The sequence below is a fragment of the Cyprinodon tularosa genome, unplaced genomic scaffold (genome assembly GCF_016077235.1).
Source record: "Cyprinodon tularosa strain WSP-4 unplaced genomic scaffold, ASM1607723v1 ctg1017, whole genome shotgun sequence".
NCBI classification, from domain to species: domain Eukaryota; kingdom Metazoa; phylum Chordata; class Actinopteri; order Cyprinodontiformes; family Cyprinodontidae; genus Cyprinodon; species Cyprinodon tularosa.
The window spans coordinates 1-63,032 of NW_024037802.1; the positions used below are offsets into that span (position 1 = coordinate 1).

Consider the following 63,032-nt stretch of genomic DNA (forward strand, 5'->3'; position numbering starts at 1 on the left):
AAGTTAATGTTTTATAAGTTTAAAGTTGTTTTCCCAAATACTGTTATAAGAGCAATTCAAGGCCAAAAAGGAAAAGGAAAAAAACAGAGCAATGAATGGAGCCATTCAAGGCCAGAGAGGAGAAAAGCAGAGCAGTGAGTATGTGTAACTATTGCACCTGGCCCCAATAGGAGTGAAGTCTGCAGGACAACGCAGGGTTGAGGCCCCTTAGTGATAAGAAAGCACACTCAATAAAAATGAAATATTTGACATCTCAAGGTTGTCCAGCTCAGCAAAATTTGGCCATACAAAAAGAGTTGTTATTTTCAAGGCACACAGAGCGGTAATGGTCCCAGAAAGGGTGATGCTTTGACTAAGATACGAGGGGGGAGCAGTAGGCCAGACTGACATGGCTTGAAGCAAGGGAAAGATGTGTTCTGACATGTTTGTGACTAAACCGTCATAAGTTTCTGATTTGAATGCACCAGATGTTTTCATGGCCTGAGAGATTGCTCTCACAAGAATGAGATGTGTCTATGAATGTCACCGTGTTTTGCAGATAAATATCAATGTGACCTTTACCAAAGACTGAAATATGTTCTGAAGGGGGTTTTCCACCGATAAGAAATGTATAAAAGGGAGCTGTGTTCACCATTTGTTCAGCTTCGGCTCACCGGTGACCAGCTCAGTGTGAATGTGTTGTGTTTAGCAATAAACACACTGGACCCGGACTCAGCTGCGTCTGCCTAAATTTTTTGATCTTTGTTTGAGACTTTTTCTGCTTTTTAAGAACTTTGAATTTTTATAAAACTTAGCTTCAATTTTAAGTCGTCAAGAAGAGAATTATAGACGACACCCGACTGAGCCTGGATTCTTGGAGGCCAAAGAACCCCGTCACACTGACCAAAATCATCACTGTTACTGTTATTATATAGTAAATCAAATCATTACTGTTACATTTTATTTCATTTCCAATTGTTTATTTGAATTCTTATTCTTGATTAGTTGGAGACATACACTAGGCTATATCAGCCCCACCAAAAATATTTTTCACCAGCCGCCACTGGTTTCTTCCTGTTAAAAGGGAGTTTTCCTCCCCACTATCACTACATACATTGGTGTGAGGGATCGCTGGAGTCAACGAGTCGATGCAATCAGTTGGTTTCCTTAGATAAAAACATTTTAAAGAATCTGATTGTGTAACCTGTTTAATTTCCCCACTTGTAAAATTTAGCTTTACTTGCAGCAGACAATCCTGATCTCGGCATTATTAAATACTAACATTTATTGCTCTTTGTAATCTTGTCTTTTAATTGCACACAGAAAAAAAAAGGATTATGTATCTGGAAACAAACCAAAAGCTTCCTTAAAGTCTTTTTTAGACATTTTATTGATATGGGAATGTGACAGGTATTGTGGTATCGTGTTGGTTGTGGGTGGTGTAACACAATCACACAAAGGTTCTATATTTGATTAGTTTTACATTTTGTCCGAATTTTCTCTAAAGCTCTTTTTTATTAAAACAAATTTTCGAAATTTAGTAAATTAGCTGTAGTTGAATGGCCTCGAATCTACAGAGTAGGTGGAAGAGTGATGCCCTCATCTTCTTTGCAAAAACCTGCAGAAAGAAACCAAAGTAACATGAGTTTTTTCTTACAATTCAATCCAGGGTACTCATTGTGATTTAAGCGACTGGAGCAGAGAAACCTCAAAGCTACGTACTTTTCTCAGGATTGTAGTGAAAGGCTAGTTCTCCGGAGAATCCGAGGCAGCTCGCCTGCTTCTTAAAATGTTCTAGCTCAGAATCCGTCAGGGTCTGTCTCCTGCCTGGAAACAAAGTTAAAAATTATTAAATATAATTTTCTTGTAAAAGAGAGCAGGATATTTTAAAAGTGAGAGTGATTTCTTTAAACCTAAAATGTACAAAGCGTGAGCGTTGAGTTCGTCAGGCATGTCCATGTAGCTCATTTTCATGACTTCAAGGGCCCTTTTTAAGTTTTTAGAAGTGATGTTTATGTTTATGACCATACAGCCATCACAGCTTGGCAGCACTTGAAACTCAGATGTCATATTAAGTTCTGGGAATGAACAGCAAAAAAAGGAAAACATCAATAAGACATCAGAGATCTATGGATAAGAATTACCTTACAAATGATAAATGAGTCATCACAAAAATATAAATATATACCTGCATGATTTAAAAAAAGCAAATGATTAAATACTTGAAAGTAATTTTTTAGAACAAAAAAAAACTAACTAAAATAAATGTAGTGTTGAGAAGAGCAATTAGAGTTTTCTCGCTTACTTGAGGTTATCAAGGTGTTTCCTTCTATCTTCGCAGTTGAGGAATATTTAATGCATGTTCCATTCCTAGAAAAATATTGGTTCATAACATGTGCAAAGAAGCCTTGATAGTCTTTTACTACACACTAGAATGTTTTTCAAAAATCTTTTAATTTATGTGAAACATACTTCCTAAAGATGAACATGACAAGGTCCTGAAAAATCCAAGAATAAATCTACACAAAGCATTTGAGCATTGAGAGCTAAATATTATCCTGATTTATTTTTTCATGTGAACCTGTTTAGTCCAGCAGCACCTCTCTTAAAACTCCCTCAGTGCTGCCCATGTAGGGTTCAACGGTAACTAATTCTGTATTCATTTTTTATTGTTTCTAACAGCAATTGCTGTCATCATCAGAGCCCGTGTTTGGGTAAAAATATGATTCACCCAGACACCCCCTTATGCCGAGTCACCCTATCCTCTTCTGCCTTGACAGCAGGATTGATCTGTGGCATCACTACCAGCGTCCCTCTCCCTACATTTTGACTTGCTTTTGTGATTCTTTTATCTTATCTTTGTTATTTTTTTATAATAGACTCTGAGCTGTTTTCTAACTGTATGTTTTGCTTTCCGTTTGCATAGATTAGATTGTACAGTAAACTTACATCCTGTTCCTCTGATTCATGACAATCTCATTGTTTCCTGCTGGCGACGCTGTAAGGTTTGTCCAGGAACTGTCAGTCAGCTTCAGCAACGATTTATAAAAGTCATGATCTGCATAGCCTGCAAGGAAAACCTTCTCTCCATACAACTGCAAACAAACAGGAGGTTGGTTGGACATCAGGCGAAGGTTAATATAAAAAGCATTTGACAAACAAGGTTTTTCTTAATATCTTGTTTAAAGAGGTGACTGGATTTTAAGAATGTTGTAAATAATTTAGCCAAATTGGAGATTAGATCTATTTTCATTGAAAGAAAGACATAAAAACAGCAGGAATGGGATTCTTAAATATATTTTGTATTTAAGTTGACAAACTAGACAACCCGCTGGTATTTGCTTTTGTTTCAATGTATTTACAGTAGGAGTCACATTTCCATAAAAAAGAAAAAAAACCTGTTAAACTGCACAAGTGGCCTAATCATGAAGACGAAATGTCTCAGTATTTAGAGAAAACAAATTGAATTAAAGAAATATCAAACAATAAACATGAGAAGGTCCTTACCACTGACGGGTCGGCCAATGAGATGGGTGAGACCAGTGGCTGGCATTCTTCAGGTGTCAGAGCTGAGCTTCTCAGAAGCAGCGACGCAAAGAGTAGAGTGCTGAGCCACAGGTTCATGATGACAGTTAAGCTTCAGAGGGAATCTGTTTGAAAAAAAGAAAGAAAAAGCCCCAAACAGTAACTTTCTAAACTTTTAAACAGATCAACTGCAGCTTATCCTTAGAGATGCTTGATTTTTATACGATCTGATGGTGCAACGAGTGTTTGGACTTTTAGACTGTTACATAACTCTTAGAAATTTACTAGCTTCTACTTTATGTACTAAAGAAAAGCAAACAAACCCAAGAGACTAAAAATCTCTGCTGGCTCAAGGATCATGCCTATTGATTTTTCTTTATGACAATGATGGGTTTGTGCATCAATTATTTGTGTTTCTGTTTGACTGACTTTTGAAACCAAAGGACACACCGTCTACCTGATTGCATGTGAAGCACGGGAGGCTTTTGTGTTGGATTAAACCCACAAAAAGATTGATTTCTTGATCCCAAGTTAAACTTTACAACAACTTTTGCTTAAACTAAACATTTTTGGAGAATTTCCACTGGGATTTTTTTTGTTCTTTTTTTTTAAGAACTATAAAGTTCAGTCTAAATCTAATATTTGTAACCAATAAAATAAAAAAAGAAGCTACTGATTATAAACTTTCCATTAACTGTGAGTTCAGCTGGTGAGTGTACGGCATGATATTTTTATTAACATTTTACTTTAGTGTGAGTTGCATGTGATTCCTGAAAACAATAGTCAGAAATCATGCCTATAGTTCCATATAACCCTTGAAAGCAAAGCAACAAGTAAATAGAAAGCACAATGAAAATACATACACCTGCTGCTCTCTATGTTCTTTGAAAAACGAAAAGATGTTCTTCAGCAGATGTGACGGTGAAATTTAGCTGCCCCATAATCAGGTATAGCATATTTTGACACCCAACTCCCAAGTATTGGCTTGCTGACACTTAAAATGTTCATTCATTGTGCTGAATTTTGCTTTGCAACATGGCTAATTATCAAAAACGTATCATTCTTTCACAGTGACTCTGCATGTCACCTCTTGGCAATTTTAGGTCTGGGACCAGATTTTACCAAAAAACACTGAGGAAACAAAGCAACAGAGCAAAATTTTATTCATTTGTTACACTGACAAAGTGCACCAGTTCGAGCTGCATGTTGCACGCATCTGTTCAAGCAGATGCGAACTGTAGACCCGATCTTAATATGTAAGAAATGAAAAGTGTAACAGTTTAATTTTTTAATCACTGTTTATGTTAATTTGTCAAATACAGAAAAACAGTGGCGGTTCTAGACCAAATGTACCAGGGGGGCAGGAGAGGGCCAGAGTGATTTAATGGGGGCACAGAAAAGCATGAAATAAAAACAGGGCAAGGGATTCAAATATATTAAGATAGCTGCATGAGGTAGAATTTTTATTCAAAAAGGTTTGATTAAAATGCTATGTCTTATTAGGTCAATATACATTCAGAATTTAGGAATTTTACATAGTTTTCACTTTATTTAAGTTCAAATTGCTGTTTTCTATACAATCTGAATTAGAACTCAAGAAAAACTGATAAATGCAGCTGTAAAAATTTGAGTATTTTTTTAAATTTATTTAAAAAAAAATATTTAGCAGATAAAAAAACGACATCCTATTTCAAGAAAAAAATGAAATAGATCCAAAGGACCTATCAGTAACCATGTCTATTCCAGTGCATATTATCATTAGAATTTGAATCCTTTAGTATTATGTCTTCAGTACAGGGGCCCGTTTTGGCCCCTGTCTAAAAACGTCCATGCAAAAAAGTAACTAGTAAACTAATATTTAAAGGGACCAATGGCTTCCTGTACCAGCTATAGGAGCAGCTTATTCTAGAGCAGGGGTGTTAAACTCAAGTCCTCTAGGGCTTGTATTCTGCAACTTTTAGATATGTCCCTGATGCAACATATATGAATCAAATAGCTTAATTACCTCCTCAGTTGAAGTCTTTATCCAGAGTCCCACAAAGGATGTTTATTCAATTTTTTTTTAAGGGGTCGTACATCTAAAAGGTACAGGACCTTGAGGACTGGGTTCTGACATCCAGAGGCCAAGGCTTCTGAGGCATCTGACCATGAAATGGGGATGGACAATTTCTGAGTGGTAATTTGGTTCAAGCATTTTAGATAATTGGTTACATGGAAATCAGGCTAAACTTTTAAAACACTCTATCTAGACTCACTTTAACCTGCTATGGTAACATGTAGAGATGGAGCTTCTTTTTATATTTTTTAAACAGAGCTGCTGTATTCAGTTTCCAGCACCCCTGACATGTTTGTGACTAAACCGTCATAAGTTTCTGATTTGAATGCACCAGATGTTTTCATGGCCTGAGAGATTGCTCTCACAAGAATGAGATGTGTCTATGAATGTCACCGTGTTTTGCAGATAAATATCAATGTGACCTTTACCAAAGACTGAAATATGTTCTGAAGGGGGTTTTCCACCGATAAGAAATGTATAAAAGGGAGCTGTGTTCACCATTTGTTCAGCTTCGGCTCACCGGTGACCAGCTCAGTGTGAATGTGTTGTGTTTAGCAATAAACACACTGGACCCGGACTCAGCTGCGTCTGCCTAAATTTTTTGATCTTTGTTTGAGACTTTTTCTGCTTTTTAAGAACTTTGAATTTTTATAAAACTTAGCTTCAATTTTAAGTCGTCAAGAAGAGAATTATAGACGACACCCGACTGAGCCTGGATTCTTGGAGGCCAAAGAACCCCGTCACACTGACCAAAATCATCACTGTTACTGTTATTATATAGTAAATCAAATCATTACTGTTACATTTTATTTCATTTCCAATTGTTTATTTGAATTCTTATTCTTGATTAGTTGGAGACATACACTAGGCTATATCAGCCCCACCAAAAATATTTTTCACCAGCCGCCACTGGTTTCTTCCTGTTAAAAGGGAGTTTTCCTCCCCACTATCACTACATACATTGGTGTGAGGGATCGCTGGAGTCAACGAGTCGATGCAATCAGTTGGTTTCCTTAGATAAAAACATTTTAAAGAATCTGATTGTGTAACCTGTTTAATTTCCCCACTTGTAAAATTTAGCTTTACTTGCAGCAGACAATCCTGATCTCGGCATTATTAAATACTAACATTTATTGCTCTTTGTAATCTTGTCTTTTAATTGCACACAGAAAAAAAAAGGATTATGTATCTGGAAACAAACCAAAAGCTTCCTTAAAGTCTTTTTTAGACATTTTATTGATATGGGAATGTGACAGGTATTGTGGTATCGTGTTGGTTGTGGGTGGTGTAACACAATCACACAAAGGTTCTATATTTGATTAGTTTTACATTTTGTCCGAATTTTCTCTAAAGCTCTTTTTTATTAAAACAAATTTTCGAAATTTAGTAAATTAGCTGTAGTTGAATGGCCTCGAATCTACAGAGTAGGTGGAAGAGTGATGCCCTCATCTTCTTTGCAAAAACCTGCAGAAAGAAACCAAAGTAACATGAGTTTTTTCTTACAATTCAATCCAGGGTACTCATTGTGATTTAAGCGACTGGAGCAGAGAAACCTCAAAGCTACGTACTTTTCTCAGGATTGTAGTGAAAGGCTAGTTCTCCGGAGAATCCGAGGCAGCTCGCCTGCTTCTTAAAATGTTCTAGCTCAGAATCCGTCAGGGTCTGTCTCCTGCCTGGAAACAAAGTTAAAAATTATTAAATATAATTTTCTTGTAAAAGAGAGCAGGATATTTTAAAAGTGAGAGTGATTTCTTTAAACCTAAAATGTACAAAGCGTGAGCGTTGAGTTCGTCAGGCATGTCCATGTAGCTCATTTTCATGACTTCAAGGGCCCTTTTTAAGTTTTTAGAAGTGATGTTTATGTTTATGACCATACAGCCATCACAGCTTGGCAGCACTTGAAACTCAGATGTCATATTAAGTTCTGGGAATGAACAGCAAAAAAAGGAAAACATCAATAAGACATCAGAGATCTATGGATAAGAATTACCTTACAAATGATAAATGAGTCATCACAAAAATATAAATATATACCTGCATGATTTAAAAAAAGCAAATGATTAAATACTTGAAAGTAATTTTTTAGAACAAAAAAAAACTAACTAAAATAAATGTAGTGTTGAGAAGAGCAATTAGAGTTTTCTCGCTTACTTGAGGTTATCAAGGTGTTTCCTTCTATCTTCGCAGTTGAGGAATATTTAATGCATGTTCCATTCCTAGAAAAATATTGGTTCATAACATGTGCAAAGAAGCCTTGATAGTCTTTTACTACACACTAGAATGTTTTTCAAAAATCTTTTAATTTATGTGAAACATACTTCCTAAAGATGAACATGACAAGGTCCTGAAAAATCCAAGAATAAATCTACACAAAGCATTTGAGCATTGAGAGCTAAATATTATCCTGATTTATTTTTTCATGTGAACCTGTTTAGTCCAGCAGCACCTCTCTTAAAACTCCCTCAGTGCTGCCCATGTAGGGTTCAACGGTAACTAATTCTGTATTCATTTTTTATTGTTTCTAACAGCAATTGCTGTCATCATCAGAGCCCGTGTTTGGGTAAAAATATGATTCACCCAGACACCCCCTTATGCCGAGTCACCCTATCCTCTTCTGCCTTGACAGCAGGATTGATCTGTGGCATCACTACCAGCGTCCCTCTCCCTACATTTTGACTTGCTTTTGTGATTCTTTTATCTTATCTTTGTTATTTTTTTATAATAGACTCTGAGCTGTTTTCTAACTGTATGTTTTGCTTTCCGTTTGCATAGATTAGATTGTACAGTAAACTTACATCCTGTTCCTCTGATTCATGACAATCTCATTGTTTCCTGCTGGCGACGCTGTAAGGTTTGTCCAGGAACTGTCAGTCAGCTTCAGCAACGATTTATAAAAGTCATGATCTGCATAGCCTGCAAGGAAAACCTTCTCTCCATACAACTGCAAACAAACAGGAGGTTGGTTGGACATCAGGCGAAGGTTAATATAAAAAGCATTTGACAAACAAGGTTTTTCTTAATATCTTGTTTAAAGAGGTGACTGGATTTTAAGAATGTTGTAAATAATTTAGCCAAATTGGAGATTAGATCTATTTTCATTGAAAGAAAGACATAAAAACAGCAGGAATGGGATTCTTAAATATATTTTGTATTTAAGTTGACAAACTAGACAACCCGCTGGTATTTGCTTTTGTTTCAATGTATTTACAGTAGGAGTCACATTTCCATAAAAAAGAAAAAAAACCTGTTAAACTGCACAAGTGGCCTAATCATGAAGACGAAATGTCTCAGTATTTAGAGAAAACAAATTGAATTAAAGAAATATCAAACAATAAACATGAGAAGGTCCTTACCACTGACGGGTCGGCCAATGAGATGGGTGAGACCAGTGGCTGGCATTCTTCAGGTGTCAGAGCTGAGCTTCTCAGAAGCAGCGACGCAAAGAGTAGAGTGCTGAGCCACAGGTTCATGATGACAGTTAAGCTTCAGAGGGAATCTGTTTGAAAAAAAGAAAGAAAAAGCCCCAAACAGTAACTTTCTAAACTTTTAAACAGATCAACTGCAGCTTATCCTTAGAGATGCTTGATTTTTATACGATCTGATGGTGCAACGAGTGTTTGGACTTTTAGACTGTTACATAACTCTTAGAAATTTACTAGCTTCTACTTTATGTACTAAAGAAAAGCAAACAAACCCAAGAGACTAAAAATCTCTGCTGGCTCAAGGATCATGCCTATTGATTTTTCTTTATGACAATGATGGGTTTGTGCATCAATTATTTGTGTTTCTGTTTGACTGACTTTTGAAACCAAAGGACACACCGTCTACCTGATTGCATGTGAAGCACGGGAGGCTTTTGTGTTGGATTAAACCCACAAAAAGATTGATTTCTTGATCCCAAGTTAAACTTTACAACAACTTTTGCTTAAACTAAACATTTTTGGAGAATTTCCACTGGGATTTTTTTTGTTCTTTTTTTTTAAGAACTATAAAGTTCAGTCTAAATCTAATATTTGTAACCAATAAAATAAAAAAAGAAGCTACTGATTATAAACTTTCCATTAACTGTGAGTTCAGCTGGTGAGTGTACGGCATGATATTTTTATTAACATTTTACTTTAGTGTGAGTTGCATGTGATTCCTGAAAACAATAGTCAGAAATCATGCCTATAGTTCCATATAACCCTTGAAAGCAAAGCAACAAGTAAATAGAAAGCACAATGAAAATACATACACCTGCTGCTCTCTATGTTCTTTGAAAAACGAAAAGATGTTCTTCAGCAGATGTGACGGTGAAATTTAGCTGCCCCATAATCAGGTATAGCATATTTTGACACCCAACTCCCAAGTATTGGCTTGCTGACACTTAAAATGTTCATTCATTGTGCTGAATTTTGCTTTGCAACATGGCTAATTATCAAAAACGTATCATTCTTTCACAGTGACTCTGCATGTCACCTCTTGGCAATTTTAGGTCTGGGACCAGATTTTACCAAAAAACACTGAGGAAACAAAGCAACAGAGCAAAATTTTATTCATTTGTTACACTGACAAAGTGCACCAGTTCGAGCTGCATGTTGCACGCATCTGTTCAAGCAGATGCGAACTGTAGACCCGATCTTAATATGTAAGAAATGAAAAGTGTAACAGTTTAATTTTTTAATCACTGTTTATGTTAATTTGTCAAATACAGAAAAACAGTGGCGGTTCTAGACCAAATGTACCAGGGGGGCAGGAGAGGGCCAGAGTGATTTAATGGGGGCACAGAAAAGCATGAAATAAAAACAGGGCAAGGGATTCAAATATATTAAGATAGCTGCATGAGGTAGAATTTTTATTCAAAAAGGTTTGATTAAAATGCTATGTCTTATTAGGTCAATATACATTCAGAATTTAGGAATTTTACATAGTTTTCACTTTATTTAAGTTCAAATTGCTGTTTTCTATACAATCTGAATTAGAACTCAAGAAAAACTGATAAATGCAGCTGTAAAAATTTGAGTATTTTTTTAAATTTATTTAAAAAAAAATATTTAGCAGATAAAAAAACGACATCCTATTTCAAGAAAAAAATGAAATAGATCCAAAGGACCTATCAGTAACCATGTCTATTCCAGTGCATATTATCATTAGAATTTGAATCCTTTAGTATTATGTCTTCAGTACAGGGGCCCGTTTTGGCCCCTGTCTAAAAACGTCCATGCAAAAAAGTAACTAGTAAACTAATATTTAAAGGGACCAATGGCTTCCTGTACCAGCTATAGGAGCAGCTTATTCTAGAGCAGGGGTGTTAAACTCAAGTCCTCTAGGGCTTGTATTCTGCAACTTTTAGATATGTCCCTGATGCAACATATATGAATCAAATAGCTTAATTACCTCCTCAGTTGAAGTCTTTATCCAGAGTCCCACAAAGGATGTTTATTCAATTTTTTTTTAAGGGGTCGTACATCTAAAAGGTACAGGACCTTGAGGACTGGGTTCTGACATCCAGAGGCCAAGGATTCTGAGGCATCTGACCATGAAATGGGGATGGACAATTTCTGAGTGGTAATTTGGTTCAAGCATTTTAGATAATTGGTTACATGGAAATCAGGCTAAACTTTTAAAACACTCTATCTAGACTCACTTTAACCTGCTATGGTAACATGTAGAGATGGAGCTTCTTTTTATATTTTTTAAACAGAGCTGCTGTATTCAGTTTCTCTAGGGTAGGGGTCACCAACTTGGTGCCCACGGGCAAAAGGGGGCCCTCAGTGAACACATGGGGTGCCTTTCAACTCACCAGTGGGCTGAGTTGGAGATTTGATTTTATTCTGTTGCTCCTTTTTTTTACCATTTATATTTATAAAAACTCTAAATCTTGTCACATACTAAACATCACACTGATAAAACCAAATTAAAATTCTGCATAATTGTCTTTTCTCCCACACTATTTACATTTGATCACATTTGCACTTTATGGAATGTAAATGTTCTGAAAGCTGTACAAAAAATGAATTTTTTTTTTGTATACACTCTGTGTATACAAAAATACAATAAAAGTTGTCTAAGTCTAAGTCCAACAGCAGGGGTCACCAAACTTTCTAAGGTCAAGGGCTAATTCATGGGTACTGAGTCATAGAAGGGCTACCAATGTTGACCTATGAACTGGAGGATTCAGCATTCACCTTAATTTCATAAATAATAAGCAGATTTTAATTGTTTCTTTTAACTCATGAAATGATAAATTACTTTACAAATTATTAAAAAAAAAGGACAACAGAAAAAAATAAAATTTAGATCTTATCCCACTGGTAAGTTGTGCTGTTTTTAGAAGATGCTAAGGGCATCCCATGAGGCCCCTTAGTGCATTTGAAGGGATTTCAAAATGAAATTATCTAAAAGAATTTTTTAAAATAAAAGACACAATAAAATATGTTTAGTATGTATGAAGTTGAGGTGAATGCTGTCTCCTCCAGTTCATTGGTCAGTATTGGTAGCACATCCTATGACTCAGTACCCATGAGGTATCTTTAAGCCTTAAAAAGGCTGGTGACCCCTTCTCTAGGTTATGTTACAGTTGCGGTAGGCCAACACAAAAACATTTCAAAACAGTAGCCCAGTTTGAGCTGAAGAGGGTGCCAAGAAGACAGTTTAGACACGGTTTCTGCAGATTGGATGTAAATACATTAATCAACTAGTGAAAGATCGGTTTGGGACAGAGAGACAACTTTATTTATACAGCACATTTCATGCACAAGGCAACTTAATGCGCTTCAGAGCAACATCAACAATAACACAAAAAAACAAATTCAATCAATACTAATATATATAAAAAATACATACTATATATTAAAACCAATTAAAATGCAATCAATCACCACAGGCACTAAATAGGCATGTTTTCAACCTGGACTTAAACATAGTCAGGACTGAGCCTTTTTTTACATCCTCACTGAACTGCGCCAGACCTTAGCTGCATGAAATTGAAACACAGCCTCACCATGCTCCCTAGGGATCTCAAGGCTCAAGGTGGTTAATATGGCTCTATGTCAGAGATGTACTTTGGTGCTAAACCACAAGAAGACTTGTACACGAGTCAAACTGTTTTAGAATCTATTCTCTGAGCCACAGGAAGTTAGTGCAGAGACCGGAGAACTGGACTAATATGGTCGCATTTCCTGGTTCTGGTGGGGATTCGAGCAGCAGCCTTTTGGATAAACTGCCGTTGTCCAACAGGTCATTTAGAAAGGTCAGTGAACAGGAGAAATATAAAGGACCAGACTTACAAAGAAGGGGATTGGATCCCTTGTGTAAATAGTTGCAGCTCTAGTTGTCTGCTGGAGTTTGTGCAACAGCTGGGATTCTCCAAGGCCTTTGAAAGTTTCCAGGGGTAAATCAACAATAAGGATGACCGAGAGATTAACATTGGGAGTAAATCTTCTGCAGTTAGAAGTAAACTGATTTTATTAGAGGTAAAACTGTCAGAGCAGGTTCTAAAACGTTTGTGTTTAGATTCCCTCTGAACAGTACACTGCTGTACACCCATTACTCTTTCACAATGCAACATACATTTAGCCAAAAAAAGAAAATCGGTACTATTATTATTTGGTAGGATTATCAAACATTCATGTCATTCAGGGCAAAGAAATTATTTTTATCTCTGTAGATGAACATTCATTACCCATCTATGTAAATCGTTAACATGCAATGTATCTATATATCTATCCATCTAAATTAGCTCTAGTTGGCTGGCATCCCATCTACTGAAATGATGGAATACTGATGCTCCCGTCTTCTTTTCAAAAACCTGCAGAAAGAAAAAGGATAACAAGAGTTGTGTCATGATTAATTGTTTAAGGAATCTGACCGATATGCAGAGAAAACCACTCAGAGAACACTGGGAAAAGTTTAACAGGTTTATTTGATGTAACGTATACAGAAGTAGGATCTGGAACTCAGTGGACTGGTGAACCGGAACTGAAAAGTCTGATGGGGAGATCACAGAGTTCAGTTCAGGGACCGTAGGAAATTTGACTGCGGCTTGGATAATGCTGGAGAGGGACTCACGTTTGAGGCGGCTCTTGTCAATCCTTGAATCCAGTCTGTGTGGGGGTAATACAGAGAAGGGGGCAACTCATTGGAGGGCGGACAGGTAGACATTCGTTGGACCCAGAGGAGTAATGGAGCGAATTGTCACTTGGATTCCGATGGGAACTTGAACGGATCATGTGGAGGTTTGCCCCTGCTCAGTGTATTCTCAGTGATTCCGTCCAGGGGGAGAAGGTCCAGGCAAAAAGTTTTCACGGGAAGGCTTCCTTTCGAAGAGCAAAGACAAAAACACATTAAACTCAGAGAAACAAAGCTAGATTAGACTCTGCTAATCTCACCTTGGCTAGAGTACCCAAAACTGGCAAACACTCTAGCGTTGAGGTAGTGACAGCTCACTGCTAAAATACTCCTCAAGTAATGAACCAACGAGCCGCAGGTATGCAGGGAGGCACAACGAGGACAGGGCACCACCTGGTGGTGGAGAAAGAAAAACACAAAAACAACCCACACAAGCTGGACTCCTAACAAGTTGTGTTTTAAAATCCAAGCCAGGGGGGTCATTTTGATTTAACTGTTTGGAGCAGAGAAACCTCAAAGCTGCATATTTTCTTTCAGGCTTGAACTCTACAGTAGGTCTCCAGAGAAGCCGAGGCAGCTCGCCTGTTTCTTGAAATGCTGCAGCTCAGACCCCGTCAGGGTCTGTCCTCTGCCTGGATGCCAAGTAAAGAAAACCCAGCTGGCATTTGACTGACCTTAAAGGTTGTTTTAGGTCTCAACTTGTTGAAAAAATGTCAGTTTAAGAATAACATTGATTCAACATCAAAACGTTGAACACAAAGCAGTTGAAATTGTGTTAACTCATCGTTGATTCTGGTTGAATATCAACAATTTTTGATATGATACATAAAGATGTATGTCTAATAAACATTATTTTTACTATTATTATTTTTACTTTTTAGTATTGATTTAATGTTGGTAAAATCACCCATGTTGAGAAACATGACATGGATATGATGTTGCTATTTCAACGGTGACTACATTTGCAAAATCTAACCAAAATTCAGCTGTTAGCCATCACAACCAACTGCCAAGGAAAAAAGCAGTCCAAAGGGAGCTGGTTGTGGTAATTTTGTGGATGTGTAATTTTAGTAAAAATAGACTGTTTGACACCTGAGGAAGGCATTCAAAATGATGGATTTCTCTTCAACGTTTAATATGTTAGTGAAAATCTTGGACACATTTCTGGTGTCTATAATAAGAAATGTGTCCAAATTCTGCTTTTGTTTTACAAATTTGAACAAGGTCGTCCTCTTCAATTTCAAACCTTCATGTCCAAATGACTGCCTTTTTTTAAAACGGATTTAAAGGTAGTAAGAAAAAACTAAACATTTTTTGAAGAGAAATCTAATAGTTTGGATGAATATTAGTAAATATCCATGTCTATAATATACGTATAAATATATAAACACGCCTCTTTTTCTTATCTACAGTGAGGAAAATAAGTATTTACTAACTTGCAAGTTCCCCCACTTAGAAAAAGTGTTGCACTGATACTGATACCGATATCGGACGGGGCCCCTATACTGCACTAAAATGGTTGTATTGGTATCGGCGAGTACCAACAAATAAGGCACCAATACCATTTGAGAGCCAAAAGTTTATTCAACTGATGTCACCCAAAAAAAAATACAGAAATCACAATGTATGAGTTTTTTTAACCATTTATTTGTATGATATAGCTGCAAATAAGTATTTGAACACCTAAGAAAATCATTGTTAATATTTGGCCCACTCCTCCACATAGATCTTGTCTAGATTAGTCAGGTTTCTGTGTACACCCCAAAGCATGATGCTACCACCCCTTTGCTGCACAGTAGAGATCGTGTTCTTGGGATGGTACATCATTCTTCTTTCTCCAAACACTGTTAGTGGAATTATGACCAAAAAGTTATAGTATTTTGGTCTCATCTGACCACATGACTTTCTCCCATGACTCCTCTGGATCATCCGAATGGCCATTGGCAAACTTAAGATGAGTCTTCACACATGCTGGTTTAAGCAGGGGAACCTTCTGTGCCATGCATGATTTCAAACCATGATGTCAGTGTATTAGCAACAGTTACCATGGAAAAGGTTGTCTATGCTCTTTTCAGGTTATTGACCAGCTCCTCCAGTGTAGTCCTGGGCTGATTTCTCTTTCTTAGGATCATTGAGACCCCATGAAGTGACATCTAGCATGGAGCCCCAGTCCGAGGGAGATTGACAGTCATGTTTAGCTTCCTCCATTTTCTAACGATTGCTTCAAAAGTGGACCTTTTTTAGGCAAGCTCCTTGGCAATTTCCCCGGAGCCATTTCCTACTGATTGTATGGGATGGACTGGTTTCTGTATGCTGCTAATTCCCCTCAAACAGGTGCATTAGGATAATAAATGGAGTGTAGGTTGACATTTTGAAGGCAGACTAACAGGACTTTGAGGGTTAGAATTCTAACTGATAGGTGTCCAAATACTTATTTGCAGCTGTATTATACAAATAAACAGTTAAGAGAAAACCATATATTGTGATTTCTGACTATTTCAGATCCCGCCATAATTTTTAATTGGGAGAACTTGCAAAATAGTAGGATGTTCAAATACATATTTTCCTCACTGTATGGGAAAAAATCTCACCCCTTTACACAAGCTTTTTGTTTTAGAGTCTGTTTCTTGGAGTTTTGGAGTTTCTTTTTAGTCTAATTTACCCTGTATAATTAGCCGTAAAAAAAAAAAAAATATATAGTGTTTTTATTGACTTAAAATTGACGGAATTTGGCGGGGATGAGGGGAGAGGTTGCAACACAAAGACTCAGTTTTATTATTTTCTCTCATAAAGGAAAGGTTTTATTGAGACAACTTTTAGTCAAACTGTAAATTAGGCATAGGTGGACAGCATCCCATCTACTGAGGTGATGGCATCTCGATGCACTCCTCTTCTTTGCAAAAACCTGCAGAAAGACACCGGAGTAAAATTAGTTTTGTTCTATAGTCTATGCTGAGGAGTTCATTGTGATTTAGCAGTTGGAGCAGATAAAAGCCACATACTTATGTCAGGATTGTAGAGATAGTCTAGTTCTCCAGAGAAGCCAAGGCAGCTTGCCTGCTTCTTAAAATGCTCCATTTCAGACTCTGTCACAGACTGTCCTTTGCCTGAATGCAAAATACAGAAAATGGCCAAAATTGTGCTGTTGAAGCAAACCAAAAGAGTTTGAGTTTGAGATCAATTTCTTCAAACCTTGAAGTAACAGAGCACGAGCAGTGTTTGCAACAGGCATGTCTGCGTCACTGGGTTGTATCATCTTAAGGAGGAATCCGAAGTCTGGCATAGTTGTTTTCATGAGGAAGACGATACAGCTGTCACAGCTTGGGAGCAGGTACACCTCAGAGGTCCCGTGTTGATCTGGATATTTACAGAGAGAAAAAAAAGGAAAAATATAAATTATATAACTGACTGGAAACTTTCAAAATTACTCAAAAAAATCTACACATATGACCATATAAATAAAAAGAATCGGAAGAAGATTTTTTTAGAATAGAAAAGAGCTTTTCAAAGAGTGTAAATAAGAACATTTTAACTTTTCAGTGGGAAGAAAAACAAAGCTGTCCAGCAAAAATAAGTTTGGTCCTTTAAGATTTTATCCGATAAGGACACCTACTTCCGGATGTCATGGCGTTTCCCTCTATCTTCGCTTTTGTGGTGGCTTTGACGCAGGTTCCATTCCTGGGTTAATTATAAAAATAAAAAGGTGAATTTATGACAATTTAGAGCAGATTATAGTAATGTATACAACTAAGTGGAATGCATTTTAAAAAGCTTTTGAGTTTATCTGATGGCATCTTTAAAGATCCATATGACCAGAGTTAGATCCTGAAATTCAAATTTGCTTAATAAAAATAAACCTAAACAAAATACATAGATGAAGAGCAAGTGTCTGATTAATTCTAAGGTAACGTCAAAGTGTAATTTACCCTCAAATCAACTTTTTTGCAGTTAAGCTGTTTAACCTGGAGCATTTGGGTGACATTCTATTGTCTCTCTTCATTTTTTAAATTTAATATGAACTTGGTTATGGTCAAGTCCTTGTCCACATTGCCGGCAGTAAGTCATGCTCGATTCCAGGGAGACCTGGACTCAGCTAATGTTGCCCTTTGTAAACGATTCTTTTCATAACTTTAATGGACAGAATTTCTAGGATCAGCCAAGGTGTTGAGGGGATGCGTATTCACGGATGACGTGGTTCTATTAGCTTCATCAGGGCGTGATCTACAGCTCTCAGGGAGAGGAAGCAGGTGGGAATTTAGGAAATTTGGGGCCCTAGGCAAAGACAGGCATGGGGCCCTTTGAAATGGGAAGACAACACATAAAACAGACCCATTTTACAGATACAGACTTTTTTTATAGTATAGACATACATTATTTGTTCAGTTTTTTTCCCTCTTTTCTTGTCCCTTTTCTTGTTTTTTTCCTCTGTACATCTTTTTCGTTTCATATTGGCAGTTTGCTTAGCTGACTTTTCATGCTGTCTCACAAGGAATGAAAGATTTTTTCCAATCTCTAAGATCATTCTAACTTAGCTGATGGCTCCTTCCTGTATTTCGAAAAAGGCGAAAGCTAAAGTAAATTACCCAGTCCTTCTTTTCACTGTAGATAGGCCATGATCTGCTTATCTGTTCTCTATTTTTGATTTAAATGAAATCATAGCTGCATGAATCATGACAGCAGACAAGAGAGAGGAGAGCAGGAGGCAGGGTTATGAATCTACTTGCTCTGGAGTGCAGAGTTCTGTCCTTTGATATGTTGTCACCAAAATCTCCATTAAGAGAAAAAAAGCCACTAGATTAGGCTCTAAGTGTTTTTTTTTAATATTAAATAGAGGTCTGAAAAATCGCTAAGTATAGTGACAAAAGCTCATATTTGTTTGTTTTCAAATGATTTGCTGCTGTTTGTTTGGACCTTTCTGCACATGCACAGCAAATGGACTGATCCAATGTGGTGGACACTGAAGGGGGGCGCCTGAGACACACATAATATTATAAGCATTCTGATGGAATTTTAACGAAAACATAATTAATGTGGACAAGTAAGTAATAGCTGTATTAATCCTACATGTAAAAGTAGTTTTATGGGGCCCCCAGGAACAGGGCTCTATGCAAGTGCCTAGTTTTGCCTACTGGTAAATCCGCCCCTGGGGGGAAGATGCAGCAGGAGATCGACAGGCGGACTGGTGTTGCGTCTGCTGTTAAGCGCGTTGTGGTAAAGAGAGAGCTGAGCCAAAAGGCAAAGCTGTAAATTTTACTGGTTGATCTACGTTTTGTACCATCATCTATAGTCATGAGGTTTGGGACATGCGTGAAAGAACAAGATCTCGGATACAAACTGTCGAAATGAGTTTCCTCCATAGTGTCTCTGAGATCTCCCTTAGAGATCGGGTGAGGAGTATACACTCTGTGTATACAAAATGATGATAAAGTTTGTCTCAGTCTAAGGAGCTCAGTTATTTCGGTGAGGACTTAGAGTAGAGCCCCTTCTCCTCCACATCGGGAGGAGCCAGCTGAAGTGGCTCGAGCATCTGGTTAGGATGCCTCCGGGACATCTCCCTGGTGAGGCATGTTCCAGGCACATCCCACCAGGGGGAGACTCAGAGGTGGACCAACAACACGCTGAAGGGACTATGTTTCTCAGGTGGCCTGGGAACCCCTTTGGATTCCCCCATAGGAGCTGGCCCAAGTGGCTGGGGAGAGGGAGATCTGGGCCTCCCTACTGAAGCTGCTTCCCGCGCAACCCAACCTCGGATAAGCGTAGGAGGATGGATGGATGGATGAACTTGTTCAGTTATGCAATATTTGTCTAACAACCTTTTTAGTGCTACGCTCTTATGCTGTGCTCACATCAAATGCCTTTTAAGCATCAAAAAGGTGTCCAACGCCTCAGCTTGGATGCATATGCATTTTGAAGTCAAACAGAAATATCCCAGATCAAACACACCTACATTAAATGGTGCTTTTTTGGAAAAAATAACACATCTAAAAGGGGCAGGATAACAGCCCAAGAGGACTGGAGTGTGGTGCTCTGAATGGTCTATGATCCGGGCGTTCAGCTACTCTATTTCTTGCAATCTAAAAAGTGGTTTGGCTTTATTTGGTTTGATGAGTGAGAAAAAATAGTTTTATAATATTTTTTAACAGGAGGGTATACCTCAACATCATCTATGCAGTCGGTTCATCTGGATTATAATCTGGTTTAAATATTCTATTCTTGTTTGTAGATGGGGGGAACAGTGCTTGCCAGGCTGTAATGAATTTTCTGCTGGCTTTGGCAGTGGCTGAAAGCAAATATAAATCTTTTTTAGGTTTTTGGTTAAAAAGGTTTCAACATTTTCAGATAAAGTAGGTATTTAAAAAACGTTTCGCCACAGTGTAAGAAGACACATTTTTAGTAGAATGATTATATTAATAGAATAATAATGTGTGTCCTAACGTTAGACTATACCTTTGAATAAACTTATAAAGACAATATCTACCTTTTTTGTTTGTTGAAATAATTGAAAGTAACATAGTGATCTCCCAGTCAGCTCCTGGATTAATTTATCTGACTGGTTGTTTAGATTTTACATATCTAGCATTGGCCCCTCCAGTGGCACCTGCTGGCATTAAGCAAATGTACCATGAGACATCTTGAAGCCCCTTGAGGCATGTCCACCATTGACCTTGCATGTAAACCTTGATGCTCAACCATGTACCAAATGATACATGTTAGTACATGCTCTCCTAATCACAGTACAGATACAATCAGGTAAAGATGCAGTTCACTCAGACACAACTCCACTGCATTAATGGCCACTGAACAAGACAAAGCATTTTTTTCTTACTCTGTTTTTTCTACACATCGTTGCTTTTCTTTTTATTACACTGTACACTGAACTTACGCCCTGCTTCGCAGATGCATGAGAATCTCATTATTGTCTGCTGGTGACCCTGTAATATTTGTCCAGGAGCTCTCAGCCATCTTCATCATGGCTTTGTAGAAGGCATGATCCGCATAGCCCGCAAGGAGATTCACTCTCCCGAACATCTGCACACAACAGGAAGTTGGTTTAATGTTCAGGAATTAGGCAAAGGTTCCTAATCAAAGCATTTCAAGGACAAGTTTTTTTTCTTAATGTCTTTTAAACACATTTGAAGAAAAAGTGGCATTCATTGCGTTGTAAGAACATTGCAAATAATATTCTAAAAATAGACATTAGATCTTGAGAAACAAAAGGCATTTCAAAACCATAAAAATCCAATAGATTTGTATATTTCAAAGAACAAACACAAGACAACCCCTGGTATTTTTTTTTTTTCACAGATTTGGAAATCACAGTGCCTTAGTAAGCTCTGACACCCAGCCTAAAGCCTGCAACAGTTCTAAGGTTCAGTTCTCCTTAAACAATCAGAAGAAATATTGAATGTAGACTATGTTGCAAAAAAGACAGAAGCCTTTTTTTTTTCAAAGAAAACATCAAGGCCCGGCTAAAACCCATGCTAATGAAACCAAAAATTAAAACAGCTGGGAAATAACTATGAATGGTTTTGTCATTCAGTCACAGAAATAAAGAACAATAGCAAAATATAGCAGTGACATAATAAAATTCTCAGGTTAGGTTTCTTCCAGAAGAAAAATGAAAAAGGTTTTTAAACACAAATCTAAACATTGTATGAAAAAAAAAATTGTAGAGTTTGCCATAAAAATTGAGAGATAAAGCACACAATAAAGGCACATATACCTGTGTTGCAGCGGGGACTGAATAATTAAAACCAGAAAAGAAATAAGCGTTCATTCTAATGCTTGCTAAAATAAATAAATAAATAAATAAAATAAATGAGAGGGCTTTACCACAGATGGGTCGGCCAGAGACTGGGGAGAGACCAGTGGCTGGCATTCTTCAGGTGTTTCAGCTGAGCTGCTCAGAAGCAGCAATGCAAATAGCAGACTGCTGAGCCACAGGTTCATGATGACACTTAAGCTTCAGAGGGAATCTGTTGGAATAATGGAGAGAAAAATAATTCAGAAGTAACTTACTGAATTCTATAAGAGATTAAGGGGAGACACTCGACTTTTATACAATCTGATGTGTAAGAAGTCTGTGGACTTTCAAACTGCATAAATGTTTGTTTAAGTTTTTCCTTCTGGTATTTAAAAACAAACAAAAAGCAAATAAAGACACATTGCTCATTGCTGGGAAACTCGCCTGTTTTGTACGCCCAAATGGAAAAGCAAATAACTGAGGAACTGAACTGTAAGCCCAAATTACCTTGTAGTTCCTGAATATATACATGAAAATTGGGTGAGTAAAACACCCAAGCTGCATTAAGCCCAAGCTGCATCAGTTCAAACATGACTCAAAGTTGTTTTTTTATTCTTGAACATAATACGTCTTTTTTGAACAGCAGTAATAAAGACATGCTTGCTTGTTGTGGCTGCTTTGTCATGCTACATTTTTGACATGCTGCTATATTTGTGCTTTGCTGCTCACTATGTCCATAAAATGAACCACGTGGTTGAATTGTGGAGAATCTAAGCTTTCCAACGATGTCTAACATGTCTATATTGTAACCAGTTGATTGCATCAACTCACTCTAACGAACGCAATCCCTCACACTATGCATGCTTGTAGCGACAGTGGAGAGGGAAAACTCTTAAAGCCTTAAAAGTAGACAGGGTGTCTGCCTCACGGACTAAAACTGGTAGTTTATTTCAACAGGAGAGGAGCCTGATAACTAAAGCATCTTTCTCCCATTCTACTTTTTTCTTTATATTTTCTAGGAACTGCTAGTAAACCTGCAGATTGAGAGCGAAGTGCTCTGTTAGGAACAAAAGGAACAATCAGATCTCTGATATAAGATGGAGCTTGGCCATTTAAGGTGATTTAAGGCCATTTTTATGTGAGAAGGAGGATTTTAAATTCTATTCTTGATTTAACAGGAAGCCAATGAAGAGAAGCCAGGATAGGAGAGATATGATCTCTCTTTTTAATTTTCATCAGAACTCTGGCTGCAGCATTTTGGATCAGCTGAAGGCTTTTAACTACAGTTTGTGGACTTCCTGATAGTAAAGAATAACAATAGTCCAGCCTTAAAGCAACAAATGCATGGCCTAGCTTCTCAGCATCACCCCTTGACAGGATATTTCTAATTTTTTTGTAATATTTCGCAGATGAAAGAAGGAAATTCTAGAAACCTCTTTGATATGGGATTTAATTGAAAGATCCTGATAAAAAAACAAAAAAAACACCAAGATTTTTTACTTTATTATATGAAATCAGTTTAATCCCATCCAAATGAAGAGACTGACTAATCAGCTTATTTTTCAAAGACTCTGGTCCAAAGACTATAAATTCTGCTTTATCAGCATTCAGGAGCAGAAAGTTAAGAGTCATCCAGGTTTTTATGTCTTCGAGACATGCCTGTAATCTATGTAATGGGTTAGCTTCATCTGGATTTATAGACAGATATAGCTGGTATCATCAGCATAACAGTGAAAATTATTCCCACGCTGTTTAATAACTCTACCGATTGGGAGCATATATATAGTAAAGAGAATTGGTCCTAGCACTGATCCCTGTGGTCCCTTTGAGCATGAGAAAGATTTGTCATTAACATGAACAAACTGAAATCGATCAGATAAGATTTAAACCAGTCTAGTGCTGTTCCTTTAATTCCAACAAAATATTCAAGACTTTCTAAGAGAATATTATGATCAACTGTATCAAATGCAGCACTGAGATCCAACAACATTCTACAAATCTATTATTTGAGTCATTAGCAACTTTCACCAGAGCTGTTTCAGCACTACGATGAGCTCTAAAGCCAGACTGAAACTCTTCAAAAAGTTCATTATGGTGTAAGTGATTGCACACTTGTTTGGCCACTACTTTCTCAAGAATTTTAGAAAGGAAGAGGTCTATAATTGACCAAGTCATCTGGGTCAAGAGACAGTTTCTTAAGCAAAGGTTTAATTATAGCAACCTTAAAAGTCTTTGGTACATATACCTGTAACAGAGATAGATTAATCGCATCAAAAATGAAGGAGGAGATCACAGAGAACACCTCCTAAAATAAGCTGGTTGGAACAAGTTGAAGGCTTAACCCTCTCAGCACTGTTAAGCTTTTCCTTTGTCCGGTCTTATAAAACAATCAAAAAGCAAATAAAGACACATAAATAAAGATATCTGATGGGTTAAGGATTATCCTTTGTCCCATCTTAAATGAATCTCCTTCCAGTCCCACATTAACAACATCACCCGGTCTGCCTACTTCCATCTGCGTAACATCTCTCGTCTCCGTCCCTCCCTCACTCCCCAAGCTACCGCCATTCTTGTTCACAGTCTCATCACTTCATGCATCGATTACTGTAATTCACTTCGCTTTGGCCTTCCAAACAAGTCCCTCCAGAAACTACTTCTCCTCCAAAACTCTGCAGCAAGCCTGATCACTCGGACCCCCATTTCTCATCATATCACTCCCATCCTGCAGCAACTCCACTGGCTCCCCATCAAACAAAGAATCATCTTCAAACTCCTCCTAACTTCATTCAAGGCCCTCCACAGCTTGGCTCCATCTTACATCTCAGATCTCCTTCACGTTAACACCCCCACCCACTCCCTACGATCCTCCCACACCTTCCAGCTCTCCGTTCCCTCGGCCCGTCTGGTCACAATGAGGAACCGGGCATTTAGTCTCTCTGCTCCCCACCTCTGGAACTCCCTCCCTGCGGATCTCCGTACTCGGGACTACTTCCCTCTTTTCAAATCCAGAATCAAAACTTTCCTGTTCAGACAGTCTTATCCCATCTAGTTCATATGCATCACTCCAATGTTGTTTTCTTTCTTTTCTTCCTTTGGCTTTATTTTACTTCCTGCTGTTTTGTTTTCTGTGGCATCTTTATGCTTGTACTTTTTAGCTTCCTATTTTTAATGTTTTATCTGCCTGTACAGTGTCCTTGGGTGTTTTGATAAGGCGTTTTCAAATAAAACGTATTATTATTATTATGCTATATACTGGGTTTTTTTTTTTTTTTTGCTTTACTGATTTTGTTTCAGTCTTACAGATTGCATTTAAAGCATCTAAGGCATTTGTTTTGGCTTATAACCCATATAGAGATTGATTTCTTGATCCAAAGTCTAACTCCACCACCCATTTTTTCACTTAACCTCTTAATATGCACCTCATTGCTGGGAAATTCGCCTATTTTGCACGCCCAAATGGAAAAGCAAATAACTGAGGAACCTTCAGCCCAAATTACATGTTTGATCCCCTACAGAGATCGATTTCTTGATCCAAAGTCTAACTCCACCACCCACTGTTTTACTTGACCTCTTAATATGCACCTCATTGCTGGGAAATTCGCCTATTTGAAACTGTAAGCCGAAATTACATGTTTGATACATTATTTGAAAGCAAACACCTTGTAGTTTCTGAATATATACATGAAAATTGGGTGAGTAAAACACCCAAGCTGCATCAAGCCCAAGCTGCATCAGTTCAAACATGACTCAAAGTTGTTTTTTTATTCTTGAAAATAATACGTCTTTTTTGAACAGCAGTAATAAAGACATGCTTGCTTGTTGTGACTGCTTTGTCATGCTACATTTTCGACATGCTGCTATAATTGTGCTTTGGTGCTCACTACGTCCATAAAATGAACCAGGTGGTTGAATTGTGGACAATCTAAGCTTTCCAATGTCTAACATGTCTATAATGGTAAACATTTTACCAGGCTAATTTTCATGCATTCTGAGTTATTATTTGTAAACGCTTTAAAACGGTGGGTTCTGAGAGGTTCAATTCAATTCAGTTAAGTTTATTTATATTGCACCAATTAACAACATGTCATCTCAAGGCACTTTACAGTTCACCAGATCATACAGTCAAATTGATCCAGGGTTTTTTCTATCTAAGGAAAACCAGTTGATTGCATCAACTAACAAATGCAATACCTCACACTAAGCATGCTTGTAGCGACAGTGGAGAGGGAAAACTCCCTTTTAACAGGAAGAAACCTCCAGCAGAACCAGACTCAGTGTGAGCGACCATCTGCTGAGGCCGACTGGGGTTCAAGGAGGCAGAAGCAGTGATACAAAAAGCATCTGTAAAAGGCGGCCCTGTCCAGGAAACACACAGCCAGGCAGACGAGCTCCGAGCCAGCTCCCATGTCAGAGGATGAAGAGAGCACTTCCAGCAAGTCACAGTCAGAGAAACAGGACTAAACTGGAAAAACAGACCAATCTCCAGCATCTATAAACAAATGTGTTGATGGAAGCAGCACAGCTGATAGTTCTCTCCAGGATGGAGTCACAGCCAAACAGGAACAGACAAGGCAAAGCTACTATAAGAAAAGGCAGAGAGAGCAGAATGTTAGAGATTGAACTAACAGATTCTGCAGAGTGGGAGAATAGAGATAGAATGAAGAAGAATGATGAAATGGGGGTCCCTATGTCCTCCTGAAGTCTAAGCCTGTAGCAGCATAACTATAGAGATAGCTCAGGATAACCTGAGCCACTCTGACTATAAGCTTTATCAAAAAGGAAAGTTTTAAGCCTAGTTTTTAAAGTAGACAGGGTGCCTGCCTCACGGACTAAAACTGGTAAATTCTCAATTTAAATTCTATTCTTTAGATAAGGATTATCCTTTGTCCCATCTTAAATGAATATACTGGGTTTGTTTTGTTTTTTGCTTTGCTGATTTTTTTTTCTGTCTTACAGATTGCATTTAAAGCATTTAAGGCATTTGTTTTGGCTTATAACCCGTACAGAGATTGATTTCTTGATCCAAAGTCTAACGCCACCACCCACTATTTTACTTAAATTTTTTTTGGAAAATTTGTACAAGGAATTTCTGTGTCCCCTTTTTACTAACTGCAAAGTTTAGTTTGGTCTGTAGACATCGTTCTTGCCTGTTCTCTACCCATTATGTCTTCAGACTCCTGCTGGATTCTGCCGGATCCTCAACCTTGAAATTTCTTCCTGGAACCAACCTGGATTTCCCTTTTGCACCTGTTCGGATCTCTGATCTTCTGGTGCGTACTCCAATGAACCTCTCAAGTCTGCTCAAGTCTTCAGCATCTGGATCTCTTTGGGCAGCGTTTGTTGCATTGCATTGGGAGCTGTTCGGCTGAAATCCACCTCTTCCTCTGGGCACGGACTGAACTTTAAGATGTAGTTAGTGACTCACACGCACGTAATGATCCTGTGCCAGATTAATGTCGTCACTAACTTCTGTTTCCTAGGGTCCTGCCTTAGATGCCCTAGCTGGAACTACCAATCCGTCATTTTTAAATAAATGCTTTTTCAGTAATCATACCATCTGTCTGTCCTTGAATACTGGGTCCTCTGTTCTTGGCCTTGACAGGTTTATGTGGTAATGTGGCCTTTTTGTTTAGTTGCATGTATTCTAATTTTGGGATTTTCTTTATTTTTGAACTTGTTTGCTTGTTTTCAATTTTGTGTATTGCATGTTTTTGTTTGGATTTTGTTTGGAGGCCACATTGCCACTCACACCTGGACACGCCCACAGCAACGGCACAGGTGTTCCCAATCAACTAAGCAGCGTGCCGACTGGGACGCTGATTTAAAAAGGGCTACTGGTTGGTTGGGGAGAGACACACCTGACATGGGAAGGTTTGGTTGGGGAAGGCCGATCATGGAGGGAGCCGGACGGAGCGGGTGAAAGAGTGAAGCAGCGGGAGAGGTTTGGGGACTGACGGCAGGAGGCCCGCTGGAGCGAGGTGCAGAGACGCGCACCGGAGAGGAGCGCGCCGGAGAGAGAGACGCGCACCGGAGAGACGCGCACCGGAGAGAGAGACGCGCACCGGAGAGGAGCGCGCCGGAGAGACGCGCACCGGAGCATGAATCATTTGTTCAGGTTTTGCTGGAGTCTGACTCGGTTTGGTTGGTTCCATTCCATGGCAAAACAGACCGCTCATCCTGCATGTAAGTCTCGCAGAGATTTGAGTTATTCTCATCACTCCCGCTTATGTCATTGACATTTGATCCTCAACAATTATGGCAGCATATACCATTTTTCTCGTTGTAATATTCTATGTGGATCTTGTTACTGTTCTGTGTACTTTTAAAGACAACTAAGTTTTAACCTTCCTGATGTCCTCGAGTCAAAATGGCCCACTCTGTTAAAACCACCTTGAAAAAATCCACTAAATGCTATTTTTTTTTTATCTTGAACAGAAAAGATAGACATTTAACCTTGGGGAGGCACTGTGCAGTGCCTGGAGAGCAGTGTGGTGTTAAGGGTCTTGCTCAGAGAACCAGAGGTGCTGGCTCGGACCGGGTACTCTCAACCTTCTCAGAGTAGAACTGCATTGCTCTGACCACTAGGCCAACCGCCCCTCCAAGCTGTATGTAAGCTGTACAAAAAAGGTACACAGGTATTTGGGTAAAAAGCTCCCTTGAGGCAAACAGGATTTAAATTGAGGTCACAGAGTTATTTACAAACTGCAGGATGTTTTAGTTGTGTCTCAGATCAATCAGTAGCAGAAGTAAACAAGGCAAATCAGGTGGAGTTCTAGCAGACTTCAGAAGACCACATGTTTTTCTCCCAGAGGTTTTCTATGTGCTGCAAGCAGTTTTGAAACCACAAATTCTGTCTGTGCTGAAGCCATGAGTGTGCATTATAACGTTGACGAGGCTTCAGAGCTGATTTTCTCAGATTTCCAGCAAGACAACTCAGATTCAGTACAGGAAGTTGAGGATGTGTCCAAAGAAGATGATGAGGAATACAACCCAGAGCATGATGGATCATCTTCAGTAGAAAAAAACCTTGAAGCTGAAAGAGAAACTTTCATTTCAAAAAATGGCAAAATAACATGGTCCTGTGCAGCATAGGATCAACCTAGCAAGACATCATAAAGATGAGCCCAGGACCCACAAGGTATGCTGTTTCTCTGTTCTCTGTTCTCTGTTTTCATATTTGTAATAAAAGTTATTTTCACTATTGATTTCTTTGACTGTTTTCTGTGACATTGATGCTAAACACTGTGGCTAATGTATTTTGTCCAAAGGTCGTTGTCCTTTCCATCAGTACATGCTCACCAAGCCACCAAAATATGGAATCAAGTCATGGGTGGTTTGCAATGCCAAATCAAGCTATGCTTGGAAAAAATGGAAGTCTATACTGGAAAGCCGGCCAGCAGATGCCCAGAGAAGAATCAGGGGATCCGAGTTGTGCTTGATTTGACACAGGGTCTGAGGAATCACAATGTGAGATTAGACTTAGACAGATTTATTTTGTTATCTTGTATACACAAGTGTAAATAAAAATACATTGTAACAGCTCTCTAGACAATTTCATTTTCTTTAAAGTGCAGCCTTCAAAACAGTAAAAAAGACATAAAAATAATAAGTAATATAAACATATGACTGCATCATTACATTTCTAACATTTCAGGTTTTTTTTCTTGAGATGCTACAATTTCTTCACTTCTTATGAACTCAGGCAGCATCTCTTGAAAAGGAAGGATGGTACAGTTCGAAAGAACAAGCCTGAGCTTCCACCTGAACTGCTTGCATTAAAGGAGAGGGAGGTTTTCTCCTCAAAGTTTGCCTTCCAGCCCACCACAACTCTAGTTTCCTACCTTCCAAAGAAAAAGAAGAATGTAGTTCTGCTGAGCACACTGCAAACAGATGGTGACATTAGCAATAGTGAGGACAGGAAGCCAATCATCATCTTAGACTACAACTTCAAGAAAGTGGACAACCTAGATAAGATGATTTGGACATATAGCTGCAGAATGACTGCCCAGCTGGCCCCTGGTCATCTTCCACAACATCATTGATGTTTTCGCCTACAATGCCTTTGTAATTTGGAGTGAGATCAACCTGACCTGGATGTCTAATAAGCAGAACAAGAGTGTGTTCCTGGAGCAGCTAGGAAAGGCCCTTTTAACCCTACTACCTGAAAGAAGGAAACCTGCCCCCCCTCAAAAAAGCCTCAGCAGCATTTATGAAAGCTTTTCAGAGTACAGGAGCTCCTGATCACTCTGATGATCCATCTACAACCACTTTCCGAGCTAGGGCAACTAAGAGAAAGAGATGTCAGATCTGCCATCAAAAGAAGGACTGTAAAACAGATACTGTGTGCTGAAGGTGTAAGGAATACATCTGCAAAGGCTGTCCACTTGCATACTGGTCTATATATGCTTATTATTTGAATGGGTTCTGTTATTTTTCCATATTTCTGTATTGGCTATTGTCCTAAATTGTTCACTGGAGAAAAAAAGAAATTAATTGGGATTAATGAAATGCATTCAAAGCTTCTTTTTGCAATTTTCTTTGCAAAGAAATTTGTTTTTTCTTAAGCTACAGAAATTCAAGTGAGGAGGGAAATTTCAAGTATTTACACACTTTAATTTAATTAAGCTATGCAATATAGTTTTTATATGCATAAATCAAACAGAACACAATGGCAATTGCAGCACGGCTCCACTGGTGAAAGCAAAATCTGTTGGGCTCTCTTTTTGGCATCAAGACAATTATTCTTACTACCACGTCACCAGACAGGACACTGTTAAAAGAAATAAAAAAAAATAAAAATAGAATTTAATTAAGCTGCTTATATTGGGGGTGTAGTGAAAACGGGAAACGGGGTGTATACAGAAAAAGGACAACAAGAGGGAAAGGTATTGAATGGACTCTTGCTGTGGTGAAGGCATTAGAGATATAGCAATATTTGAATTTCTCATGACAATTACCTGTATCATTGTTACCACTTTTTTAGGGTGGCATCCACTACCTTCTAGGTGCATACCTGCTCATGTCAGCTTTAGGTCAGCGTTTGCCATTATTATTTTATTGCATTAAATTTCAACTTGATTAATAAAGGTACAACCCTAATCAGATATTTTTAGGAAGGATAAAGAACAAAAAAAAATATATATACATTTATTCCATAACATAATATGGCACAATATGACAATGGCCATTTTTGTTTTATTTAGTAGGTTAAAGGATTGTTTAACAATAAAGCATTTAATCAGTCTCGTAAATCATTCAGTTTGGATCTGCCGCCACCCCATGGCATTTCCTATCAGGATCTGGGTATCAGGACTTCACAACAAAAGCATAGGTGAAAAATGACATTATAGACTGCGGCTAAATTATCTTACCTGCAGTAGAATGTAGAATAAGGATCTTACCTGAAAACAACTGCAATTTAAGACAATAATGTAATATAAAACTATAAACTTGGAGATCTGCATGTTACCTAATTGGCCTCCAATGTTAAATGTTAGGCTTTTATTAATTTAGTGAAACCTTCAGACCTGCATTTAGCCTGATTACTTACACCTAGCTCGACATAGTGCCACCTGTTGAGCCCTTCTTGGCTATAGGGGACACTGATTAAGACATAATGCTGTCCTCTTGCTTGGTCAAGCTTGACTTTATGTCTTACCCTGGAATTTCTGAATTCAACTTTTGTTAAACCTTAGGTAGTACTCAGCAGCATCTTTTTATCAACCATCACCCAGGTAACTAATCCACATTCTGCAGACCGAATACTCAACTAATCATGGATAGGGAGCTAGAATTTGCTTATTTTAACACAACATGAAAAGCACCTTACACCATCAGTCATAACAAAATAAATGGTTCCCCCTGTGCTGAGGAAAATATCTTTTGGTGTTAAATGGAGAAAGCAAATCTGACCGAGTGTGGACAGTTGCATCATCGAGGTCAGTGGAGAGTGGCAGCTTTACTGTTCAGGCTGGCATAGCACAGAGATATTTTAATGCTTCACCACTATATGGGGGAAACTAAGAAAACAGGGATACGATTAATTAACTTCTTTAGTTTGCTTTAAACCAAACTCCCTGCAACACAATTAGCCTACTGAGCCTATGCAGTCAGTACTTGAACTCATTTGTCAGTCTTGTTATGACATTTCACAAGTCTGCAACAGACGGACAGAGACTATTTTTATTTTCCCACTAGATTGTTAATCTTTTTGTTGTTGTCTGTGTATGTTTTTACTCAGTCAGGCTTTTCATCATTGTATTTTACTTATTTTTCTCACTTTCATGGAAACCGACAATGTAAAAAAAAAAAAAAAAATCTGAGCAATATGTCAGCCATTTGGATCCATATTATAATCATGACCGTGTACTGTCAGAATATTAGCAGAAGAGTTTTTATGCACCATAACTTCAAAAACAAAATGCTTACAACATTTCCTGTGTGTCACAAAGAGTCACACTGAGAGATAGTTAAGCCTATAACCATCTATCTGAACCATAAGAAATCTAAATAGCACCGTCCAATGGCAGCCAACTGCTTTCCAAGGGGATGGGTTAAATGTAGAAAGTTCATTTCATTGCTCTTTACTTGTGACAGTGCAATAACAATAAAAGCTAGAAAAGAAAAAAAGAACAAGAGAGAGAATGACAACAACTATAAAAAATGAACTTGTGGAAATAAGGATCAAATTATAATATGGAAAATTCATTAAGATTATTGAATGTAGAAAGCTAGTCAGAAAAGGCACAGGCTTTAAGCTAGAGTGCTAAAGGATTGCAACAAACCGAAACATTGCCATACATTAATTTCATACAGTGCAGCTTTTGCAATAGCAATAACTTAGCACTAGATGGAGTTAGAGTTTAACCAATGATCCTAAATTTTAATAGAGGAAATAAAATGAAAAATGTAATGTAATTCCCTACACAGGAAAAAATCTAAATCTAGATAAGTCATTAGTTCTTAAAATAACTGCAATTGTTCTTGAATTTAGAAGGTAAAAGACATATTTTGTCAATGGAACAAGAAAATTTACATTTAAAATAAGAAAACACAATTACATTGTCTTATTTCAAGTGCATTTTATCTAAATACCTTATTCTAAGAGTAAAAATACTTATTCAATTGGCAAATCATCTGATTTACCTACTCAAATTAAGGGTAAATTCACTTAATTTGAGAAATGTGTACTTATTTCTAGATCGTTTTTCCAGTGTATATTGTCCCACAATGGGGACAGAGTTGAGAGTTAGACTTGACCTAAAACATGATCTCACTGCAGGAACCTAAGGAGGGAATGCATTTCATAAATGCCATTCACTGTTGGATATTAATGTCAGCCTTCCTTCTTATTGAAAGATACAGATAGATTCAAGACTCAAAGCTCAAATTTTTTGGAAAGATGCATGAAAAAAAAATGATTGCCAATAAAAAAAAGACTGTTTAATTACTATAATGCCCTTAGACAAGATTAATCATCCCATTGAATTCTAAAACTATGTACTTTAAATGAGGTGAACACTTGGATCTAGGTCAGACGGGCATTTGTTCCCTCTGACACCAGATCAGAGATCTACTCTTTTTTTCCTGTTTTATTTATTAATAGCTACTAACACTATGGTTAACAAATGTTACTTAAATCCAACAGTCGTGTGAGCTGTTTTGGGCTTTAGTTTTTTTTTTTTTTATCAGTTCTAAGTAGAAAATTGCAGTTTTACAGCACCAATACAATTTTAACCTTGAGTAAAAAGTCATATATCTTGGAGGACAGAATAATCAGAAACAAACAGGACATTTTTGAGTACTGGAATTGGACACAAGTTTAAAAAAAATGTATTCTAGGAAAAAACATCTGAAACATTCAAACAATTAGTCTCCAATGAATACAGCAGGGAAACACCTGCCTGAAACCACTTGCAAAGAAATGAGAAGTGGAGACAAGAAAAATGCTTTTTGTTACATTCACAACAAATGACGATAAATCACAAAAAAATGAGTTTTATTACTATTTTTGCTTGCTTTTTCCTTAGAGTCAACAGGAATATCAAAGTGTGGGAAAATCCACAGCTATGGAAAAATAAGAATTCAGAAGCCTGTATTAAAACTAATCTATTACGAAAGCTATAAAAGTTTTAATCCTTATGTACAATAATGAAGCCATTGTGAAAAAATAAAGAAAAAAAGCTGAACAGTAAGAAAAATAAGCAATTTTCTTCCAGCAAGTATTAAATAAAAATAGTATGAACAATGTTAGAGGAAGATTAGTGTCAGTTGTATTTTATATTCTTATTAGTCGTATCGGCGAGAAGGTATTATGGACTTAATGAGAGAGAGAAAAAACATTAGGATTCCCAGGGTTTATTTCCCGCTGAGTTGATGATGAATAAAACTGACTTTAATAGAGTTAAATTAACTCCTCATATTCTATTAGATTTTTTTTTCTCACAGCTGGAAGTGGTGCATCCAGGGCACAGGCCGAAGGTGATTGGTTGCTGCTGTCAGCTTTTTACTATCATGCATTCATTACCTCACATTCCCACAAGCCAAGAACTCCCAGACCAAAACTGTGAGTAAATTTAAATACATTCATAAAGCAGCAACAAGACAGAACACCAGATGAACCACAGATAATAAGAGATATTGATTTGTACAGGCTATTAATGATTTAAAGTAAATGTGAGTCTGAATAACAGAAAGTTAGTTTTACACTTGGTCATCAGCTGTGGTTAGATAATGTACTATGCAAAGGTTTCCAAGTCTAAAACGCAGGTCTAGGTTTATTATTTACAGTTAGACTGGTATTCATGACATAAACAGGTCTGCACCCTACTGGTTGTATCAGTGAAAATTGTATTTGGATATGTCTCATTTTACTAATAAAAAACATTGTAGCGAATTGTCATGAACAGGAGCCAGTGTTTTAAAGGCTAAATCTTTTTTTTTTCCAGTGTTTGCCGTTACTATTAGCACACTCAAAGTATTTCTCACATAAAATCTTAATATCAAAATACAATGGGTATGAGTGAATACGAAAAGCTCATTGAATATGAAAAGCTGTTATTAGATAATCTTTTTATTTATATAAAAAGGCATTCCAAAGTATTTTTGACACATGAAAACAGACACAAATGCAAATTTACTTTTTCTAGATTCAAAAACAGATCCTTCACGATCCTCATGACTCCTGGCAAAAATTTGTCTTTGGATCGACAAGACATGGTTGAACTTTTTAGAAGACTTTTATTCATCTTCTAGTCTACAGCTAAGTATTTCTGTAAGAAATAAAAACATTGCACCAACATTAACGTTAAACATTGTGGTTGTAATTTGATGGTGTTGGGCTGTGTTGCTGCTTCAGGACAAAGGCAATATACATGGAGTATGTTCTAGCAACAATTTCATATATTGAAATAAAGATTAAGTTATAGTTAGCATTAGCCGGTGACACATAATTTATTATTAAACTAGTTAAATCAGCTGAAAGTTGTTTGTGTGGTGCAATGATATCTGAATAAATTGGCTGTTTTTATTAGCTTAAATAAATAAATTAATAAGCAGCTGCAAATGTATGCTTTTGGTATGCTTCCATAGGAAAACTGTGGTGCAGCCCTAAACTGGGTGATCATTTGAAGCTTTATGTTGTACTGATCAGCATCAATTAACAAATAGATACATCCTCTGCATACTGTTAGCTTGCAAATGACAGAGTTCTTCTTTTACCCTCCCCTGCTGTGATCTTATCTCAGCTGAGAGTCAGGATGGCATGGTTCAAACAAAGAATGAGGGCTTTTAACTTTTAGACATTGAAAGATGCTATTTTCTACATAATTTAACATGGAAATAGTTCAGTCTAACTAAAAGTGGAAAAGGTCAAAGTCAGCCAGAGTTGGTGCTGGTGGAGAAAAAGACTGAATTAAAAATGAAATGACTGAAGCAGAAAGCGGGAATTAAACAGCTGTGACCGTTTGATCAATCAGAGACCTGAGCCCAGAAATTCTGGATAATCAAAGAAGATTTATTTCTCTAACAGAATACTATTTAAGTTCTGCAGAATATGTTAGTTAATTGATAAAGGTGTTCACTATATTTTTATGACACCCAGTGAATCCTATTAAAAAGAATGACCTTATTTTTGTAAACCTAAGATATCCTGCATCCAAGGGCATCTTCTTCTAGACTGGTAGTGGCAATGCTTGAAATTCACGTATATCAACTGGAGTATAACAGGAATCATTAGCATCAGTGGAGCATGTCGAGCAGAGATTCTCCCTTTATAAATTAAATCCTGTCACAACTGAATACATTTAAACTTACTGACCTGTTCCTTTTTTCACTTTTATGATCAGTAACCACCTCAGATTTTCTTGGAGTTTCATCTCCTTCATTAAAATGCTGTGCCCTCAGGTATAGCTTTGTCACTACAGGCATTATCAAGGTGTTGAATAAGCTAAGAGCGACATACACCATTGTAATCAAGAGGAAGCAAGACGAATGAGTTGAGATTCACTGGTCATGAAATGGTGGGTAACATCCTCTTGGTGTCGAGAATGTATGACCATGTTTGTCAACACTACCACAATAGTGTAGTGTTTTCTAACAAACTTGTGAACGTTTAGCTCTTGAAGAGGGGTAATAAACACGTCAACAAAATTGTTGGTACCCCTTGTTTGATGAAAGAAAAACCCACCAAGGTCACAGAAATGACTTGAAACTGAGCAAAGTAATGATAAATAAAAAAATCTATGAAAATGAGAGTCAGGTTCTGCTTTTCCACATGCTTCAGGAGAAATATAAAAAAAACAACTAATGAAATCGGCTTGGGAAAAAAAATTATGGCACCCTTAGAAAAGATGGAAAATACTATGACCAACAGCAATGTACCAAATATAAGGCTGACCCGCAAGTAACAACAGAAGCTCTCGTTATGGTATAGGCTAGCTTAATGGAACCCATTATGCGTCAGCGCCATATTGAATGGGTCTGTCGATGGTGACACCTGAATGGCTTACAGCTATTTTAAGTGGAAGCCAGATGTTTTGGCCTGTTTCATGTAGTGGCCAAATGTCAATGATTTAATTTAGCAAAGCTCCCCTGACATCATGTTCCTTTAAAACAATGGCTCAAACTCTTCCCGTCCTCTTTTCCCTTTTCCCTTTGGGTCTGTTAGGCGAGATACACCAGTCTTCACTTGATTTGTGATAATCACATTGATTTATGTTGCCTTACAGAAACTTGGTTTCAGCTCGAGGATAATGTGAGCATAAATGAGGATACTCCTTCTAGTTATTTAAATTTTTACATATCCAGAAATTCTGGGCGAAGAGGAGGAGTGGCGGCAGTCTTTCAGTCTTACTTACTGATTACTCCAAAGGCAGGTAATAATTAAGACTCTTTTGAACATTTAACCCTTAGTTCTCCTTATCCAAATTGCAAAGCAAGAAAACCACTTCTTTTTGTATGTTTGTATCATCCACCAGGCCCTTACTCTGAATTTTTAGATGAGTTTTTTCAGAGCTCCTCTCTGATTTGGTGTTAAATACTGACAGGGCATCATAGTGGGGAATTTTAACATCCATGCTGACATTGAAGCTGATAGATTAAGAGTAGCCTTTAATTCTATCTTAGATGCTACTGGCTTTGTTCAAAATGTGAATAGTCCCACACCTACTCATCTTCATACTTTGGACCCTGTGCTGACATATGTCATAGAATGTGAAGAAATAACAGTATTTCCTCACAACTTTGACCTCTCTTTTTAATAACCTTCAGGATTACATTAACAGAGAAGCATTCACTTTAGCAGACCATTATCACATAATGTAGTTATAAATTTTAAAGAATATGTTTCACTTTATTGCTTCCTTATGTTCGTAACAGAGAACTTCACTCTCAATCTACAGGTTTACTAGTGGTTCCTAGACTTTGTAAAACAAGAAATGGAGGCAGATCGTCTGTGAGACAGACATCCTGTCTACTTTTAAAGTTAGTCTTGAAACTTTCCTTTTATATAAAGCTCAGAGTTAGAGTGGCTGAGGTTATCCAGAGCTATCTCTATAGTTATGCTGCCATAGGCTGATACTGCTGAAGGACATAGGGACCCCTTTTCATCATTCTGCTTCCTTCTATCCCTAATTTCCCATTCTGCAGTATTTCTTAGTTAAACCTCTAAGTCTATGTTCTCTCTGCTTTTTCTCTCTTTTTCGTCACCTTTGTTTATAGATGATGGGGTAATAAGCTCAAAACGTAGGACCCAGAATTCTGGCAAGACAGACAGTGGGTAAATTCAAACCACTTATTAAAATCAACGTCGTGCTGCTGCTGGTCTGAGGTGGGCACTGGATTCTCAGCAGGAGTATAGATTCAGGTCAGTGACCTTTAAAATTCAAACATGGAACAACAATGAGCATTAAAGCCACCAACCTGGCAAAATTCAGTCCTAGCCCAGAAGAAGGAATGAAGTCCAGAGGAGTGGAATTCCATTGTTTGTTACAGAGCCGGTACCAGAGATCCAGAGGAGCAGCATCTTGCAGCAGCCAGAGCACACAGGGGAACAATTGGATCCAGTGTGCTTAATCCAAGCCTTGGTCAAAAGCCAGGTCCAAGGTCGACTTCAGGCGCAATCCAGGTAACAGCCTGGAAACACAGGACAGGCAAAACAGAGCAGAACAGGGGTGGCAAAATACTCAGAAATCTGTAGACAGAAACTGGTCGGGAACAGGCAGAACTAAACACAGGAAATGGTAGAGTTAGTATCGCTAGAGGCTAGAGTAATCTGGCTTAAATAGCAGCAGGAACATGTGGATCTAAGGAGAAATAATTAGCGTAGGGTGGAGCAAAGCAGAAGAGAGCAACAAGGAGGAAAACCCAGCCTTAAGGTACCAAGATCATGACAGTTGGAGCTTGGCCTGTTTTTCAGTGTAGTCCTGTTTCTCTGACTGTGATTAACTCTATGTGCCCTGTTTCATCCTCTGACACTGGCTGTGTATTTCTTGGACAGGGTTGCATGTGGAGCTAGTTGACAGTTGCCTTTTGTATCTCTTCTTCATTTTATGTCTGCTTCTATCTTATTAAATTCCTGTCAGCCTTGGTAGATGGCCACTCACACTGAGCCTGGTTCAAGTGGAGGTTTCTTCCTGTTAAAAGGAAGTTTTTCCTCTCCACTGTCAAGCATGCTTAGTGTAAGGGGTGCCTTCGAGTCAATGAGTATATACAATCAGCTGTTTTTCCTTAGATAGGAAACTTTGAATCAGTTTGACTGAATGTTCTGGCTGAATTGTAAAGTGCCTTGAGATGTTTTTCGCTTCTTCATTTAAATTACTTTAAATGCCAATAGGAAACGTGTAAGAGGCAGACTTGTTTGGAAGGCTAGTGGCTGATGGGAATCAACTGTTTTTGTGAGAGGATATCCTGGTGCTGATGAACCGCAGGCTCCTGCTTTGAGGTAAGAGTCCGAAAAGGTTTGTGTCCAGAGTAGCAGGTGTCAGCTGCAATCTTACCTGTTTACCTCTGGGTTCTTGGGGTGTGCAGTTTATTAAAGGGAGGAAAGATAATTATCCTCTGTGCAAAAGGAATGATATGCCACAGCCTGCTCTTGTCCCTTTTTATATCAGAAGCATCCACATGTTGGTCTAGAAAGAGATGATGGACTGAAATGCGCCATCGTTGTCTTAACTTTAGATGTTCCCAGTGAGATGGTGTCATCTTCTAACTTTAAGAGCTTGGCAACTGGTGACTACAGTTGCAGGTGTTGGCATATAGGCAGCAAATGAGGAGATTTAAGACATCAAACAAAAATAATATGCAGTTTACTAATAATTATAAAGCCAACTAGACAGAACACAAAAAGCACTATGATAACTGGATGTGCTCACTTTATATTTTTATCACTTTTCCCAAAAGTGTGATTTCACTGGTATAGGGTGTTAACAAATCTCTATTTTAAGCACAGGTTGCCATGGTAACTGTTGGATTAAAACTAAAAGCACCATTTTGTTACAACGTTTTTGTTACTTTAATGTTTGAACTAAGTTTGAAAATGAATAAAACAAATGTATTTGAAACCTAGATCTTGTGTGAGCTGTTAACCATGCCTGGTCCAGCATAGTGCAGCATAACTAATGTCTGAAATAGTTGGCCCTGAACCCTCTGGAGTTCAGTCAAAACTCCATTGATTCATAAAGCTAGTTACACAGGTTGAACATTCCCAAACTATATTTTTGTAATTTTAGATCCATTTCTAAAATTATGCTGTTGAGCAAATTATGTATCTTTCTACACAATGAGGTTTTCTTACGTATAAATGAAAACTTTTGGAATTGCATTTGGCAACCCAACCTAAGAACCCATTTTAAAACGATGGTATCATAAAAACCAGAGGTAATCAATGTCAAAGAAGCATTGTTTTTTCTTCCCTCATAGAACAATACCACCAATTATAACAGAATACAGTCTACATCTTACTGCAAGTGAATGAGTTAAATCAGTATGTACACTCAATGGCCACAAAGATCAAATCATGCAGCAACATGGAAGCGATTCAGTGCTTTTAGGCATCTTGTTACAAGTTGAAACAATCATCAGGGGAAAGAAATAGAATTAAAGGTTCTTCTACCAAGCATGGTTGTTTATGTATCAGGAGATGAGTTTTGTATCAACTGTTGAGAATCTGTAATGTGTAACCATTGAAGGTCTTCAGACAAATACCTATGGAAGAGAAAATGTCAGTGAACCATAGATGTGTCGACAAAAATATTGTTTCTTTACGTCAGAAGCGAAAATGTAGACTGGATCAAGATGTTTAAAAAATGACAGTTTCTTAAATTTCCACTTGTCACAAGAAATATATGTAGAAAGGTGACTCCTTTTTAATTTTAATTTATTTTAATTTTTCATTTTAATGTCACTCTAAAGGGTTAATGTGGCAGTGTGGCGCTCACAATTTGTGTTCTTAGAGCCAAAAACAATGCAAAAATAAACCAACAGATTTACTGTTGCAAAAAGAGCATTACTGCTTCAGCTATAAATGCTTGATATACTGCATACATCTACGGAAACATACTTTATTTCACAATATTTTCATTTGGATAGCAGCAGAAAAGAAAATGAAAAACTGAAAAGACAAGGCAGACAAGTCTTATAGCAGGGTTCCTCAAGGTACCTCGAGGTCCTCTGTCCCGGACCTTTTAGCACCTTCAGCTCACCTGAGTCACATTATAAGAGAAATAAATATAGTATAAGCTCAGTCAGCAGCTACCTACAATGGAGCAGATCTTGCAATGAGTGCAAAGACCCAAGACCCAAAGGTGCACTGCTCCCCTAAGGAGCATTCAGGCTTGGACAGGGTGAACCATGGAAGCACCTTTGAGACTTTGATTGGCTTCACAATCACAGGTTCCCGCTCGCTGCCATCGCTGAGTTCTCAGGATGTAAAAAAAAAAAATCAGATTGCCAACATCAGCAGGAAACCTCATAAAAATATTGGTTACAATTAACATAGTATTGCATTCTGACTGGTTAATTGGTTGGTTAAGATTAAACAAAACAACATGAAAACAAGGCTTTATCATGACATCAGTAGTTCAATAATTCCGGCTTCTGACAGTAGTATCCTGCCAGGGTGGAAGGACACTCTTTGGGCCCCATGCTGGGCATAATTTAAAGACTTCTCGATGTCACAAAGCTCAAATAACTGGTTTGACTGTATTCAAACAATATATCTTCTCTCCAGATCTCTATTCACTAGAGCAGTTTCTAAAATGTGGGACACAAAAGTTTCATCCAATTAAACTACCATGTAATACTATCATAATGATTTGAGTTTATCCTTTTATATGTGACCTTGAGTATCATTTGTTTTCTTGGAAGGTTTTTATTTGTTTCCTTCACTCTTGGTCCTGCTTTCCGCTAATCATCTAATCAGATCTGTCTATAGTTTACCCTTAGAGCTGGAAGGGTGTTGATTTTTATTAGACTACCAGGGAGCCAAAGTTTCTGTGCTGTCAATAAGTTTTCACCCTCAGCTCTTAGGATTGTTACTAATATGCATTTACAATTTTTATCTCTCTTTCAATGAGCTATTACTTAAAGTGTTATCAGGTAATGTTCTCTGTGTAATGTTCTCTTTATTTTTATTATGAAACTTCTGTAGTGAAGCTTTGTAAATACATACATGAGAGGAAAACACCATATTATGATTTAATGTATTTTAATAAATAGCATATTGGATAAAAAAATGAAGAATATAAATAGAACTATAAAAAAACCCAGTGTAGAACTCATCCACATTTTAGCTCTATTAATAAATTGTTCTTTTAATCATTGTTGATATGTAAAAGACTATATTTTTATAACAAAAAAAGATATAAGTTTGATGAAAAGGCTTTTTTAAACTGGAAAATTCAGAAGCCATTTTTTTCTATTGTAACATGGTTATTGGAGATTTTTTTAATCTTTAAACATGGAACAGATAACGGAGAAGTCATTTGTCATTAACGCTAAATGTGAAAACATTTGGCAGATGGTACAGGAATATATGTCACTAATATTGTCTCGAGGTGGTGTGAATTTTACTGTTAAACCTGGATAAAGGGAGAATTGGCTATGATTAAAAAAAACAGCTTTAATGTCTGTCAAAGAGGGCAGCCGTATAGTGAAGCTATTTGCTTTAAACAGATCCTTTATATAACATTTTTCATTTGCAACAGTTCAGGTTTCCTGCTGTCTCCCATTGGCCGACCAGAACTGGTTCAGGGAACCAGTCAGATCAACCTTCCTTCTTAAAATTTGGCAGAGTTGAGAAGTACTGAAACCCCCCTTTATGTTTGCACTAGCGGGCTGTAATTTGTCTCCACCCATCCGCCATCTGTCAGCCTTCATGTATGACTCACTCATGCAGATTATGGAAATACAGGCTAATATTAACTCTCCATATGTACATCTCGAGAAAAGCTGTTTCAATACAAAAATAATTCAACTATCTTTAAGAGCAGATTTTCTTGGTTTCACAGAGGCCCTCCTGGATTTTCCTGGAGAACACAAAAACAGAAGGGAAGAAGCAGAGCAAAAAGCATTGACAAACACTAAAGATCCAGCAGGAACTTTTATTTCTCTACAAAAACAAATGTGCAGCCCCATACAGACATCAAAGGCAGGGAAGTTAATCTACTCCTTAGTTTTGATGTAACAACTTGCAACCACTTGGATAATGTACTGAAGCTCATTTCACACATTGGCACACAATCTGCATATCACTTACTATGTATAAAACAGCAAATTGAAGCAACATCTGAGAGATTAATCCATAACACATTTATTTAGAAATCAAAATCGTTGAAAGGATTTCAAAAATATTCCTATCATCTTCTGCAGGCTCTGAACATCTAACCTTGAAAATATGACAAACTAACTGAATAAAAGAATAAAAGTTTGTTTTCAACTTTTACATGCATCCTATTAATTGGTTTTATTTGATTAACTGAGTTTATTTGATTCAAAGATTTATTATTTGATCAATTTAAAGCTTTACTTATAACCACATATAAAACATTTTCTTCATGCTGTGAAATTTTATCTTTAAGCTTCTGGTGGTAACATTTATCCAGTAATTTGACCATTAAAGACTTCTGTAAAAAATACACAAGCAGTTATGTATTTTAGAAAAAGCTGTGAACGACTGTAGTTATCTGTACCTTCTGACGTATTTACTTTCTTTTTACATAACTTTGTTTAAATCTACTACATTTTTCTGTATTACTTGTTCTCATACTTAAAAAAAAATTGCCTATAAAGCAACTATTCTAACTTTTTCTAAAAAAATACAACATAATTAAGTGAAGCATAAAAAAAAATTAAGTCATTGTTTTCTGACTTTTTGATAAAACTTCTAAGAGAATTTCACAGTTGTCACCAGATAGAGAAACACTGCGGAGAAAAGGACACATGATTTGTACAAAAACCCTGAAAACATTGAGCTAAAATTTATAGCCTACTTGCTTGTTCGTACACTGTATGAAACAACTTTCAAAGCCACAACACATGAAAAGACCAGAGTGAACAGTTCATTATTTAGTTGTCAAAAAACACAATCAAAACAACAAACTTCACTGTTTCATTTCCAAAGAGGTAGTTTAAGGAAAAATCCACCTTTCAGCCCCCTGGAAACAAAAATGCAGTTTTCTTCAGGCTTAAAATCATCAGGTATATTTCAATTTGACAGAAGTAGCTACAGCTTGAAGCTGAAAGTCGAGCAGCAAACAATGGCTTTACACGAGCATAAGATCTGCTTAAACAGGTTGCCAACAACAAAGGGTATATCAGTGGAAGGAACAGAGAAATAAAAGCTAAATCTCACAAATTCCTTCCTGTGTAGATTAGCACTAGCATTAGCCACAAGCCTGAAAAAAATTATGCTGCTAGAGCTACAGGAAATCGTAGATTATTCATATTTTAAAACTTTAATAATTTGTTAATGGTAAGGACCTGTATGACTATCTGATCTGCAGTTTGAATCTTGAGGGCAACTTATCAACAATCTGTTGTCATATTGATTTTAGTCATGGAAGCCTAATTATTGTATAGTATAGAGGAGATTTGTTTTGGTGAAACGAAGCGGGAGCCCTGTTTGCTCTATTGTTCAGGCACCTATGGTGTTTCCTGTCTTGTAACCTGTCATGTTCTTGGCGCTGATGGCTGGCTTAATTGCTCATTCCATTCACCTGTCTAACTCGGCCTGGTTGCTCATTACCAATCATCTTATCCTACTGTTCCAGCTCCTATTTATGCTGCCTGTTTTCCAGCCATCAGTGCCAGATTGTTCGAACCGAGTGTGAGAAGTGTCTAGCGTACCCTGTTGTGTTTCTGACTGCCTGATCCTGACATGTTTCTGCCTCTGGATTCCTGAGTTTGGTTTGCTCCTGTTCCAGTTGGTTTCTGCCTGTTCCCTATGTCTACACTGCTGTTTGAACTCAGTCTGTTAACAACCTTGGATCTGTCCACTCACCCTGACTGGGATTATCCTATTTGTACCTCTGTCACTCTCTGATCTTCTGGTTTGGATCCCTGCTTCGTCATTACCATTAGCATCTCTATGATTTCGGAATTCTTGACGATTTTCTTTACTCAAACTTGAGTGGTGGTTTCGATAAGATGTAAGGCTTATGCTACAGGTACATTCTTTTAACATTGGTAATTAACATATTTCTCAAGTCTTTTTCAAAAGTCATTTTTACAATATCATAAAATATTTTAAAAGATTATGATGCTTACATATCAATAAAACACTTAGTGTGAGTTTTGGACTACAAAATTATTTGCCAGGGTCTCTGCAGTCAGTAATCTAGCAAACATTTTGTCAAAATATTTTCAAAAGTTATTTACACAAGGACTATTCTGAAAGCAACTCAAAGGGTAGATGATTAGTTTGGGGACAAAGCAATCTACCGGTTTGCAAATCAATGTTTAATATTAAGCCATTTTATATTCTAATCCCCTTTTTGTTGTTTGCACGTATCTGTTTGTATATTTAGACAAACATAGATTTCTAAAATCTATTTCTCTATCGATTTTGGTCTTACTGAGGTTTATCCTTCCTCAGGACTCAGTTACGATCACAGTTACACACAAACAGCCCACTTCATAGACTGTACTTTACTCTATTTTATGTACACACTACATACTACTCTTCTATAAACACGTATTTCTTTTAGATCTTTAAATTTTTTTTCCCCTGCATATTACGTGCTCCTTCAAAATCATGTAATGGTTTATAGTGACAATAATGATCTTGATTATATTGTATCTTCTAAAAACCACAGTCTTTTATTATTTCATTGTAGTACCTTTATCCATCTACAGCCTCAGACCTTCTGACACCTCCAGCCTCCAACCTTTTTCCAACAGACCCCAATTATTCTGCTTATGTTTCTGGGTGGATTTTTCCTTCAGACACTGTTTGGAAGTAAAGACGCCTCAAATAAGCCAAGAGCCTGGGGGCAAAGTTCACATATAAAACTGTAACCATCCCCGAAGTTAAGCACAAACACACACATGGTATAAACAAACACCTAGCTGAGACGCATTTCCCTATCCTGACTCCCTTAAAGGGTAAAAAACATCAGAAAGAGCACTGCTTGAGTTTCTAATACTATGTAAACAGACTTAGTGTAAGGCAAAGAGGAAGAGGGGATAAGGATAAGGAGTGAAAGTGTGCAAAGGGAGAGAGTGGATAAGGCTGTGGGAGGAGAAAAGACTGGTGAGGAAGGAAGAGTAAGGTGCGGATGGTTGAAAGGCAGACGGCAGATTTAAAGGACTTAAAGACAAAGTTTGACAGAGAACTTGAACTGTACAGAAAAAATCTAGACCTAACTAAAACTATTTTTTTTTCATCTAGCCAAGTATAAAAAAATATTTTCCCTTACAGCCTTTACTGATTCAAATTAGAGTGCAATTAACATGAAAGTACTGAAATAAGTTTTACATTCTTAGGGGCTTAAAAGGCTAAAATTGATGATATCCCATCTTGCAAATGTTGGATGAATTTTAAATGATTATACAGTACTGTTAGTATTCATTGTTGCTGAAGAAATGATCTAGAGCTATCTTGAAAGGTAATTTTGAAAGATCCCCTTTACTGTCAGAAAGCTGCATTCTCTGCATGCTTTTAGAGCCCCTTTGCTTCCTTACAATTAAAGGCTTGACTACTGTTCACCATTGCTTTGATTTTTTGGATTTAGATTTTTTTGGGCAGGAATTTGATAAATTTAATGCCAAGACGAAGCCATTTCTTAGAGCTGTTATAGAACAACTAGGATCTGGCAACACCTGAGCTTCATCTCATGCAAAATAATCCTCCTACTCGTGTTGGTGCAAAATACTTTTGTGTTGACGTTGGAACATTACTCAGAAGTAAATATTCAGATATTTTTCACCAGCTATAATTCATAAAACAATTATTTATATACTATACATTTTTCAATGAAAAAAACCCCAAACTTTTAACCTGAAAAAAAAAGTCTTAGCTATGGCCTTTAATGGCTGGTTTACTGCATGCTTTAGATGTGAACCTGCTCCAACACTGCAGATTGAAATGGTTTAATTACATCTCAGCAGGCGATCAGAATCTAGCTGAGCATGTATCGTTCATCTACTTATGGTGTGTTCACCCAGGAAAACATGTAAATGTGAAGGACAATGTATTTATAATTATTACAGATTTTGGAGGTGTTTCTTATCAGTAAAACAGAAAAACCTAATGAACCCCCTGGGACCAACGTAACTGTGTCCACAGGTTGAGGCTAATAAATAGTTTTTCAATTGTGGCTTAAAGTAGAAATTAATATTAGTACTACTTACCAAGGCAGCTTTTACAGTTTTAAAAAATTATTTTCAATGGGGGTTGAGCAATCTTATGTGGAACTCTAGAGATTCATTTCAGTGGTTTTCTTTAACTTTAAATTAATTAACGGTTAATCTGTTACAAAGGAGACCCAGACACCAACTTTGGAAAATTACCAGAGTGGTTTTCCAAAGTGTAATTCATGAGGTCCATCTATGAAAGCTTGGAGGAAATTTTTATGTCTTAATAAATCTCATTAATGCTGTGTATTTTTATTATTTTGTGATCTATCAGAACATTTTTAATCCCTAAAGCAAAATTATACTTGTTTTTGTTTGATACAAAACTTTACCTGGATTTATAGTACCGTACTCTCCTTGCTTTAAGATTGTTTTTAATAGGCAGACTCTTTTCTGATATTTTATTTTAAACAAAAAGAAATTAGCAACTGTGAAATTCTACAGGATCAAAAATGTTGTGAAATATAAGAGTAGCACTGTATTTCTTAAATTGATTATCTAGAAAGCGTAGCAATTAGTACCGTGTTGCTTAATTCTTTCTTACAGTACAAGAGCTGTGTACCTTTTATCAGAGTAAATAAGGGCAAGATAAACCACTTTTTGTCTTACCTGACATATGATTCTGATGACCTTTCAGATAGAATCAAAAAAGTTCAAATTTAACCCAAAGTAAAACACTGAAGAGAAGCTGTCTCACTGATAGTAACGTGCAACCTAAGCACACCGTGTGGCTGTATTTATCATTACTTCCCCACAATGCAACACAAACAACTGTCCGCTGTCTTAAAGCACCTTACTCCAACTTCAATAAAAACCTCCACACAGACTTTTTTCGTTCTGCAGGAGCTGACAGCAGAGTAATGAGAGTTTTAGCTCTTTCAAGGGGAGACAGTCGCTAGAGAAAGTGAAAAGATAAGACAGTGAGACGTCTTGGAGAATTATTTTCTGCCTTTATCACCATTTTACTCCTTTATGAGCTTTAGCAACTCAAATGTATTTACCTGTCAAGGTGGTAAAGCCATCCAAGATTAAAAAAATCCAATGAAAGTGCAAGGAGAGGGAAGAGATAAAGTAAGTAAAGGTATTTGGCCACGGGGATGGAGGAACAGAGGGGGAAGGGAGGAATAGGTTTAGTTTGGCAGTGAAACGCTGGGAGAGTCAGCATTAGAGTTTGTGCAGCGCGGTATATCCTCTGCATTAGTATGTGTGTGTTTACAAGACAGGCATGTGAAGTGACCGTGGACTATGGTATTATGTGTGTCTCATACTGTAGTAAAGGATAAAATCCAAGTTTCTGAAGTACATGTAGAGTGGAAATAAAAAGCCCATTAACCCCTGTTTAAATTCTTCTTTTTTTTTTCATTAGAAAAATTATTTCTGAACTTTTTCCACTGTTGATGTGACATGTAACCTCTGTAAATGAATTAAAGAACAACCAGAAATCGTGCTGTGGGTAACTTATTAATATACCCAGAATTAACCAATACCTTAAAATGTATGTTAAATAGAAATCGTCACCCTCATCACTTTAAAAGTCTTTTCTTAAGCCCAAATATAGCTTTACTATTCTCACAAGCTTTTCTAATCAGATTTCAAAGCAAGTAGAAAGATCCATAGAGAGTTTTCAAAGAATCAGAGGAACCTTACTGCAAAGGTATTCAGGGGGAGACAACAAAATAATTTCCAAAGCATTTCAGCATAATCAAAAATTTCAAAAAATAGAAAATGATTTAGAAATTACAAACAACTGGACACTCCTCTAGGAGAGATTACGTAAAGAAAACCAGTCAAAGATCTAAGCAAGGACACAGGACATAAGAAGACCAACATAAATTTCTGACATCTAATAAGCGTATATGATTGGTCCCTCAGATGAAGTTCCAACATGTAAGGCCTTTTCTTATAAATTAATAAAAGACAAGCCTTGCTAAATTTAGCTTAAACACATTAAAGGTCTACCAGAAGCATATGGGAGAATGTGTCAAACTCTCATGAATTAAACTTTTCAAATGACTAACAAATACTGTGTGCTTGGCACCAAGAATACACTACACTGCATATCAACTCCTCCACACAGACAAACAAACCAATTAAAAGTGGAAAAGTTCTCAAATGATTTTTGTTGCTCCCATGTTTTGCATGGAAAAAAGTGGCTTTTAAACAGTAGTTTGTAGACTTTTTCACTCTCTGGATCCTGACATTTTTTTTTAACTAAAATATACTCCCTCTTTTGACCATACATGCAAAAACATAAATATATTGTTTAAAGCAGAGCTTTTGTTGGAAAAGTATTACAATATATGTAACTAACAACAGGCAGTTTTAAGAGAATGTTTGACTGAATATATTGACTGAGAATGTTTGGTACCTAGAGAATTTACACTATGATATTTTGGATGAAACCAACTTCAAAATAATTTTTTTTTCTGACAATTTAACTCATAACCTATTAAAACTTAATAGTAAAAAATATTGAAACATATACAGTAATATGTAGACTTTCCTAAACAAAGCGGGTGATATAGCTCCTATTAACCCAATATGATGACATCATAAACAGTCATTAAAGAGCAATTAGAGGCCTTGAGTTAATGACAGAGAAAAACAGTGATTTCTTCAGTAATTAAATTCAAGAATGTGTATAAAAATGTTCACTGGTTACCACTTGTAATCTAAAGACACCCTGATGGGAGGGTGGAGATGTATGAATAAATGAATGAATAAATGAATAAATAAATAGTTTCTTATTCCATCTATGATTTGGCTGAACTCTCTGCCAGGATTGACAGGAGGAGCTCCAGATCTCAAGAATAATGATAAAAAAAACCTTTCTGCAACTCTTAACAAAATAAAATTCTCTCATAATTCAAGTTGATAAAATTTCATATCCTGTATTCCACCTGATAATGCTGATTTCAATCAGCAAAGGCTCTGATAAGGGTAGGAAAACAGTCTCGATATCCCTCTGAGAGGAAATTAAAAAAAGAAGAAAATGAAAATTATTCTTTAAAACGTAAGTCGGTGTTCCTTTTTTTTCCCCCTTAAGGCAAAAGTTCGGTCACCTTCTTTGCAGTGAGGAACCCCTCAAGAGATCTTCAGAAATCTAAAGATTTACCAAGCATAGAGAAGTTCGGGTCCTGCTGAAGAGGTGGAGGAGGAGGGATGAACATTGCTCCAGGCTTTCTGATGATCTGCAGAGAATAAAAACTAAAAGTGGGTTTCAGTCAGGTTTAGGACCCCACTTTAGAGCATGTGTCCCATCTGCAGTGGTCTATAATTAAAGTTGATCTGAGCTCTATAAAAAATACAACAAAAATCTGTTAATTGTTTTCAGCTTTGCCCTGTGATGTCTTCATCCACTCAGGAAATAACTTCCCCACCTTCCAGCAGTCACACCTCCTTGCAGTAAAAAGCCCAGAGGAGAGATGCATTCTATTTTCCTTCTGATCTTTATTCCAACTTCAAACCTTTGCTCTTCTCCGGGGGGCTTTCAGTTCTGAGATTTGACAGGGGACCTCCAACCATGAGGAGGCCCATTACAGCAGAATGTGTGCACGTCGCCTGAGGGGGCCCCTGCTGCAACAGAGAAACGGATACACATCACTGCAGCTCTGCTGCTCCAGCAATTGCATCTTAGAATTCTAAAATATATCAAAGCCTCATAAACCAAAAGAACTGCTGGTCTGGTGATGCTGGAGGTGCATTCATATCTAAAGCAAAAGGGAAAATTTATCTATTGAGAACCCATTTCAATTTATGCCATCAAGGTAGTATAGGATAATGTTTTGGTTTTTCTTAAAATGAAACCCTGGGATAATTTTTTATAAAGCTGTGTCTCATGTATGTACAGAGACATAGATTTAGCTATTACTGCCAGTATTATCTACTTTATTTTTATGTCAAATAGAAGGAACATGTAGATTATCATTATTAAATAAAACAATCAATAGTATTGTTGCTACAAGTAGCTCTATTCACTTTTTTGCTAGTCCCCCCCCCCCGCCCCCCCCCCCCCCCATGGAAAAAAACCCTTGCTAACTGCTTCTCTGTTTAATTGTCTCTTGTTAAATTCACTTTGATTGAAAAATACTTTATTAATCTCAATGGGGAAATTTTCCTGAATAGAGCTGGCTGAGTGGAGTGGGGTTGATTTAGAAGACCCCCAGCAAATGCCGCAAAAGAGATGCTGACCACTATGCTTAGCTGTGTCTCCTTCCTAAATGTAGCTTGTGGTTAAGCTTTGCCTTTACTGATTGTGCAATCTCTTTATGTTTATTTTCTATAAAAAAGTGCCCAAAGGAAATGCCTTTGAATGTAGCGGTATCTTTCCTGGATGGATACACAGTCACTGATAGATTTATTGTAATCACTGACTTTTTGTGTCCTTTTTCTCAAATGAAAGCATCCCGTGTTTTGTTTTCTGTGATAATCGGTATACCACTTATTTTTCCTCAACAGACTTTTTGCTTCTGTGCTCTTGTTTGGGGGAATAATTTTCACTGTTATGCTGATGACACCAAGCAATATTTGACTCAAATTTCTTCTATCAAATCTAGGGTTAAAATTTAAAATCCTCCTTCTCAAAAATACAGGCCTAAATAACCAAACTCTATCTTATGTCAGATTTGTTCCTTATATTCTTAACGGCGCACTTCAGGTTTACTAGTGGCTCCTAGAATTCCTAAAAGTAGAATAAGAGGCAGATCTTTTAGTTATCAGGCTCCTCTCCTGTGGAACCAACTACCGGTTTGATGCAGGCACCCTGTCTACTAATAAGACTAGAATAGATCTTTTATTTTTAATAAAGCATGTATTTGTAGTGCTCACGTAATCCTGAGCTATCTCTAAAGTCATGCTACTATAGACTTAGACTGCTGGAGGACATAGAGACCCTTTTTCATTTATCTGCTTTATTCTATTTCTATTCTCCCAGCCTGCAGAATTTGTAAGTCCAAACCCTAACCTTATTTTATCTCTGCCATTTTTTTTATCATAGTAGATTTATCTGGTGTGGTCCTGTTTTGTTGGGAGACCATTCTGGATGGAAAAAATAGTTGGGCTGTTGCCTTCAACAACCTCAATAGATGATAGTGTTTGCTGTGACCAGTTGTATGTGCTCTCTTTTATAGCTTATCTTGCTTAATTGTTTATTTTCTAGACAGAGCCACGTATGCAGCTAATAGTCAGTGTTGGGCACGTTACTTTGAAAAAGTAATTAGTTATAGTTACTAGTTACTTCTACCAAAAAGTAACTGAGTTACTCCACAATAAAAGTAACTAGTTACTAGTAAAAGTCACTATTGCGTTACTTTTGCGTTTCTTGCCCCCGTAACCCTCACCACCCGGCCCCCACCTTCTCCCCGTGTATTTCCAAAGCCAGCTGAATAGAGGGGATGACAAAGACAAGAACCTGCAGAGAGTTTAGCATTTATTGCAACTCAACGTAAATGACATCAGGGGGGAACGCCATGTGAAGTTTTTTAACAGGGCATTCAGATCTGGTGAGTATATGAAATTAATAACTGGGGATGTCTAATTCTGAAATCCTGTGTGTTTGGGTTGTTATAGATACTGTAACATCTATCTATCCATCTATCTATCTAGATCTATACTCTGCGTGTGACATAAAATATGGATCTCCATCCCTGCCACAAAGGCCATCAAATAATGTTTAAAATAAAAAATACAGTAGGTTGAAAAGGCAGGGCATCCATCCATCCATCCATCCATCCAGATTTCTCCCTTTCATTTGATCGTTCACGCTCTCCATAGTTCCCCTGTGGCGTGAGCACAGGGCGACTGTTGCGCGCCTTTAGCGAACATGCGCATTTCCTGTCGCTTGCGCGGTGACTCTTGCCGCCTGCGCTGTGCGGAGATGCAGAGGAAACCGTATCTGATGGGGAAACGCAGCTCGACGTGACACCTGTATTTCCATGTGGAAAACGCTGTTTGCTGCTGGAGTCATCCTCACTCTCAATCTCTCTGTGTGTGCTGTACGTTAACACCCACCAGAAGAAACACCCACCTACCCAACTGACAGACGGAATCTCACTATACATCAGCCATTCTCATCCTCCCCTCTCTCATGACCAGGCGCGCACCTCTGGATGACCTAAAAAATTATCTTTAATATCTCTTAAACAAAAGTAGCACAAACAATATTTTTTTTCTGCACAAATCTGCACTAATGTTGTACTAACCATTCAGTCTATTTGCAGAGTTTTTTGACGTGGGTGGGGTGTCAGCTTCACGCAGCTGCGCACGAGTCCTATCATGAAAAAAGGATCAATGTGCGACCTGAGTAACGCGCAGTAACGGGGTGTCTGCAATGGTAACTGCGTTATAGTTACAGTCAAAGTAATTAGTTAGATTACTCGTTACTAAAACAAGGTAACGGCGTTAGTAACGCCGTTACTTTCAACGCCGTTAGTCCCATCACTGCTAATAGTCCATTACATTTTCTAACATAGAACATACAATTTCTAGATCAGTGCTTCTTTGTACCTTTGTATGTCTGCTTCTGTCTTCTTGAACCCCAAGTTGGCCTCAGCAGAAGTCTGCTCACACTGAGCCTGGATCTGCAGGTTTATTCCTGTTAAAAGTACTTTTTTCTCTCAACTGTCACAGCATGCATGCATACATGTGTTCCTCAGGAGCAGCAGTTCTCAAACTTGCTCTGTAAGTAACCTGTTTTATTGTTTTTTTTAACAGTAAGTGCCTCTTTTAGATGTTTCAACACACCTGATTCAAATGTTGCCATATGGTTATCCAGGAGGAGCAAAGTTTATGACTGGACTTAGTTAGCTGGGTTTCCTTGGTTAGAAATCTTTTAACCAACCTGACTGTATGATGTAGTTGAATTGTGTCTGTAAGATGTCATGATATGACATTTGCTGTGAAATGGTGCTATATGAAAAAACTCAACTGAATTGAAATTGTTTTTTTACTGCAATGGTAAGTACACATGAAAAGTACTTCTGTATTTACCCATGTTTCCTTCCTAGTTGGAGTACTAACTGAGCACTGTAGTCATTGACTTATAGAGTTGTTGTATCCATTAACTTTAGGTAGTCTCTTTGTATTTCTTTCCCATAGAACTTTTGCATGGCAAAGTAATTTTGTGTTTTTTAAATATAATTTCTGCTTAATTTTGAATTTGTTGCAGAAAATGGCTGCTCATTTTAAGCCTGTTCAGATGGATTTATCTGTGCTGGGTTATTCCTATAAAAAAATGGGGTTCCTTTCCACTGTTGCTGCAATTGATTGAGCTTCCTTAGAAATATATTTTTTCTGACGTTAAACATTTGAAATTGTGTTTATTGTGTTCTGCATTTTTTCAGACTGAACAAGATTGGATTTTTATGTATTTAGTCTGTTTTTAAATCAGTTTGAGCCACAGCAGATAAATATTTAATGTATGCTATGTTATCCATGAGGACATCTGTACTGCTAGAATCTCAAAGTGGATTGTAATGTGATACATAAAAAGTTTTTCAGATAGATAACGCTGTGAAAACAAATGTAATATTGTTGGATTCCATTTTCAGTTCACTGGAACAAGTTTGCTTGATATAAAAATACTCATAAAACTTTGATGAAATATTCAGTCTGTACGATGCTTCATGATGTCTATTGTTCAAATGCGTTGTTGGTTATGGGATTTCCAAGAATAATAATATATGTTTATTCAAATAGATGGATGGGAAAGTTTGACTGAAATTCAATTCACTTTCAATTCCTTTCAGTTTATTTTACTTTGCAGATTCAGAGCCAATGTTATCTCAAGGCACTTCACAAAGACTTTTTAATCAAACCGTATAGACAGATTGGGTAAAAGTTTTCTATTCAAGGAAACCCAGCTGATCGTGTCAGACCATTGACTTTACAGATGAGCATGTGGAAAAAGTAGACATTCGCTTAAATAGTTTCGTTGACTCGACAGCAGCCCCTCACAGCAAGCATGCATGTAGCAACAGAGGAGAGGAAAACTCCCATTTAACAGGAGGATTCTAGGCTTGTGAAGAGAGGCAGATACGGCAAAGGGACACAGAAGGGCTGATCTATTTATCATTTCTATGTTACAGTAAGTATCGGGTGTCTAAAGTTGGTCTAAAAGTTGAAAAAGAGCACATACAGGTACCTGCATCATCAAGTATTTCAGAATATATAAATGACTAGAATGAAAGTCAAACATTCTTATGGTTGACTCATAGAACATAGTAAGCTTTTCTTAAAGTTACTTCACATCTTCAAGAAATCTTTGAGCAAAACAAGCTGATTAGAGACTTAAACCCAAAGCACACCTGACCTTATATCTGTCCCAACAAAAAGCTATATTAGACCATTAATACAATTGATATCTCCATTTTGGCAGTTCTGCTCAACATGTATACTTTAGCCTTCATATTTGATGGAGAACCAAGAAGAAGAAAGTTTTTTAAACATGTCTTACTAAGTTCCAAAAAAGTAAAAAAAAACAACAATCCACTGGACTTTGTTTCCTAGTTTGAAGAAGTTTCGCTTCCCATCCAGAAAGCTTTTTCAGTTCAAAATGTCAGAAATAGTGTTGAGTTTGAGGCTTTATAGAGTGGACCAAAAACAAAGCTTTGTTTGGCTTAGAAAACATGCAAATTGAACTGGACGAACAGATCCGCCACTTTGGAATGGAGGTCCTTTGGCTTCTTTGTTTGCCTGCAATACCAGATACCTGTCTATACCTCTGAAAGGGGGGTCATTAAAGGGAATTTTTGGCCTGGCTGAAATGGCGAGGTGTTCTGTTCCCCTCTAAGGGTGTGGGGGTTGCGAAGATTGCGGGAAGGAATAAACTCTATCGCTGCATTGTAGTTTTTTTTAAAGCTGAAATCTGAGTACACCCCCTCTGTTTAAGGTTAATTTTTCTTTTTTAACATAGGTTGCTTTCTTCACGCCCCTCTCAAACAACTTATCTTCTTTGTCTAAAATGAGAACATTCTGGTCCTCAAAAGAATGCCCTTTGTCCATAATGTTGCTCTTCTGTGTTGGGCCATGCGTCTGTGGAGAGGTTGTTTGGTTTCTCCAATAGAAATATCAAAGCATTCCTCACTGCATTGACCTGCATACGCCACTCTGCTCATATTTAGTCTGGGATTTTTGTCTTTAGGATACACAAGCCTCTGTCTAAGGATCTTGTTTGGTTTGAAATGTACTGGGATTTTGTGTTTGGAGAAAATTCTCTTGAGTTTTTCAGAGACTCCAGCAACATATGGGATGGTGATGTTTTTGTGTTTAATCTTCTCACTGTTATGTTCTGCTGTGCGTCTTTTGGATTTCTTTGCTGATTTGACAAATGCCCAGTTTGGGTATGCACAGGTTTGAAGAGCATCTTTCATGTGTTTCTGTTCTTTGTGCTTCCCTTATGTTTTAGAAGGGACATGCTTGGCCCGGTGTTGTAAGGTTCTGATGACTGAAAGTTGGAAACAAAGTCCAGTTGATAGTTTTTTTTATTTATTTTGGAATTACTATGACATGTATGACTGAGAATCTTCACCAACATTTCTTACTAAGGTGCTGTGTACTATTTTGCCTCACACACTGAGTACAAGAATAAAAGAGATTAAAATCTCCAGAGCTCACTGTTAGAAAACTGCAGCAAAAAGTGACTCCAAGAAGGACAGAAAAAAGTCTCCATAAATATAATTATATATCTTAGCAAATCTTTCCAGAAGTATTAATTGCAAAGCTGCTTATTGAAACTTTATTTTCATAGTTTGAGTAATATTCCAGGGTTGAGACATTGAGGGTTATCTATGGACTTACCTGTTGAAGCCAGCAAGGCAGCATGTTTCAGTAAAATCCAATTCTGTAACAGAATACTGGATATCAGCTTTAAGAGAAATGTGTTTGTGTTGGCCATTCGTTTCTTTAGGTCCTCTTTAATTTAGATATTTTGACGTTAGACTTCAGCCAAAAACACTAGTTACTAAGCAACTGGCAGGCTGGCAGGACGGCGGAGAGCCGCTGGAAACAACTCGTCTCATTTCTGCAGTCAAACCGATTCAACACAGCCTTGTTCATTCTGTCCTCCAACTCTCCTGAGCCTCCTCTTGCACCTCCTCCGTATCCTCCTCCATATACACAGCTAAAAAAAAAAAATAAATCTTCGAGGTGAACTTCACATAAAGTTTGAAGTCTTTAAAGTCTCTAAATCATTAGAAAATATAGTTAAAAAAATTAAAAAAGGAACACATTCTTGTCCCATGAGAGACAGCAACCCTAACATGTTACCCAGCAGGTGGTTGATGAAATCCTTGCTCACCTTTAGTGCTCCAACATTACCTTGATGTTTTCACTGCATCACTGCTAACTCCTGCAGTGGTGCTGCTGTTGGAGACCTGCAGAGCTAAGGGATTTCAAGAACATTCACCAGATCTGAACAGAAATCACCACTGCTGACTGGACAGCAAGAATTTTAATTAACACCCAGCAAAGTCGCCAAATCGCAAGATTTGGTGGTTTTCCCAAACATTTTGCAAATATGCCAAAGGAGCAATCTATTTAGAAATATATAATTTGATCTTTGCCTATTTGAATAAGAAAGCTAATTACTTGAGTTTTGTTCAAAGAAACTGACTTTATTTAGGCTGCTGGTGTGTTTCTGCTCAGATGTGCTACCTGCCCGGCATGATGAGACAATGATCAGAGGTAAAACAACAAAAACATAAAATGCACCTTTCTGTTTGTTTAACAGCAGCTGGTTGCAGGATTTGGATGCCCATCATTGAATTCAAGACTAATAAAGAATTTTTAGAAGTAGCTGAATTTGGTAGACAGATGCACATTTCTATATTTCTATTGGTTTGAGTGATTTGTTTACCTTTTTTTTCTTACCTAAAGAGGATTTAGTTGTCCCCTATGTCTTTTCCTAATTGTATGTAAAATAATTACTTTAAAACTAAAAGTTCAGACAAACTGCCTCCTTGTTTTGGTCATATTAAAAACCATTTAATATAACTTGTCACTGGTTGAAAGAAGAGAAGCAACAGAAAATGTGCATTTAGGTAGTTGCCGTTTTCCTTCAGCATGATCATTGCCTCATTTTACATGTTTAGTTGTCAGGGTTGCTGCCTCTCAGGCTGCCTGTCAGGAAATCCGGTAATCAAACGTGTCCTTCTCCATGTAGTCTGTCCAGGTGGAAGATGGCATGCTGCGGTAGGGGTCAAGTAGGATCCGGAAGCAGCGGACAATCAGTAGACCAAGAAAAATAAAGAGGATGAGGACAAAGACGAAAGCTGCCCTCTGTTCGAGCGTGAGGAAGGAGGTGGAGGATGAAGAGGAGGAGGGGAAGTCTGATTCAGAAGCTGAGAAAGTGCTGCTGTAGAGGTCGTCAGCCATGTTCCAATGAGGCCACTGATTAGTCAGTTCAGCATGCGATCATCCTTATCGATCCATTCAACAACTGCTTCACAGTAGACGAGTAAACTTGGCAAAAATCTGAAAAGAAAAACATTGTGTTTACTATAAATTCCAATGGGCCTTAAAATCACATAATTTTCGATATTTTGAAGTTCTAAAAATAATAATTCAGCATTGTTCTAAGCATCTTCGACACAAAAAGCCACACCTCTATAAAATGAAACATGCTTACTGTGTATAAGATTGTTAAAGCTATTACAGGTGTTTGTGGGCTTTACGTTCATAGAACAAAGGGATTTTTTTTTTTTTACTTTTACAGTATTTAGACTTAGACTTATCGTAGACTTGGACAACTTGTATTGTCATTTTGCATACAAAATGAAATTAATTTAGTACAGCTTTCTAGACAGTAGATGAACAGTTCCATAGTGCAGCAGTGGTCAAATGTAAACAATTCAAGAGAAAAAAAAAAAAAAAAAACGTGATGCAAAAACGCATTGATATAGAAGTTCAGAGCATCAATGGTGCAAATATGCAGTATTTTTGGTTTGGTGACAGACCGGGTTAGCTGCTCTGATAAACTGTATCCTAAAATCTTAAAAACTCAATGTGTATCAAAACTGAAGCAGAAAATCTAATTAAATTGAATGCCGCCACATTTTTGGGATTTCCAATACAATTTTTGCCACATGATCTCACAGTGATGGTTAAAATCAATGGTAAGCTTACCTGGTCTTTCAGCAACTGCCTATCAGGAAACATTTAATTATCAGCCTCATTAACAAAAGATGGAGCTGAAGACTTATTTTGATAGGTCAGACATTGTCTTTCTAAAGCTATTCTTAGCTGAGGTTTGGACTGCCATTTGTTACTAACTGCCAGTAACTGATTTATTCTAAACGTTTATAATTATTAATGATAATTGTATGTTGGCCTATAATTGTATGTTGCAATAAAATATTTCTGATTCGGAATCATTTGCTTCATTTCTTTCATTAGTTTTCCTTTTTTAAACATATTTCTGACTTATAAAGGAATATATATATATATGCAACCCAAAAAAAACAAAAAAACAACAACAGTAAGTTATTAAAGTAATTAGATTAACTCATAAAGCATTTTTCTATAAAGAGTAAAAATCAATATAAAAAAATCTCTCAGACCCATGTATAAATGACATTTTAAAACATGTATCTTGGCTCAGTTGTAGGCTCTGCTTTCAATACAAAATGTGTATATTACTGCCACAGTAAGAGGCATACCTATTAACCCACATTATTCATTAAACAATATAACTCAACCATATCTAACTGACAATGATGGTGTTAAAAGGAGAGGCTGCCAAAATAACATTAGCTGTATCCTATACAAATACAATAAAGCTTCTTCTTCTCCAGTATTTTTGATTAATCATGTTAGTTAAACACGTTTCATTTCACTTCTGATCTGTTTAACAACGTGTAAAGCTGCTGTACATGTAACGGAACAATGACTTTGATACAGCAATGATAATGCAAATGTCTGTAATCACAATAACTGAAAATGTCTGAAAGGAACAAATACATGTGTTTTTTTCTACACACAGACAGAAATTATCAAAAGTGAGAAAGAAAAATACTGCACATTTACATGTAAATTGATTTTTACTCTTGTTGCAGTGAGTAGTCAGCAGAGGAACTAAATGCAGGACTAAACAAGCAGGGGGACAGCACAGAATACCAATTAACTTGATGTCACAAAAACAAAACCTGAGGCGCTGCCAAAGCTGCGAGTCTTAACTGAGAGCATGTAACACTGCAGGAAAACAGGGTGGTGCAGTAAGAGGACACAGAAAGGAATTTTGTAGGAAGTGTTGCAGGGAGGAGCTTGGGTTTACAGGTGAAATGACTACAGGTGAGCTTAAAGCAGCAGGGGATGACTGGATAATCTGAGATAGGATCAAGTAGGGAATATTCTTTAAGATGGAAGAAATTATAAAATGCAGATAAGGAAAATTACATCAGGAGGAACTGAACATAGCACAAATGAAAAAAATAAAACTCTTCTAGCAAAAAATGGTCGTTACCTCCTCCCAAATTGAGGTATTAACAACAAAAAATGGTTTATGGAGCTGCTTTGGGGATGAGGGCACTGGTGCTAAGAAAGCACTGTATTTAATAGGGGGGCCACATGCCGAAGGCATGGCCCACCTACTACTATCGCTCATATTTATTCCGCGTATTATTGGGGGGCCACATGCCGAAGGCATGGCCCACCTACTACTATCTCACATATTTATTCCGCGTATTATTAGGGGGGCCACATGCCGAAGGCATGGCCCACCTACTACTATCTCACATATTTATTCCGCGTATTATTAGGGGGGCCACATGCCGAAGGCATGGCCCACCTACTACTATTGCACATATTTATTCCGCGTATTATTAGGGGGGCCACATGCCGAAGGCATGGCCCACCTACTACTATCTCACATATTTATTCCGCGTATTATTTTTATTATAGCTTATAGTTCTCCTCGCCACCAAAAACTTCGGCGCGTAACTAGTCACGCACCATTCGTCGGATCGGGCCCAAAGTTGGCACACGCGTAGAGACCAATGGGGCGATGCGTGCTTGTATAAAACTTTCTCATTAGTCCGAAGGTTTGCGAATTATTAGCGAAAACGTCGCAAAAAATTCCCATAGGAAATGAATGGGGAGAGGAAAAAAACAGCATAAAAAACAGCGCTTCACTGTGTTGGCATACATTCACGTAGAAAAACAGTTTAAAGCTCAGTTTGTAGATAAATCCTTCGTCTGCATAAAACTGAAGACGGCATGTTGATAACTGCTACGGTTTTTGTATAATCAGACCTCAAGCGCCACAAAGTTTTGGCAAAATCCAGCCTTCTAGAGTGGAGAGACTGAAAAGCTAGAGTGTGAGGCAGCCGTTTTTTTAAGACCCAAAAACATTTTAAACTCGCCCTCACGGCCACATATTTATAGCTAGAGTCACCATTTTTGGTCAGTTTGTAGACTGAAATCTCTGGACCCACACAATGTCTTCGGAATTACGGTAGGATTAATACTTTTCCTTAAAAACCCTCCAGACCGACCTCAAGTCGATGAAAATCAGAGCCGTTTTTCATTGGTTTTGGAACAGCAGAGGGGAGAAAAACGAATGACATTATGTGTTTTAAACTCGTCATAAATATTGTTCTGAAAGACACACATACACCAAAGTTGGCATAGTTGGAGTCGAAGGATGGCTGACGCTCACGGTGAAAGAATTTTTTGAATAACTCATACGGTTTTTGCTCAGCAGTCGTTTGTTCGGAGGACATTTTAAGCACCAGAAAGCTGGGTGACAGTGTCCTGCTGCAGCTAGCTCAATTAGAAGCTCAGGTGTGAGGAAACGTTTTTTTTTTTCTTTCTCTTCCCATTCAGGTTGTAGATGACCTACAGCCATGAAAGTTACTCTAATTGAAGTAAAGATATAGCTGTAGCTTAGATAAAAATAATTTTTCAGATATCATTTATGGTTTTTACTCAGCAGTCATTTGTTCGGAGGGGGGCTTTAGCAGCTTAAAGGTGAGTGAAAGTGTGTTGCTGCAGCTAGCTCAGTTAGAAGCTAAGGACTGAGGACCCGTTTTTCTTATTCTTTCTCTTCCCATTCAGGTTGTAGATGACCTACAGCCATGAAAGTTACTCCAATTGAAGACAAGATATAGCTTTAGCTTAGATAAAAATAATTTTTCAGATACCTTTTACGGTTTTTACTCAGCAGTCGTTTGTTCGGAGGGGTGCTATAGCAGCTTAAAGATGACAGAGTGTGGTGCTGCAGTTTAAACAAAGGGAGGAGCAGGTGGGATCAGCCATTTTGTTTGTGCTTCGTTTTGGGTTGTGAAAGACCTACAGACATGAAGGTTACCCCAGTCTGAGACAAAGGATAGATGTTTCTTTCACTGAAAGAATTTTTCTAATACCTTTTACGGTTTTTGCTCAGCAGTCGTTTGTTCGGAGGGGTGCTATAGCAGCTTAAAGGTGACAGAGTGTGGTGCTGCAGTTTAAACAAAGGGAGGAGCAGGTGGGATCAGCCATTTTGTTTGTGCTTCGTTTTGGGTTGTGAAAGACCTACAGACATGAAGGTTACTCTAATTGAAGTAAAGATATAGCTGTAGCTTAGATAAAAATAATTTTTCAGATATCATTTATGGTTTTTACTCAGCAGTCCTTTGTTCGGAGGGGGGCTTTAGCAGCTTAAAGGTGAGTGAGAGTGTGTTGCTGCAGCTAGCTCAGTTAGAAGCTAAGGACTGAGGACCCGTTTTTTCTTATTCTTTCTCTTCCCATTCAGGTTGTAGATGACCTACAGCCATGAAAGTTACTCCAATTGAAGACAAGATATAGCTTTAGCTTAGATAAAAATAATTTTTCAGATACCTTTTACGGTTTTTACTCAGCTGTCGTTTGTTCGGAGGGGTGCTATAGCAGCTTAAAGGTGACAGAGTGTGGTGCTGCAGTTTAAACAAAGGGAGGAGCAGGTGGGATCAGCCATTTTGTTTGTGCTTCGTTTTGGGTTGTGAAAGACCTACAGACATGAAGGTTACCCCAGTCTGAGACAAAGGATAGATGTTGCTTTCACTGAAAGAATTTTTCTAATACCTATTACGGTTTTTGCTCAGCAGTCGTTTGTTCAGCAGCTGTTCCTCCCATTCAAAAAAGCCTGAGAGCTAAGGAACGATAGTGCTGCGCTTTTCTCTCTGTCACTGACAGGCTCGTTAAGCGTTGTCAAGGTAACCGTGCTTCAAAGAGATTTTACCTCTGCTGTTTTAAACAGCACATATTAATCCAATGGAGGGTGAAAGCACTGATTTAACATTGGAAAATGGACACTATATG

General features: G+C 37.5%; 3 protein-coding genes and 1 long non-coding RNA gene across 4 annotated transcripts; all 4 read right to left on the reverse strand.

Annotated features, from left to right (window-relative positions):
* Positions 1-1,347: 1,347 nt before the first annotated feature.
* LOC119779157 (saxitoxin and tetrodotoxin-binding protein 2-like) lies at positions 1,348-3,707 on the reverse strand. Its single transcript, XM_038278711.1, has 6 exons — positions 3,487-3,707; positions 2,929-3,074; positions 2,285-2,349; positions 1,893-2,057; positions 1,702-1,806; positions 1,348-1,597 (listed from the first exon to the last, which is right to left on the reverse strand). Exons 1-6 carry the CDS (start codon positions 3,601-3,603, stop codon positions 1,551-1,553), a joined length of 645 nt encoding a protein of 214 aa, XP_038134639.1. The 5' UTR covers positions 3,604-3,707; the 3' UTR covers positions 1,348-1,550.
* Positions 3,708-6,774: 3,067 nt separating this feature from the next.
* LOC119779163 (saxitoxin and tetrodotoxin-binding protein 2-like) lies at positions 6,775-9,134 on the reverse strand. The gene is made up of 6 exons (XM_038278722.1): positions 8,914-9,134; positions 8,356-8,501; positions 7,712-7,776; positions 7,320-7,484; positions 7,129-7,233; positions 6,775-7,024 (listed from the first exon to the last, which is right to left on the reverse strand). The coding sequence occupies exons 1-6, from the start codon at positions 9,028-9,030 to the stop codon at positions 6,978-6,980; spliced, it is 645 nt and encodes a 214-aa protein (XP_038134650.1). The 5' UTR covers positions 9,031-9,134; the 3' UTR covers positions 6,775-6,977.
* A 7,313-nt stretch (positions 9,135-16,447) lies between these two features.
* LOC119779127 lies at positions 16,448-21,712 on the reverse strand. Its single transcript, XM_038278664.1, has 6 exons — positions 21,503-21,712; positions 20,553-20,698; positions 17,283-17,347; positions 16,862-17,026; positions 16,672-16,776; positions 16,448-16,574 (listed from the first exon to the last, which is right to left on the reverse strand). Exons 1-6 carry the CDS (start codon positions 21,617-21,619, stop codon positions 16,528-16,530), a joined length of 645 nt encoding a protein of 214 aa, XP_038134592.1. The 5' UTR covers positions 21,620-21,712; the 3' UTR covers positions 16,448-16,527.
* A 28,088-nt stretch (positions 21,713-49,800) lies between these two features.
* LOC119779168 lies at positions 49,801-57,878 on the reverse strand. Its single transcript, XR_005280190.1, has 2 exons — positions 56,559-57,878; positions 49,801-50,339 (listed from the first exon to the last, which is right to left on the reverse strand). It is a non-coding gene; the product is annotated as an uncharacterized LOC119779168 (long non-coding RNA).
* Positions 57,879-63,032: the final 5,154 nt, after the last annotated feature.

Bases quoted from the DNA above. Each gene is read 5' to 3' on its own strand.
- LOC119779157 (XM_038278711.1), bottom strand. From the start codon at position 3,603: ATGAACCTGTGGCTCAGCACTCTACTCTTTGCGTCGCTGCTTCTGAGA. The intron at 3,075-3,486 runs GTAAGGACCTTC...GTTTGTTTGCAG, and splicing joins CATTGGCCGACCCGTCAGTG to TTGTATGGAGAGAAGGTTTT. The intron at 2,350-2,928 runs GTAAGTTTACTG...ATATTTTTCTAG, and splicing joins ATGAATCAGAGGAACAGGAT to GAATGGAACATGCATTAAAT.
- LOC119779163 (XM_038278722.1), bottom strand. From the start codon at position 9,030: ATGAACCTGTGGCTCAGCACTCTACTCTTTGCGTCGCTGCTTCTGAGA. The intron at 7,485-7,711 runs GTAAGCGAGAAA...GTTCATTCCCAG, and splicing joins AAACACCTTGATAACCTCAA to AACTTAATATGACATCTGAG. The intron at 7,234-7,319 runs GTTTAAAGAAAT...CTTTGTTTCCAG, and splicing joins TCACGCTTTGTACATTTTAG to GCAGGAGACAGACCCTGACG.
- LOC119779127 (XM_038278664.1), bottom strand. From the start codon at position 21,619: ATGAACCTGTGGCTCAGCAGTCTGCTATTTGCATTGCTGCTTCTGAGC. The intron at 16,777-16,861 runs GTTTGAAGAAAT...TTTTGCATTCAG, and splicing joins TCGTGCTCTGTTACTTCAAG to GCAAAGGACAGTCTGTGACA. The intron at 16,575-16,671 runs GTATGTGGCTTT...GTCTTTCTGCAG, and splicing joins TCTCTACAATCCTGACATAA to GTTTTTGCAAAGAAGAGGAG.